General features: G+C 41.4%; 2 protein-coding genes and 1 long non-coding RNA gene across 4 annotated transcripts; 2 read left to right on the top strand and 1 right to left on the bottom strand.

Annotated features, from left to right (window-relative positions):
- The first annotated feature begins 4,515 nt into the window (after positions 1–4,515).
- Positions 4,516–39,662, top strand: LOC137162720 (uncharacterized). The gene is made up of 2 exons (XR_010922474.1): positions 4,516–4,602; positions 39,466–39,662. It is a non-coding gene; the product is annotated as an uncharacterized lncRNA (long non-coding RNA).
- PPP1R3G (protein phosphatase 1 regulatory subunit 3G) lies at positions 7,728–9,953 on the bottom strand. Its single transcript, XM_067562625.1, has one exon. It carries the CDS (start codon positions 9,153–9,155, stop codon positions 8,154–8,156), a length of 1,002 nt encoding a protein of 333 aa, XP_067418726.1. The 5' UTR covers positions 9,156–9,953; the 3' UTR covers positions 7,728–8,153.
- Positions 39,663–40,099: 437 nt separating the features above from the next.
- RPP40 (ribonuclease P/MRP subunit p40) lies at positions 40,100–57,053 on the top strand. 2 transcript variants are annotated; one of them, XM_067562623.1, is made up of 8 exons: positions 40,111–40,330; positions 48,166–48,310; positions 50,241–50,309; positions 51,801–51,896; positions 53,094–53,219; positions 54,889–55,087; positions 55,361–55,495; positions 56,664–57,053. In XM_067562623.1, the coding sequence occupies exons 1-8, from the start codon at positions 40,205–40,207 to the stop codon at positions 56,860–56,862; spliced, it is 1,095 nt and encodes a 364-aa protein (XP_067418724.1). In that variant the 5' UTR covers positions 40,111–40,204; the 3' UTR covers positions 56,863–57,053. The 2 variants fall into 2 exon arrangements, with proteins under 2 accessions (XP_067418725.1, XP_067418724.1); XM_067562624.1 differs by lacking the exon at positions 55,361–55,495 and having other exon boundaries at positions 40,100–40,330.
- Positions 57,054–57,346: the final 293 nt, after the last annotated feature.

Below are 57,346 nucleotides of genomic sequence, written 5' to 3'. Positions count from 1 at the left end.
CAAGCTAATTAGAACACTAGAGTTGATGGTAAAAGGACAAGGAGGAAAAGATTTAAGTATCACTAAAGCTTTTTAATGTCATTAAGATATTCATTTTATGTTTTCTTCAAATAAATTTTACAGAAGAAAATCATGGCAGGCCTAGCAGTTTGCATTGCTAATAAATTATACAAGTGTCTGCTACTAGACACTGTACAGATACATGTATAATGTTTATACAGCCCTTCTAACAGTATGTCTGCTCTGCAATTAAAACCCACAAATAGCCAGTGCCACTGACTTGGGCTGGCGGGGCTCATGCAAGGGGCTGTTTAATTGCACTGTAGATGTTCTGGCTCACACTGGAGCCCAGGCTCTTGGACCCTGCAAGATGGGAGGGTTCCAGAGCTCGGGCTGCAGCCCGAACTTCTAGACTACAATTAAACAGCCCTTTACCCCAAGCCCCGTGAGCCCAAGTCGGCTGGCATGAGCTAGTCACAAGTGTCTAATTGCAGTGTAGACATAGCCTCTCAGTTACTAGTCAAATTTTCCTTAGCCTGCAAAGGGGCACTTGTAGTCTTAAGGATGCATGGTGTACATAGGATAAGTCAACTGAAAAAAACATTAACAGAGCAGAGGCCCATGTGCGTAGAAATGTGTAATACAAACGAAGTTGAGAAGGTTCATTTTATTTTCTCATTTGAGGAATCAGTTAGGTATGGTTTCAAGAAGTTATCCATGGGCTTCTTATACAGCGTAGATACATTGCTTAGTTTCTAACCTTACCTAAGGAGACTGTTTAGTCCTTAAGCTCAAACCAACCTCAATTATATAAAAGATATACAATTATTTTATTTAATGGGTGCAAAGTTAGAAAATGAAATAATCTAGTACAATGATTACTTGTAAATTGCAACACAATTAGTGCATTTAAGGATGCTCCTTCTAGAAGCTTGGAGCTAGTGTATACAACAAGAATGTCTGTTTCCTCCACTGATGCACTGTGTGTGCATCTTCATTAATGTTAATAGATAGTAGCATGTGTAAATCTATTATACATAACTGGAAGAAAAGACCCATCAGGAGTATTTTCTCTGTTAACGCATAATGATAATTCATATTACATTTGTTGAGAACATATCCCCTGTGTATAAAAACTATTGTCAAATACTGTATGAAAGTAATCCTATCAACAATTGAATGAAAATGTACTACTGTACTTCATTTAGCTCCTCAGAATGATTAAGTATGGAAGGAAAACTGCTCATTTAAAAATACTTTTTGGTACTCTATTGTCACTAGTTATCCATGAAATTGTATACTGGATTTTTGTCTGAGCAATGTAAACAATATAAATGTGAACATTGTCAGTAAAAGGACTCCCAGTGATTTAATTTAATGTCTCCTATTCTAAAAGGGATATTTGTTTCTGATTTACAACAGAGGAGAAAGTTAAAAACTCTTACTAATTCTGTATTAAGTCTTAAAATTAGTAAAATACTGATTTTTGTAGTATTACACTGAAAGATCATCTGATTCACATGTGTACCTTCAGCTGTCCCTGATCTGAGTGACCTCTGACTTTATTGATTTGGAAATGATGTGGCTCAGTTATCATGCTCCAAAATTTGAGTGTTTACATACATCAAAGGTCAAATGAGAACTTTAAATAGAAAAATGCAAACAGTATTCTAAAAGAGAGCAGAAGACACTTAACCTCTTAACTGCCCTGATATGAATAACTGTCCAAAGGACAGACACTTCCACAACCCTGTTGGCATCTGATTAGACAATCCTACTACTTTTGAGGATCAATTTTAAATATCAGAGGTATGGCCTTGGTGAGGTGAAGCAGACCAGAAGTTACATACAAACATTTTTTGCCTACTGATCACATATCCTGTTCTTGTTTAAACATGCCATCAACATAGAGATGTTAATCTGACTCTGCTCACACTTTTAGCAAAACTATCTACTATTTCTAGCCTAATGAGTGTCAATAATAGCATTACTTGTGCCTCCTAATCTGTAAAACACAAAGGAGAGCATGTTTTTTGTGGAAGGCTAGAAGCACCAGCTCCACAGCACGCTTCCTGCCACACATCCTTAACACTTTTCAGAAGCATCTCCACTAAACCTCCATCAAGGGCCATTCCTCCACAGTTATTTAGGACAGAACTGAGAAGGGGTGGCCAAGTAGCACTAATTTCAGAAAGTTTCCCTGCTCACTCTTTAGATACCTAAGGTGAAATCCTGGCCTCGTTTAAATCAGTGGCAAAACCCCCATTGACTTCAGTAGTGCAGAATTTCACTGTTGAGGGGAGTGTTAATGCTACTGGAAGCAGCACTAGCACTTGTGAGCTCCACCTGGAATGCTTCAGGAGGAAGGAACCATACTGCCTGAAGCAGATGGCCAGCAGGGCAGTTGCATCTCCACAGTTCTTGGGAGAGCCATTAATTTAGGGCAGCAAACCCACTGGCCATTCCACTGGAAGACAAGAATTCTTTCGCCAATTAAAACTTGTTGCTTTCTTCTACTTCACAGAAAAAAAAAGTAGGGAAAAATATGGGCCACAGTTGCTCAATCTGAAGGCAAAAGGGGAAATAAATCCACTTCCCCCCCTTAAACTGAACATATTCCACTATTCTAAAGAAAAGGTATGGAACTCCCCAAAATTGTACAGTGCTTAGATACCACAGTGCTTTAGAAATACCTAGTAGAGTCCATAGGTGATGAAATATTAGTATTTTAGAGGAAATGCATCCTCCTACTCTACTTATCTATACTATTTTAAACCCACTACGGACTAGTTTTATGAGGGAGAAAATGAGGGTTAAATTATGCATTCAAATTACTACTGTTCTGTGTCCAGAATAAGAAAATTATGAAGACCGGTGAGGAATTTGCAAGATTTCTTTTGGAAAAAGTGCATAAAATATTTATACCAGCCTTTAGAAATTCTGCTCACCAAGAACAAGCAATTTTTTTTGACAGAGAAGTATTAAAGGTCTTTCATCATCACGCTGAAAGGCACACAAATACATTTTGTTCTAGGACAGGTGAATTTTCATGACTATTCTGCATTACCACAGGCCTGTATTGGGTAGCAATTTTCAAATAGATCAAACAAATAATCAAATTTTAAGTAAGAATTATGGCCCAGATCATTTCCACTACCTTCATTCAGTATACTGCTCCAGCTCCAGCTCCCACTAAAGTAAACAGGAGCAGAAGCCAGCCCTTAGAGTTCAGAATGAAAGCCTCAGGCCTTTTTAAATTGATGCTTAAAGGTAGCAGGTGTCATTGGTATGCAACTTTGTAGACCTTGACAGCATCAAACTATGTTTAACTTCACAATATCTTTCTGAAATTCCTGCCCTTCTATCAAACCATACCATCTTGATCATTTATAACTATTAGAGAGAAGTTTCCTATTATGTGTATTTAAATATACAAAGAAAGAACAATAAATGCTGCAAAATATATGTTGCAATAATCAAATTGCTTAAACAAAATTTAACACACATTAGTTTGATTTCCTTCACACCCAGGCAATTTAATCTAACCTTTTGCTAAAATACACTATTTGTTATTTTACAAATGTCTGTAAAAGCCTTTGGTTATATTTCTTCCGATAATCCTAGAAAACCTTGTTTTTAATCTACAGGGACAATAGAAATCTGCACGTATTAAAGATCCACAGAACTGGAGTTTTTCCAAACATTTTTACAACCTCTAAGGTTTCATGTTTTTAAAAAGTTTTTTTTTAAAAATCTTCACATATTGCAACAGATATCTTAAATTGATACAAGACATCAATATTGACGTTTAAGCAGTTAAACAGGAAAACTTTCCCAGTTCCCATTTTGCTTAGCCTCACCATCAGAGTTTATGGTGTTAGAAATACTTGATTTTGAATAAACTTGTCTCTCTCAAGTCTGAACCTACTACTTATATCAGCAACACTAGGGTCTAGTGAATTATACATGACTTGTAGCGCTTAGACAGAGACTTCTTGGGCAATCTTTGGCAAGTCACTCCCTCTCTTTAGGCTTCAGTTACCTCATCTGTGAGAATGCAGAGGATCAAGCTGACACAATCTTTGAAAAGTGCTTTGAAATCTACAGCTGAAAGAAACATACGGTCTTGCTGAAAATTGAACATGTGTTACTCAGTACAGAGAGTCCCCATCCTACTTTTACTTTCATAAAAAGCACATTATCATTTAATATTGAAAAAAGTGTCTTGTCAAAGTAGAAGGATATTTTTAAGTCATACCATCAGCAAGATTGTAGGTAGGTGCAGTTATGGTAGCTGTAATTAAAAAGTACTTTAAAATATTTAGCATTTTAGCAATGCAGAATACTGCTTCTCACATCTTGAACTTTCAAACTGCTTGGCTGGGGGGAAAAGATTACTCTAAAGGTGACCAGCAAAGGTAAAAGAGCTTTCTTGACTTAATCCTTTATGATGTTTAGAGGAAGACAGAAAAGTTATTGGCTTTTTTTTTTTAAACAGTTACACTATCTACTCTGTTTTTCCTGAAAGGCTATATGGATGACTGGACAACTGGTGAGCTCATAACAGCATATATACCATGGATGTGAAGCATCATTAATTCAGTGAGTGATTTTTATTCATACTTTTTAAATGCTTGTTAATCTCCAAAACTCATTCAGGACCCTAATTGCTTTACTTGGGAGTTGAGACAATTCCCAATCTGTAAACAGATAAAATATACCTATCTTTTCCTATTTGAATAAGTATAAGGTATGGGATGTTACGTTAATATTCTGGAAAGTTCTGCCATTTTGAAGACTAACTCTGCAAAACTTTGCCAGAGTGTGTTGCATATCAGAGAACGTCCTGAGCTGCTATGAACAGTTTTGCCCTGACAGCAGGATTCTTGAACATACCAGCTACTATCTCTGATTGCTTTCCCTGTCCGTATCAGCAGGGGCTAGATTTGACCTTTAATCGTCAGTTTAAAGAAAGATATTTTAAATTATTTTTTGTTGTAATTCAGTGAAGAATTAAGATCAATGCTTTTAGCATCACACCTCAGCTGTAACAGCATAAATTTCAAGTAGTAACAATCTAATGTTTTATGTCTTTGTCATTTTAAGAAACTAAATCAGCTCAGATGGTATTCTGTTTATCTAACATTTTCTTTTTTTGGAAGTTAATGTACTGGGGACAGTAGACGACTTCAGTATTTTCTTTTTAAAAATTTATGGGCCCAGTGCATGTTTGGGGAGAGGTTATATTTAACTTGTAAAATTATTGCTGGGATTTCTCTTTGTTTATATTTGTACAACTTACTGTGTGCAACCTGAGAGTTGCTTATCTAAGCAAAGGATATGTGTAACTTTAATCACAGAATGTATTTGTATGGAGTCCTTCTTAAACTGTTTCAACTCTAGATTATACTTTGAACAATTAGTATATTTTAGAATTGGAAGCCTTAGAAAACTCACAATAAGATCTCTATTGCATAATATTTAAAAGGAAAATAATCCTCCATTTTGAAGTAATTTGCAAAAAGTAGGAAACTCACATGACAATGTCCTTTCTGTACTATGACAGCATGCATTTAGTTTTTGCTACACTTTATTCAAAGGGAAAACTACCCCACATTTTGAAGTATTGTATTACAATAATATAGGTAAAGTTGAGTAATGAAATGTTCTCAAGTAATAATTCAATTGAAAATTGGTGGTCTCATTATGCTAAAAAGACCTCATACACACTGAACATCTAATGTCGTGGTAGGTGCTTGCAATATGATAGTGCCCTACCATGGGTAAAACATGATTTAGTCTTGTGGCTCAGACAAGATTAAACCATGTTTTAGCCATCGCCCTGAATGCTGCTTATACACTTGCAAAGTCCAAGGTTATAGTGTGATTCACTAACAGATTCTGACTCTGTCTGCACTGCAAAATCAAATTGTTTTTTAACCTTTACGGGGCACTACCATGTTGTAATTGGATAGTCCATTAAGTTAGCTTTCTATAATGTAGACAAGCCTTGAAGCATCCGGTTCTCTAATTTACAGTTCCATGCATATAAATGCATCTTTTTAAGCAACACATATCAGTCATCTCAATGTAAAAAGATACTTTTTCATGCTACTTATCTTGTTACATCATTAACTTAGATGTTAGAGAATGAGGTCTCTTACAAACGTGTACTGTAAAAGATGAAGCTTAGAACAGATGCTTTCACTCTAAACTGAATAAGGTACTATAAATACATGCAGAAATGTGGTTATGAATATAGCCTGAAGACGATTGAACAAAACCATTTATTTTCACTCAGTGAGGACCATAGAAAACTAAGACCTGACTCTACTTCATAAAATCATTCCTCAGGTAATCATCCAGAACAATAATATTTATCAATGCCAAATTGTACAAAGATATGTAACAGGTGGGCATCATACTGTGTGATGTAGTTAGGTCAACATAACCCAGCAGAATTGTTCTGTCAACCTATCTAATGCCTCTTGAAGGGATGGATTTACTACAGCAACAGAAAAACTTGTCACTGTAGTGTCTACACTGTAGTCCTACAGAGGCATAAGTGTAGCACTGCACCTGTGCCGCTGTAGTACCTAAGCATAGACATACCCTTAGAAAGACCATCACTATTTTTGTGTGTGCGTGTCTGTGTGTGTGTGTTAGAGCTAGCCATTGAACAATATTAAGGTGCACTAAATTATAAGGAAAGAAGGATGTTTTCTGTCATTCAGGGCCTTCAAATCTTCAACGATAGGACACTGAATTAAACCAGAAAGTACTCACACTACTGTAATGAAAATTTTATTATGGACTCCATTTAAATTAAAAATAGAGTGGAAGACTGCTGTCATTATGATTTTTAGAAGGGGGTGAAAGGATTGGCCCCCTCATTTGAATGTGTGAAGAGTACTGACAAAACTTAAGCCTTTAACTATTAAGTCCCTCCATGGTCTGGCAAAAACATATGTGCTTGACTAGCCTCATTGACCACTCACATGAGTAAAGTTAAGCATAACAGCCATACTGGGTCAGACCAATCATCCATCTAGCCCAGTATCCTGTCTTCTGATAGTGGCCAATGCCAGGTTCTTCACAAAGAATGAACAGCACAGGCAATTATTGAGTTATCCATCCCCCATCATCCACTCCGAGCTTCTGGCAATCAGAGGCTAAGGCCATCCAGTGCATGGGGTAGCATCCCAGATCTTGACTAATAGCCACTGATGGACCTATTCTCCATGAACTTACATAAGGTGGGGACTGACCCTCACCCAGTTCTCCCCCTCAAAAGAGTTGGATTTCTGCAAGCCCTAACGATAACTCAGTTTTTGCCCACATCAGCCCATTTCTAGGAAATGCCTACATACCCATAAAAGGGAAAGTGCGTGCATTATGTCAGTCCAAAAAAAAAAAAAAAAAAACCTAATGCATAAGCATAACAGTCACAACACTGGAATTAAAGTTATCTCCTTAAATTCAGTGTATGAAATAGGAAACTTCATATAAGGCACCATCTTCAAGTTAGAGAAAAATATTTTTTTTAAAAATAAATCTTATTTTCAGGTCTCTTTAACTGACGTTAAAGAGAAAAAAGTCTGTGGGAGGAAACTGTTGATTTCTTGCAGCTCTGAAAGAGTTCATTTCCTTTACAGAAACCGTGAGCTAACAATACTGGACCCAACAGGTCAGATCTAGCTTTTTCTGCTACTTTAAGGTTGATGGTAAGAGGCCCCCTGGCTCGCTCAACTCTAATTAAACAAACAAAAAAAAGGGGCAATCCAGTGGAAGGCTCAGAAACCAGGGACTATGCGGCAAGGTCTCCCCCGGAAAGTAAGTGGTGCAGACAGAGTTGTTCTAGCCCAGGGCGTCAGTCCAAGGGATTGGACACTGCGTGAGTGCTATCAGACAGCTAGGCTTGGCGGGGGTGCAGGACGTTTGCTTTCTGGGTTCAAGGGCTGGCTGCTTGTTACCACACCCCATCCGCAAGCTCGGCACAATAGGGGGGCTGGCCCCAGGCAGGCTCCCTGCAGGGCGCTGCTGTTGCCCCAGGCTGGCCAATGCTGGTTTGCTCCCGGGCTAAGCCAGCTGAAGGCAGGGGCTGCCCCAGGGCGGGCTGTGCTGGTTCACGGCTGGCTGCCCCCGGGCGGCGCTCAGTACAGGGGGCCCGGGGGCTCGCCCCGGCTGGTGTCAGGGCGGGGGGCTCCGGCGGCAGGGCGGCGGCAGCGCAGGGTGTAGTTGCTGCCTCCATTGTTATCCCAGAACTCGCCCTGCTGGCTGCGGTAGCAGACAGCGAAGTGCACGGCGGCGCCCTCCTGCAGGCTGGGCGGGGTGCATAGGCTGAAGTGGAAGCGCTCGGCTGGGGGGTCGCTCCCCTCCGGGCCGGCCCAGGGCAGGGGCACGGCGGCGGTGTCCAGGAAGGAGAGCCACTCGTTGAAGGTGTAGCGCACCGTCACCTCCTTGGGGCCGGGGCAGCTCAGCACCCGCACGGTGCCCCGCACGTCCAGGGCCGCCGCGGGGCTGCCGAGCCGCTCCAGGCACACCCGCTCCCGCCGCAGCCGCTCGGCCGCCAGCTCCCCGGCAGGCTGAAAGTCGGGCACCAGCTGCAGGGGCGGACGGGCCCCGCCGCAGCCCAGGCCCAGCGCGGCGCTGACCTCCTCCAGGTGCCGCGGGGCCAGGGGCAGGCGCTGCAGGCGGGAGAGCACGGCGGGCGGCACCTGCGGCTCCTCGGCCGCGCTGAAGTGCTTCACGCTGGCCAGGCGCAGCCCCAGCGAGTCCGCGAACTGCACCCGCTTCTTGCACTTGGTGCAGCAGTCCCCGTCCGGCCGGGGGGCCGGGAAGAGGCGGGCGGCCGCCAGGCTGGGGCTAGCGGGCAGCGACAGCGAGCGCCCGCCGCGGCGGCGCAGCTCCAGCAGCAGCTCCCCATCGTCCGGGTCGCTCTCCGGCGGGGGAGAGGCTCCGGCCCGCTCCGCTGGCGCCTGCAGCCAAGGCTCCTGCAGAGGCAGCGCAGCCACCGCCCTCTCTTGCTCTTGCTCCGCGGAGCTGCCTCGCCAGGGGTCCCGCCGGAGAAGCCGAGCGGTCCCCTCTTGCTGATGGTCCCTGAAAGGCGCTAGCATTTGCTCCAAGCCCAGCACCCCGGAGTCCCGGCCCTCCATGGCATGTCGCCCCCCTCCACCTCCCCCGGAGGCACCGCGGCTGCTGGCGCAGGAGGGCGCCCGACCCCCCCTCTCCAGTCCCGGGGCTTGCTCTGGCTAAGGCGGCGGGCTCGCTTTATCCCTTTTGCTTTGCAGCGGAGTCATGGTGGGGGGCGCGCCGCAGTCCCCCGGGCGCTCCCGGCGACACGGGCAAAGGGCGGGCCCTCGGGAGAAATCAAGCCGCGGGCTGCCAGCCACGTCCCCAGCCCTGCCAGGACGAGCGGAGCGGAGCGAGCGCGGGGGACAAAGTTTCCATGCGTTGTCGAGTGTTTGGCTGTCACGCCCACCCCTGCGGGAGGCTCCGCCGCTGCCCGCCCAGCCATGGCTTCCTACTCGCCCTTCCCCGAGCCAGGGGAGGGGCCTCCCAGTGTCGTCTCCACGGCAGCAATACAGGAGGAGTCCGAGCGCCCACCACTCCCAGCGAAGGGCGGCTCCTTGCTTGCTCCCGAGTTTTCCCTGCAGGGCCCTGCGATGCCTTGTGATTTGCTTACAGCTCCCAAACAGCTAGAGCTGCCAGAGTCAACTAGAAATGCCCAGCGCCCCATACAACCACATGCTGTGCCCCTTATTATTATTGCATTGCCCTAAGCCACTGCTCGTATAAAACCAAGGCCCAATGGTCCGAGCTATCCCTTGGTTAGTCTCGCATTCCAGCTACCAGAATTGATACTGCTTCAGGGAATCTGGGACGCTACTGTAAGGGGAGGCAAAAGTAATTTAACCCCTGATCCTGCGCAGGTGATTGAGGTCAATACAGTAAATGCAGCAGCTGCCTAGTTTGCAAGGACATTAAAGGTGTCCTGGCAAAAGAGATGTAAAGATGTCCCATTTTTCCCCCTGCTTCTGTGATACACTAAGACCTGGGGGACGGGTTTTGCTCTTTTTGCTTTTTAAAGTTTTACTTCTGACTTTTTTTTTAAGGTAGAAATATTAGGACTGATACAATTCATCTTCCTGATTTTGCCACAGAACTCCACTAGGGATGTTAATTTGAATCTTTCTGCTGGCCTTATTTGAAGAGAGTGTTGAATCTTTAACAAAAATGTTTTTGTCATCTGGCCATTTGAATAAATTAGATATAAAATTCAAAACATTTTAAACAGATTTCCCACCTCAGTTAAACAGGCTTCACTTCTGTGGAACACAGTCAGAATCCTGCCAGTTCTCCACTAATGCTTGAGCCAAGATTTTTCAAAAGTGTCCTTTGATTTTGGGTGCCCTGCTGGAGATCTGTTGACTCTGATTTTCAAAAGTACCACACCCCTGCAAGTCCAGTTGAAGTCAGTATAAGTATCAGGTGCTTGCAGTGCTGCTCTTACCATTTTATCAGAAATCTCATGATACATGGTGTTTTTCTTTTACAGTCATGTGATTATATGAGAACCTCTGCTTTAATTTTTTAAGAAAGATCCGACGTCCTCATAATCACAGAGAAAAACTTGAAAACAGAGGAACCCTAATGTCTCAAAAACCCAAAAAATCAAAATAAAAAGGACCCCAAATTTATTATTCTTTTAAAGTGAAATTATTTGAAGCCACTTGCTACTTTTTTTTTTGCCAGACTTTAAACAGACTTTTTCTAAACGCTTAGGCCCAGATCCTTAAATTATTTAGGCTCCTAATTTCCATTTAAATCAATAGATTATTAGGTGCCTTTGAGGAACTCGGCCTTAGTGTTGGCAATACAATGTTCCTGTGAAAACTATGCCCAGAGAGTCTCAAAATAAACATGCCCCTTTTGAATAATCTACTCATAGTGTCTTCTAAGTTTATAATGTAAATACTCATGCAGAAAAAGTTTGATTTCAGCAAAAACAGTACATTTGTTCCCTTATAGGTCATTTTTAGCTAAATGGTATATGTCAAATGACAACACCATAATAAGGACTTGTTTTTGAAGCCAATGCCCTTGCATATCTGAGAAGTTTTCCAAAATTAAACAGGTACTTAGTACATGTTACAACTGTCATCTTTAAGATGGTTCTGTTGGTGAAAGTACAGTCCCTCTCCACCACCCCATCTTTTTCAGGACAGAGAAACTAGAAATCCATATGCAAGTAACATCACTTTTTTGAGATTTAGGTTTTCATGGATTTCTGTTATCAAGATAATTTTCTGAAGAAATTAACATTTTTAATTTAATTTCAGTTGCAAAAATAGCCTTCCTAAGGTGAAGTGATGAGATGCTATTCTACTGAATGGGCAGCCTGTTTCTTAAAGGGGCAAACTAGTCACATTCAATTAATTTCATCTGGTGTTAAACAGAAATGGAGGCCATTGAAATATTAACTGTCCTAGCAGCAGTCATCTAGCATGGCTGGATAGTTCATTCATTTGAAAGGGTATTTTCACAAGAATAAGGGTGCAAACTTGTGCTACTGAAGATTAGAACCACTAATGTTAAGATAACAGCTATTTAACATTTCCCAATAATCTGATTCCTTCTGTAATTTCTGTCATTGTAATAATCTTTTACCTGTAGCTAGTTCTGGAATATACAAGAAAGGAACTAATTCTCAGCCTAGTCTTGGGTGATACACAGGAATTGGTTCATAGAATAACTAGGAAAACATCGTCACTGTGGATACAATTGTTTGGCTCTGGATTAGAATGGGAGTCAGCAATGGACAGAACCGTAATGCATAAGAGTGGAGTTTTTTCTTCTAAAACACTGATAAACTGTTAAAAATAGGCTGCAGGGCAAACTAAAATACTTACTGGAAATTACCAGGTTAAGTCATATTGGTGCAAACCCCAGTCTGCACCAATGCAATTAGTTACCTTAAGAATTTATGTATGATTACTGTAGTAGTCACCACTGAAAATGTATCTTATTAAGACACACCCTGATCCTGAAAACACTTTCAGACATGCTCAACGTTACACACATAAGAAGTCCCTCTGAAGTCAATGGAATAACTCTTGTGCATAAAGTTAAGCACATATGTAAATACTTGCTGGATTGGGGCCATAATCTAGAGACTCTATCTGAAGGCTATTCAAAGACACTATATTAGAAGCAGAGATAGTGAGTGTCCTGAAGAGCAAAACCAAAGTAAAAACAAGTGGATAAAATGTGACTAAACAATGAGGTAAGGATTATTATAACACTTGAATGCTATAAATATATTCAATAAGGTCAGATCAAAATAGCTTCTAGAAGGCTAAATTTGTGCTGATTTATTATGTTAGAATTCTCTGAAAAAGAAGCATAAATAAAATACTGGCTCAGTGTATTTGCATTTTCAAACAGCTTTTGACAAGGTCTCCCAAGAGAGGGAGACTTTCTGGGGAAAATCAGAAGATAAAGGAAAAAATCCTAAACAGTATTGCCAACTCACAATATTTGATATTTTTTCTTAAAAGCCCAACTTCTGGAGTCGTGATTATGTAAGACTCTCAGTTTTCATTTTTAAACAAAAGTAAGTTTCTAGATATCATCGTTATGGAGAAAGTTCTAAACCATTATCTTTAAAGGTTCAAATAATGAAAGGCAAATAAAAAGATTCCCAAATTATTATATATTTTTAAATTTCATGATTTAAGACAATTTCTTGATTTTTGAGGTCCTGACTCATGATTTTTGAACACCTGGGGTTGGCAATATTGTATTGCGGAGTAAAACTACATCCGAGTAAAGGGACATTAATAGTAGCTGGAAGTTAATGGTGGACCCAAAGAACAATTTTATAATAATATTAATACTGCTTAACATTTATAATAGTGCTTTATAAATTAAAAATTATGTACAGAGTACCTAACCCTCAGAATACCACTATAAATCAAAGAAGTATTATCTCCATTTTAGAGACAGTGAGATCCACAAAGATATTTAGGCAACCAGACTTAGGTGCCAAAATCTCCAGTGTTTTAGGCTCCATTGCAATCCAGAAAACTGCCAAACCCAGTAGATAAGTTTTCAGAGTAAAAGTTCCGCCAGTGCCTATGTTTCTGCCTGCGAGCATGTGCACTGCCTCCTCACTGTAGTTGTCCAGACACCTATTTCCCCACAAGCCCCAGAGCGATTCATGAACCAGGGGAAGACAGACACTCTTCTGACTAAGTCACATGCATGGCCAGATCCGGTTGGTGTGTTCAGAGGCCACCTACAGGATTGGGTTCCATTCAAAATCTGGCCATCAGAGGAGGTGGTGGTCATGGTGTCGGTACCAGTGCTACCCATCTTATAACTTTTAGCCCAGTGGCTAAAACACTTGCCTGGGATGTTAAAGGTCTAGGTTCAATTCTCTGCCCCCCATACCAGAGGGGGAGAAAGACTGGGCATCTCCTACCTCTCAGGAGATTGTTCCAACCACTGAAATACGGACTAGACTGATGTGAGACCCCCTCAATATCTCCTGTTGAAACTATTCCACTGTGGATAAATAATGAAAGAACAATTTGAGGAGGGGGACTGGACCCTGTCTCCCACCTTCCAAGTGGGTTCCTTAACCACTGGACTACACAGTCTATCTCTTTCTGTGACCCAATGACTGTTCCACTGTGGGTAAATACTTAAATAGTCATTTATGGATTTGTTTCTGGACCTAAAAACATTCTGCCTCCACTGTGCTACATGTTATTTAATATGTTGGTTAATGATTTGGTAGACGAAGGAGCAGTGAAATTTGCTGATAACACAAAACTATTTAGGTTAGTAAAAAAAATAGAGAGGATTGTAGGAAAAAACTCCAGAAAAATCTAACCAAACACAGGATAGCACAACAGCAGCTGAATTTTAATTTTCATAAATGCGGGGTAATGCATATTGAAATGAATAATCTATATTTTTTCTAATAATATACCCATGACTGAACTAAATTGGTCTGCGAAATGGATTACCATTCATAAAAATTCTGTGTAAGCAGTAAGGCAGTAGGAATTAATATTGGATCAAAATCTATTTAAGCATTAAATCAGGTAGTTATGGAGACCCTGGGAATTTAAAAATTCTCAGAGCCGAATAAGTTGTTTTTTAGTATTCCCAAAGCAGGTGGAGTTTGAACTCCTAAGTCTAAATATCTATGAGGGATACTGGAGCTATGAGGATCTGTCCCCAGGTTTTTAATATGTTCTCAATTCAAAACATTTCCAAATGAACTCTTAAATAAAAGCTTTAAAAGTGATAGTTCACAAGAATCGATCATTCAAGAGCATAAACAGATCTGATAAATGATTTTGTAAGCCCACTTATTCATCCCAATTATTTTTGTAAAACTTAGGTTCAACTGGAGAATTTTTATCATTGAAGGGTGATTTATTTTTGTCCATTATATGAATAATGTCATGGAGCTGCAATAGCAGTGAGGGTTGCATTATGAAGTTTGAGAGGAAGAACAGTCTTGTGATTAATGAATTGGACTGAGTCCCAAGTGATCTTGCTTCCGTTCCTGCCTCTGCCATAGACTTTGGGCAAGTCACTTATCAGACAGTGCCTCAGTTCCCCATCTGTAACATGGCAAAAGCATGACTTCCTTTGTCTTATCTCTTTAGACCCTGATCCTGCAAATGCTTAGTTACATACTTAACTTTAAGCATTTGAGTCAAATTAAAGATACGGTTAGTGTTTATCAGATTGATGCCTTAGACTGCATGCTTGTCAGGACAGGAACTCATTCTTACTATGTGTTTGTACAGTGCCCAGCACAATGGGACCCCAATCTTGTTTGGGGGTGCCAGGCACTACTGAAATACAAATAAAGAATTATAATAAAGCTGATTCGGAACACAGTTTTCCTTCCCCTCCCTCTTTGTAAGTGAAATATAAAAAACCCTCATGCTTTTGGATTTTTAAAGTTGTCTCATTGGCAACTATTATCTATTCTTGGAAAAATCTTGTCAGCAACAAAGTTAGTACTTTATGTTCCTAATTCAGCAAAGGATTTAAGCAACTGCTTAACTTTAATCCACTGAACTCAGTGGGAAAATTCATGTGCTTAAGTGCTGTGCTGAATCATGGCCTTTGAGATTAAAAACTTGAAATTGGCTTATCTGGAAAATATTTGCAAACTAAACTCCCAGTCCTGCGAACACCTAGGCACGTGCTTAACTTTACTACCACGAAGCAGGCATGCTTAACTTTACTATCACTGAAGTTAGGGATCAGGGCTTAACGTTTTTATGTCACCCTCTGTCAGTCCAACCAAATCACTTACCCTTACAAAAGTTGACGCAGTAGCAGTCGATTGTGACATTGTCTCCTGAATGTGCCAGTTTTCATGTTCAGGGATAGTAAAAATATATCCAGTTCTCTAACAGTGAATCCAATGGAGGAAAGAAAATCTTCTGAAAGTATTAAAGTGGGATAGGGGATTCCAGTGGGACCTAGCTTACTTAGTGGCTTTGTTGCCAGCCTACTCAGTGGAAACATTATATAATAGTATCTTGCAACATTTACTATTTCACTAGGGACCGGAGAGGAACTCTATAAACCTTGGGGCAGGAGGGGAGTCTGGTAAACTTGCTTTAAAAAGCCATTTTACAATTGGAGGGATGGACTCAAAATATCATTTTCACTTCATCTTTCATTTATCTTATTGCCTGAATGCCTGTGTGTCTCTTTTCCAAGACCAAACTTATTTTGGGTTAGGACAAACAATGGAAAATAGAAACAAACTATTGTCTGTGTGTTAATTGTCTGGGGCTGCTTTCATACTAGAGCCATCTCAGGGCTACCAAGTACCATGCATTTTTTCCAGACAACAAAATGAACGTAATTTATGTACTCATGATAGGTAATTTATGTACTCATATGAACAGTCCTTTCCTTTCAGAACTGTCACTAGGGATTCTATTTTCTCTAACCCAAGATGTTTGATTTCTGAATCAGTTACATTATTCCACGAAAGGAAAACTGTTGCAGATGCCCTGTCCGGAGGCCCAGTCCTTTGGGAGGCGTTACTGCTTTTGGAAGTATGGTTTAACAAACAGATAAATCTGTTTGGATCAGTAAACACCACTTGGACAAAAAAGGAAGACAAAACTGTTTGTCTTCAGTCATCCAGCTTCCAATCTCTGAAGGAGGGATGAGCTATATCTAGACTGGAAAATTAAATGTAGTTACTCAGTTTCCACTGATTCAGATAACCATTCAATTTAATCAGGGAGTCAATTCAAGCAGCCTGTTAATTATTCCTCTATAACCATTTTAATCATGGCTTCAAGCTCCAAATCCCAAATTGATAGATTTCCCAGCAGTCCCAAGAAAGGTATTCTACTAATAAACATACAGGTTATAAAGACTCAAATATCTTCAGTCACCTCACCAATTGCCCTCTGGCGTCTTGTCTAAGCAATTCCTAATGACCGAGGCTTATCAGAAAACACTTAGTTATAACTATTGTGTAATATTAAGATGTATTATTTAACATATAAGATAAGTCCTTGGGAAGTCCTTATATATATATATATTCATTCATTCTGGGCACAACTGCTGGTCCCTACATATATATATATATGTAGGGACCAGCAGTTTGTGCCCAGAATGAATATTCAAATCTGACTTCAAATTCTTCCCAAATCTCACTTCAGAGTCTACCAGCATTAGTTCTGAACTAAGTCATCAGACTTCATCTTTGAAAATGTGTGCTTTTGCATTAAGCTGGTTTTCCAGAGATAAAATTGTGTCCTGAATAATCTTGGTTTTCAGGGCAGCTAATTTTAACAAACCTGTCATTCCTAGGTAGATGGCATGTTGGGATATTAATATCCTCTTGAATTATTTAAAAACCATTAATGCTTCATGGCCTATGGGAATGTTATCTGCAAAGCTAGCATCTTTGCTAAGATTCTAGGATTTCAGTTGTATCAGTTTGTGAGGATTTCCAAATATTGGATGCTAAGATTCTATCAGGCTATGAGTTTCTGCTAGATTCCAGTGTAAAACCTGTATCACAGATATTTCCAGATTATACTGTTTGATTACAGATTATTCAAATATCTGTGTATTCCTTCCTGTTTTGAAGCTTATATAGAAAGTTTATTAGAATATGTTCTAATTTTTAAACCAATTTTCTTCTCTACTAAGCAAAATTGAATAGCTGCAATCCATAAAGGCACTGACACAGTCTTTAATAAGTGGGTATTGGAGTTTTAAAATGTTCAATACGGTTTAAGAGGAATAGTGGTAATTGTTACACTTTCCAAAGGGATTGAGAGGGATTTAATCTGAATTTCTGACAGATGCTCAGGAGACAAAACCTCTCATCAATTTTACTGGAGCTCTTCAGACAATGGCAGAAATCTCTCATCCTTTAGGGCTGCCAGGTAAAATGAAGTGTTCAGTCCCATCTTTAAACAGTGACTCATATTAGCATTGATGTATAAGAAATGGAGATTACTTTGAATTTATGAAAATCCTATTTCTCTGAATCATGACAATGACTGTGTTTCCCATAATGATGTGGTGATTCTAACCCTTCTGTTATTTGTGCCATGTATCTGGCAATAGGGCAAGGAATCTCTTCATTTTGGGTGAAATCCTGACTCTATTGAAGTCAATAGGAGTTTTGCCATTGACTTCAATGAGACCAGGATTTCTCCTTGTATGTGTTGCACAGAACTGAGCACACTGTTTGTGCTTAACAAATACATAATAAAAAAGGGAATTATCACATTGTCCTTTGTTTCCCAGCAACAGTGGGCAAAAGATCCCAAGTTCTTTGGAGAAAATTAAACTGTGAGAACAGAGTTTGACTGAAATTTAACAAGAATAGCTTTTGCACAAGTCTTCATTTCACTACTATTTTATGCATGTTTGGATTATTTTAGAGGTGTTAAGTTGCAGTTTTATGCATCTGTCTTTGGGAGATATTTATTTAAACTTTTCCCATGTATGTAGCATATTAAAAACCTTATTTAGTTAAGTCATGTTTATCAGACTTTTCAATCAGCTAATATGATTATGGTCAGAGATAGATCTATGTAAAAATGGCTGTCCTTCTGGGAGAGATTTGCAGCTGTGTTCATGAAGTTCTGTGCAAGTAGCAGAAGCCTTTGGAAAGAACACAGATCTATGACAAGGTCTGTCACCATCATTGGTGAGAAAAAAATATACTCAGCTACTGAAAAAATGTTTTCATCATAGGAGGGTTTGGTTTTTTTTAAATGCTGTTTCCTGACAGGCTGTCAAAGAGCCACATCCATTTTAAAGACTCCCACTATTTACACAGAACAGCAGCTATGGCAGTGAAACACTGAAACAGAAACTACCTGCAGAGTCAGACAGATCAGGGCAGAGCCTTAAAAAGGGATGAGTTTGGACTCCAAGCATCTTGAGAAGTCAACAAATTAATTTTAAAGAAATTATCTTCACCACCACTCCCAGCCCTCAATGAAGTTAGAGGTAAAATTTTGGATAGATTAATGAGTTTATGTAGCCCACATCCTGGTGAGCATATCAGGATAAATACAGGAGAAGATCTAGTGTCAGTAGCTCATACATTTCTAATGTGTAAATTTATTTTAGAAAGTAATTATGATCAAGCTAAGACAGCGTAGAATCACAGCTCCCGGCATCCATGCTCTCCTTCAGTGCAGGGCCATGTCACTCCAGTCCCCATGTCCACACTAGCTTGTGCAGATAGAGAGTTCAAAGGGAAGATGAGCTGTTTGAGGGGTCATAATCAGGATTTAGATTGTCTGAGGATGAGCAGTAATGGCCAGTTAAAGAAGCTGGACAAATAGGGGCATAAAGATTCCCTTATCCTCTCTTGTACAAGGCACTGTGAGGGAGCAAGAATCAGTTTGGAACAGAGATCCCCACACATTTTGTGGAGTCATTTCCAAGATTGGGCTCCTTCCCTAGTGACTGTCTCTGGCAGGCAGAAGTACTCAACATGCCCAGTAATAATTGTGGTGTTAGCAATGAGAGCTACTATCATGGTCCCTTCTTTGATCATAAATATTTTTTAATGTAAGGAAAATCTCTCCCCAGGTAGTGTCCAAACCTAAGATGGGAAAAGCATAAAAGAAAGGCATTATGTGGAAAATGTTTTGAGTAGCAGAAATGTCTCGTTGAAATGGAAGTGTAGTTGTAATAAACGCTTGAAGACTCTTAATGGTGGCCTGGAACCCTCTTCAGTGAGATCACAGCTTTAAATGAAGCTATTTTATAAGGGATAACTAATTTAAATACTGAAGATAAATCTTAAATAGAAAGTGATGATCTACCCAGTGGTGAGATATGTCTTCTATTGGGATACATATCTGCCCTTGCAGGAGATGGACTCATTATTGTCTGTTACATTTTAACTGCTCCAAACTTTCATAGCATTGGTAAACATCTATTCATCATAATACAACAAATATATTACAGTTGCATCTGTTTTGTAAATTTTCTTCGACAATAATAAAGAAGAAAATATTGGGCCAAATTCTGCCGTCACTTATGCCAGTGCAATCCTAATGGTTTCAGTGGGGAGGCATATAGGTGTGAGTGATGGCAGAAGTTGACCTATTCTGGCAATAGAATATCAGTATGGTTGTCTTCAGCAATAGATTGATTCTAAGCAGGTCCCAATCCCAGAATCTTAGAGGTCTCCATAAACTCAGCAGTCACAGTACCCAATCCTGATCCAATACTATCCACAAATCTCACTCTTTTCCTTGCTGCCTATCTCTAATTGGGTTCTCATCCCAGTCCCTTTCTCCTCACCTACCCAGTCCCACTCGCCATTCCCCAGTCTCCTTGCCCAGCAAGTCCAAGCCTAACCCCTCGAGATTTCCAGTTTCCATCTCCCAGTCCTGATCTCCTTGCCCACCCACTCCCAATTCCCACCCTCACTGCTCCTCATCTAATTTCTCTCTTTCCCTCCTGGTCTCCAGACAATCCTCCTGCTTGCCTTCCCTATCCCCACAAGCTCCCATTCCTCACTGACTGAACCATTTTAACTGAAATTTTCCAAACAAAATCAGCATGAGGCAGACACCCACTATGGAAAATTTTGTCCCAAAAGGTTAAAGTTTGGTGAAGTTATAAGCAACTCAAAACAGGGTCTAGAATGGGAAACACTGGGCAATCTTAATAATAGGTAGAGCTATGAGTCCCATGTATAATAACTTATTTCTATCATGATACCGCCTAAAGTCCCCAATCAGAGATAAGGCCCTATTGTACTAGGCACAATATAAACAAACAACATTAAGACAGCCCCTCCCTCAAAGAGGGGACAATAAAGAACTAAATCCCTTCATCCGAAAAATAACATACCGAGTGGAAGTATATTAAATTAGGTGGCCCTTCACTCTTGTCCTGCCTAGGTGCAAGGAAATTGGCTCAATGAGCTGAAGTTGTTCTTTTACACTAGCAGAGTTTAGGTAGTTTAATTTAGGAGACTTGGGTATAAGGGCATGAAGCTGGTAGGATGGGTCATGAATTAAGAAAAGCAGCCCAAAAAAGCATTTAAAACCACCTAAACTAGTGTAGAAAATTACACCGCTAACTTAGGCAAAAATGCCCTTGCACTCTTACTTACTTACCCACATTGGGTGGAAAGGACCATACAATTGTCAGGCAGATGCTTACTATATAGAAGAAAATGATGGTAAAGAAATATTTTTAACATATTAAATATCATAAACATGTCACTTTGGGAGAATAATAAAAATAGGCAGGAGATAGATAGATAGATAGATGATAGATGATAAAAAGTTTACCATATGAATTATGTTCATAGCCATCTGTTTTGTAAAATTTATTATGCAGTACATATGTGTAGGAACCTGGTTTATTCAGTATCCAGTTTATTTATTTTTTAATTTCTTTATTTGGTTAAATGGTTCAGTGGGAAGAGCACAGAACTAGGAATCAGAAGGCCTGTGTTTTATCCTCTGATCTGCCAGTAACCTGCTGTTTAACTCTAAGCAAGTCACTTCACCTTTATATACCTTAGTTTTCCCATTTGTAAATTGAGATAACGTGACCCACCTTTACAAAATGCTTTGAGATCTATAAGGGGAAAACTCTACAGAACTGCTAAGTATTATACATATACTCAGGGCGGATTTAGCAGCAGGCAACCCAGGCAACTGCCTGGGGTGCCGGGCTTGGGGAGCATTGGGCTCATGCTGTTTTTGATGTTAGCGACAAAAGGGAAAATGGATGTTTGAAGTACAATGTTTCAGGTATTGTGTGTCTGGATTAATTTTTCATGCTAGTATATTTCAGTTATTCTTAAAAATCAGAAGTTTCTATAAGCTTAGAAGAAACTAATTTTTTTATTTACTTATATATGGCATGAATAAATGCAGATTTACAGATCCTAGTGTGCAAATTTATCATCTTTTATGACAGGGATAAATCATGAATGCAAATCATGCATCAAAGTCTTGAAATGGTTACAAATGCAATAAAAAAAAGGTATTAAAAAATGTAACAAATGGAGGGGGAAAGCCAAAGATGCTCCTTGTCTGGAGCGCCATTTGGTCTTGGACTGGCCCTGCATACACTAAGCCTTTATTAGGCATATAGAAATAAGATATATTTTACATCAGATTTATATATGTACAATAAGAATTTCATAATACATTTTACAAAATATATTCCCCTTGTTGGCCTGGGCTAATATTAGTCCTCATTGATTCCACTTTTCTGCTTGTACATGAAAGTTAAAATGCACTTCCAAAATCTGGCACCAATATTTCTTCATATTTCCTTTTAGTTTAACTGATGAGACTAACAGGTGCAGCTGGTGCTACAGTCATTCAGTAGATTCTTTCTAATCTATGTATCATATATTAACATGACAGATTCAGAAATCCCCCCTTGTAACTGCAGCATACTCATGCGACAACTGGGCTGTTTGCCTTTTACCTGCTTTAAACTGAAAGTCATGAATCTATTGTAATATAGGAGTGTTTCAAGAAGAGGCTATATTGCATGGTGTCCAGAAATAACTTAGTTGAAAGAAGCCATTTTTTCAAAGCAAAGTAGCACAACAAGAAAAGTTACCTCTCTCTCTCTCTCTCTCTCTCTCTCTCACTCACACACACACACACACACACACACACACACTTTAGATGCATACGGAAACAGTTACAGTGAACAACTGGTTTTGTTTGGTTTTGTTTTACAGTGACATATTTGCAATATGAGAGGGTCATAGTTTGCTCTCAGTCACACTGGTTTATAGCCTGATTAACTCTCCTAACATTAACTAAGCTACTCCAGATTTACACAGGTGTAAATGAAAGCAGAATATGGCTTAGAGTCCTTTAATTAAAATAATAAACTGCAGAGTCCTTTGGCAACTAAATTGGCAGCTTTAACACTGACAATGTGAGTATTATTTTAAGCAAGCCTGAAGCCAGCAATTTGATAATACATTATTGATCACAAGTGTGTCTCTCTCTCTTTTCTTCACACTTTTATTTTTGTACTTAATCTAAAACTAATAAAATAAAAGGCAGAGTCACCATTTAAATTCTTCAGCAAATTATTGTCTATCATGAAACTACTGTTATTGATTTAAGTGTATAAGCCTGCCTGACCAAAGTATTTCCAATTTACCTAACAAAGTTCCAGTGTAGCCTGGATCACTGTCTATATCTAAAATAAAAGGGCTTGATTCTGCCATCCTTCATGACAATAAAGAGTTACTACTTAAATAGTCCCTTTAAAATCAGTAGGGCTACTTGTGGAGCATAGGACAATTCAACATGAGTAAGGGTGGTAAGAGTAGGGTTCCAGGGCCAGATTGTGGAGCCCTTACTGATGTTGGTGAGCACTTATTTGTAGGTGTAAGCCCTTTAAATGACAGGGAGCAGCAGTTTAACAATACGAGAGGTAGCATCATGGTCTAATTTACTGACTAAAGAACTGAGAGCAATGGCCTAATCCCAGCTCTGACACTGACTTGTTTTGTGGATTTGCTCAAGTTAAGTAGCCAACATTTTTAGATGTGGGTGCCTAAAGCTAAGTAATGAAATGTAGAGCTGGGGTAGAGAGGTATGTATGTAGAGAGGTAACGGAATGTAGAGTAATGGAATGCCTAGCTTTATACACCCATGTTAGAAAATAATCACCTTAACCTCTCTGAGCCTCAGGTGGATTGTGACAATAAAATGATGAACATTTGTGAAGTTCTATATATGTCCTAACCCCACCAGAATGCACACAAACCCCTTCAGTTTGTGTAGGCTCAGTGACTCACAAAACTCCATTTAATTTGAGACTGCAGCAGATTTGCCCATGCAGTTGTGCTGCAGTGCACATTCTTCCTTGAGTGCTTCTGTCATGTCCATTCCATTCTAAATGTGTGCGCGCCCATTTGCATGGTCACCAGAATTTTTTCCCTACCAGTATCCGTAGGGCCGGTTCTGGTGCTCTCTGGAGTATATGAGGCATCGCTGGCCCTGCACCCCCTCAGTTCCTTCTTTTGTTCCCGGATGGTTGCTGGAACCCTTGCTCTTGCTTGCTACTGCAAGTGTTCAGCATTTCCTTAGTAGTTTAGTGTAATTACCTTTTTTGTTTTCTGTTAAGTTAGTCTGTATATAGTTAATAGTTGAGTGTTAGTCCCACTAGGGACCTCCCCTGGTCCCTGGCTTCAAACCTTGTTCTACCTGCAATTAACCCTTCCCGCTTAGCGACCCCCACGACAGTTGCCTAAAGTGCCTGAGGGAATCACATAGGAAGGACAAGTGCAGGATTTGTAAGGGTTTCAGGCTGATGATTAAAAAAGATAGAGAAATCCGCCTAAAAGCCATGCTAATGGAGGCAACACTGAGACTGGTCTCAGAAGCGCCTCGTTCCATCTCGGTGCCAAGCACTTCTGCTTCGGTGCGAAGCGCACCGCCAGCACTGGTGCCTTCTCGATGCCACACCCCTTCTCCATCACTGAAGCAGCAGCAGAAGAAACAGGCTGCAGCGCTCCGACAGAGTCGTTGCCCCGCACGGAAAAAGAGCAGGGAAGCAGGGTCGAGCGTATGTCCTGCGTCAGACCAGCCATCTGTGTCAGGACAGATAGAGCTGGGTTCTCCACCCAGGGCACCGAGCCTCCTGAGGGAGCCACCCCTGACTCTGGGGAGCAGAAAGGGGCCCCTCCAACTTATGGTACCATCAGCACTGAAGGCATTTCAAGCGGCAAGATGGCCCTCTTCCTGCCTCCTACATCTTAACTCTCCTTGGTGCTGGGAAAGGGGAAGGCACCAATATCAAAAGGGAAGCCCTTTATAGTGGCTACATCGCTTCCCTGAGCCACGACGCTGCTCCGTATCACCGCAGCCCCGGTCACCAGTGTGGAGGAGATCCCCACCTTCACAGCACTGGTCCCCAAGACTGTACTCCTGGTCCCTGGCATCGATCCATTCACCTACAGCTGAGCGGCATCGATCCCGATCCCCGGCACCGGCATTCACCTGCACTAAGGCATTCACCTGCAGCTGAGCGGCACCGATCCTGATTCCCTACACTGAGACACTCATTCACAGCTTGGCGGCACCAATCCCGGTCCTCCTCCTGGCACCAGTCCCCAGCACATGGCACCGGTGTTGGGAGTCCCACCTCTGATCTCCAACACCTCACTCTCCGGCATCGCATTACTCATATCGGTGCTCAATGGAATATCATGGGACCTGGGGTTCCAGGCACCAGCCCCCGTCTCCGTTGCACTGTTCCTCAGTACTGCAGGATAGCCGGAGGGAGGCGACATTAGCTCCTCTGTGGTCTCCGGGACAGGAATCCTACTTTTCGAGTGGTGACAAGCCCATCACCCGAACCAGCCAGCATCAACCATCAAAGGCGAAGGAGTCGGGTTCGGGCCCTTCAACATCGGGTTGGCTCCAGGGTCAGTGGCCAGTTCAATGGCCGTATTGGACCCCGTGATGGATTCCCCATGGCATCAGGGCCTTACTCTTACTGGTTGTCAGGAAAATGCTCGACATCGCCAGTGGGCCTGGAGGAGGCTCAGGACTCAGCATCGGAGGCGGGCACTGAGCCTCAGGAGAGAGCATCTACATCAGTCCCCTTGCAGGAGAAGGAGATACCATCACCTCCCTTACCACTACCGTCATCTTCTTCATCCCTGGATGAGGCAATCACCACAGGACCCTCAATCCCATTAGATGATTTTCAAGCCCACTAAGAGCTCCTCAAAAGGGTGGCCTTCAATCTGGGCTTAGAGGCAGAGGAGCTCAAGGAAAACACCAACAACCTCTTTGATGTGCTGGCAGCTGTGGCGCCAGCCTGGATAGCCCTGCTAGTACACAAAGGGATGCTCAAAGTGGTCAAGTCCCTGTGGCGAACCCCGTCTTCTCTGCCACCAACATCCAAAAGGACCAAAATGAAATACTACATCCCAGCCAAGGGATGTAGTTCACGCACCCTCCCCCGGGATCTCTAGTGGTGGCAACTTCTAATGAGCGGGATACGCTGGGTCAGACAAGCTCGACCCCAAAAATAAAGACTCCAGAAAGTTGGATTTGTTTGGGAGGAAGATTTATTCGACAGCCAGCCTCCAATTTAGAATTGCCAATCAGCAGGCATTGCTGGGGAGGTACAATTATAATATGTGGGTCTCCCTTAAAAGGTTTGGAAATGTGCTGCTGCAAGAGCAGGCACAGGATTTTGCCACCATTTTGGAGGAGGGCAAGGCAGTGGCCACCCTGCAGGCAGCATTGGACATGGCAGACTCAGTGACAAGATCTCTGGTCTCTGCCGTTTCCATGCACCAGTGCTCAAGGCTGAAATCATCAAGTCTATCCCAGGAAGTGCAACAATCCATCCAAGACCTTCCGTTTGGCAGCAGTGCACTCTTTTCAGATCAGACCGATGCTAATGCGCTAAAAGACTCCCTGGGCTAAAAGAGTCAAGAGCCACCCTGTGATCATTAGGCCTATACACACCACAGACCTCGAGATGACCGTTTCGCCCCCTCAGCAGCAGCCTGGGTTTCAGGCTCCATGTTTCGGCTCCTACAGGAGGAAAGATAAGGACAAGGGCTTCAGAAGACATCGATCTGCCCTGACTTTCTTGTCTACTTCCCATCTGGGGCACTCGCGCTGCTCAAGCGGCCAATGCCAGTCATTTTGAGGGTGTGCCTGAGGATGGCGTTCCATTATGTGTCCAGGATCCTTCTTCCCAGTTATTCCTGAATTGCCTCGCTAGAGCCCTGCAAATCCGAGGATATCCACAGACCATTTCTTGCAGATCGTGGACCGGATGGTCATGGAGGTCAGGACCTCTCTGACTTCTGGAGAAGGGCTAGAGCAGCTGCCAGCCAGGGGAGAAGCGAACAGCTGATCAGCTGTTAGGTGGGAAGTGGAGCTGACCAGCTGTTAGGCCAGTGTGCACTCCTAATTAGCTGTTAGGCAGGCGGGGCTCATCAGCTGTTTGGTATCACAGTGGCTCAACAGCTGATGGTGGGCTGCTGGCTCCAAAACAGCTGATGTGCGGGTGCGGATGTGGTTAAATCTAAAAGAGGGAGGAAGGATTGTGGATCGGGCAAAAGTTTTTTCCAGCGGATGTGGATCGGATGCAGATCCACATATTTGTATCCAGGGCTCTACCCCTCACCCCCTTCCTCCCGGCATGGGCCCAAATTACGTCAGATCCTCAACATCATTTCAGCAGCCTATACCCTGCAATTCTCTTCCCACCCTTCCCCACCACACCTCCCCGTCCCTGTTCAGAGACCCCTCTCATGAGCAGCTTCTCATGCAGGAGGTGGAGAACTTTCTCAAGGTAGGGGCTATAGAGGATGTTCCTCTGAACAGGAGAGGGAAAGTGTTTTACTCCCAGTATTTCCTCATCCCCAAGGCAAAAGGAAGCCTCAGACCTATCCGAGACCTGCGACGTCTCAACGAGTATCTCAAGAGACTGAAGTTCCACGTGGTCTCCGTAGCCTCCATCATCCCCTCACTGGATCCAGGAGATTGGTATGCTGCCCTCGACCTAAGGGATGCTTATTTCCACATCGTGATATTTCCTGGCCACAGGCATTTCCTCCAATGCATGGTGGGTTATTTCCACTATCAATTTACAGCTCTGCCATTTGGCCTGTCTTCCGCCCCACAGGTAGTCACAAAATGCCTGGCAGTGGTGGCCGCTCACCTATGGCACCAAGGAGTGCACATTTACCCTTATCTGGACAACTGGCTAATCAAAGGCAAATCCCAGTCTCAGGTCTGCGACAGTCTCAACCTAGTACATACTGCCAGGGCCTAATGATACATGTGCAAAAATCAATGTTATCATTGGTCCAGCGAATACAGTTAATTGGAACAGTCCTCGACTCCACACAAGCCAAGGTCTTCCTACCAGAGCCCCCATTCAAAGCCATGTCAGACCTCATCATGCATATCCATGCTTTTCCCCTCATAACGACCCAGACTTGCCTCCAGCTGCTAGGCCATATGGCGGGTTGCTCATATGTGGTGCACCACACACGTCTAAGGCTCAGGCCACTACAGTCATGCTTGGCCTTGGCATATACCCTGAGCAGGCACAGCCTGGACTGTGTGGTTACAGTACCCCCAGATGTCTTGTCCTCCCTGAGTTGGTGATTGAATCCCCATTCAGTAATGCAGGGCATGCCCTTCGAAGGGTTAGTTCTCTTGGTCACCCTGGTTTCCGATGCCTCGGACTTGGGATGGGGGGGCTTATATCAGTTCCAATCACAGTACCCAAAGGACTAGGTCACAGGAAGATTGCTACCCGCACATAAATGTCAGGAGCTCAGGGCAATACGTTTGGTGTGCCAAGTGTTCCTTCCCTTCATGACGGGCAAGATAGTCCAGGTTCTGACAGACAACATTGCCACAACGTACTACATCAACAGGCAAGGCGGGGCCCAGTTGGTGGCCCTGTGCCAAGAGGGCACACGCCTGTGGGACTTTGCCATTCAATACAATATTCACGTCATGGCTTTCCATCTCCCGGGTGTCAAGAACGCCACAACGGACCTCCTTAGCAGGTCCTTCTTACCCCCAACACAAATGGTCACTCCACCCAGAGGTGGCCAGCATGATCATCCAGAGGTGGGGTTCTCCCCAAGTGAACCTCTTTGATTCCAATCTGAACAAGAAATGCCGTCAGTTCTGCTTGATGCGCAGACTCGACAAGGGGTCGCTGTCTGATGCCTTCCTTCTCTCGTGGACAGGAGCTCTCATGTACACCTTCCCGCCTATACCATTGATACACAAAGTCCTGTTGAAAATAAAGAAAGACAAGGTGGATATCATCCTGATAGCACCCGTGTGGCCGCATCAGCATTGGTTCAGCACACTACTGGAACTGACAGGTGCCACCCCGGCGAGTTGCCATTTCTTCATTAAAGGTCGATCTGGCAGCCATCTCAGCATTCTGCCCTCTGATACAAGGGAAATCAGTTTTTTCCCACTGCATGATGGTTAGATTCCTGAAAGGCCTAGAAAAGCTTTACCCTCAAGTTCAGGACCCATTGCCTCCCGGGACCTGAACCAAGTTCTGTCAAAGCTCACGCTGCCTCCCCCTTGAGCCCTACCTGCTTTTTGTTGTTATTCTCCTGGAAGGTGTTCTTCCCGGTAGCAATCACCTCAGCACAAAGGGTGTCTGAGATTAGAGCACTTACCTCAGGGCCACCGTACACAGTATTCTATAAGGACAAGGTCCAGCTGCGACCTCACTCGGCCTTCTTACCCAAGGTAGTGTCTCAGTTTCGTAACAACCAAGACATATTTCTACCAGTGTTAATTCCAAAACCACATGGCTCGGATGAGGAACATAATGGCACGCAATTGATGTCAGGAGTGCCTTAGCCTTCTACATTGAGAGGACAAAACCCTTCCGTAAGACTACGCAACTCTTTGTTGCAGTGGCAGAAAGGATGAAAGGCTTACCGGTTTCCTCCCAGAGGATCTCCTCATGGATAACTTCCTGCATCAAATTCTGTTACAAGCAGGCAAATGTTCCTCTGCTGGGAATCATCACAGTCCATTCCACCAGAGCATAAGCCTCTTAGGTGGCTTTTCTGGAGCAGGTACTGATACAATACATCTGTAAGGCCTCTAGCTTGTTGTCGGTCCATACCTTCATATCCCATTACGCTATCATCCAGCAGGCGAGGAATGACACCAACTTCGGCAGAGCACTGCTGCAAACGGCACACCTGTGAACTCCAAGCCCACCTCTAGGGGATATTGCTTGTGAATCACCTAGAATGGAATAGATGTGAGCAAGCACTTGAAGGAGAAAAGACAGTTACTTACTTGTAACTTGTTCTTCGAGATGTATTGCTCATGTCCATTCCATGACCCGTCCTTGCCGTCGGATTTGACGGCAAGAAGAAACTGAGGGGGCGCAGGGCCGGCAGCGCCTCATATACCGCAGCATGAGTGCGGGGTTCCAGAGGGCGCCAGAGCCGGTCCTACGGATACTGCTAAGAGGAAAAAATTCCGGTGACCGTGCATATGGGCGCGCACACACCTAGAATGGAATGGACATGAGCAACACATCTCAAAGAATAACAATTACAAAGGTAAGTAACTGTCTTTTTTCTTCACTGTGCTACTACTGTAGCTTTTATAGATACTGCAGAAAATCTTTTAAAATAAAGTTTACTTTGACATTTTATTTCCTCCATATGCCTATATGAGTCAAGCACCATCATCTCTTTTCATCCCCATTTTGCTCTTTGCGCCCACTGTCCTCAAGATCTCATGTCACGACCTCCTTTTCACATAGGAAGAGTAAATGGACTTGCTTAATCTTAAATGCTACTTCTTAATTAGATGTAGAAGACACTGTTCAACGACACACAATAGTCCTTCCTCGCAGAGGATGAACATGATTACCAGATCAAGCTTCCTTATTCCCAATTTAAGAGCAAAGATTATCCTGGTCTAATGTGGAGCATTTCCACCTAGCTATGAGACCTGCCTTCCTTTCAAATTCAAAGATACTTAATGCCTTCAAAATCAGATCACTCTATCCATGTTGTCTGCCACAGTTTCAGTGTGGTCTCTGATTATTCTGTTTCATCAGCTGATGTCTGCCATTTCCCTATTTAATACTCCTGTTTAATTTTAAACAATAGACAAAGACATAAACTATTGGCACTGAATTGCAATGAGCTGTCAAACTTTACAATGTACCTGTACAATAGGTAAATACAATAATTTGGTGAACTTTCAACATTCCACTCAGATGGTTCTGAATCTTCCCATTAAAGTCCAAAAAGCTTATCTGAACTTCTGGATCTCCCTGGTGATACTGCTTTGCTGCTCGCTTGCTTGAATAATGGTTGGTGCAGTTCATTTCTTGTCTAGCTTATCCAAAAAAAAAAAAACCAACAAAAAAAAACCCTCCAAGCACATACAAAGAATTGCCTGTTCCCCAAAATGCTTGGCCTGAAATAACAAGATTGGCAAGAGGCTCATCTGTACACAGACTGCTAGCAGGCAAAATGTGAGGACTCAGACTGTAAAGACAAATACTAAATTTGCACCAAGTGCCAATTGGCATTAACTGATTTTCCAGAAGAAGATTATGTTTCAGGGTCAGCTGACATGGGAGCTGTGAGAGCCTCAGGTAAGGAGATGATTTGTACTGTCACAGCTTCTATGCTGTTGTTCTCAGATTTTACACTTTTGCCATGGAAAAATCCCAGAGGAAATTTTGTGAATGACTCAGCTGTTTGGACTAATTTCAATTAGAGGAAACATGTTTGTTCTAAGTACCCAAATTTACAAGTTGCTTGTTCTCAGGTTGAAGCGGTGATTTTTAGTAGTTTTATCATGAAACTGATATAAACGGTGTAAAGTGCTAAGAAACACAAGCACCATACATTCAACGTATGAACAAATAGAAGCAAAATAAGGATTAAATAAAACTCCAGATATGCACATCCACTGGATTTCTCTGCTGAGCGGCCCAAAGAGGTAGGAAAACTCCATAATAGTCCCCTCACATTGTTTTTGCTAACTGTCCCCTAACAGAAAGGAATTTGGGAGGCTTGCCTGTCTGATGGATCTTGGGGATCAGAGAGGAAGGGCAACCCAGCCCTGCAGATATAAGATTCTACCATCTGCGGGACTTCTGCCTCTGCACTGCCCATGGCTCCCTCCCATGGCAGCATAAGCCTGCAGAAGCTTTGCTTCCACTAACTGGATCCCTTGTGGCTGCTCAGTGGCCTCTGCAGGGGGACCAGGGGAAATGAATACAATTCCCAGCTATATTAGTTCCCTGCCACATTTCCACATGGAAATTCAGTGGATCTACATGGGACAATGTCACTGAATGTAGCCAGTCCCCTGTTCTTTCTCTCTCTCCCCCAAACCCCCATGGAACCCCTTCCTCACACAGGAGGCAGCATGCCTCTCACTTATAAGCTGACAGCGAGAGATCTGTGCACAGAGGGTTCCTTTCAAGAACGTGTGTCCACGAGATGCTGTGAACCTCAAACATTAGTGGTTTTGTATACAGTGCATGATCAACATTTTCAAAAATAGGAGCCTATGATTAGGCTCCAAAGCCCATTTTTAAGCACCTAAGGATGGGATTTTAAAAAGTGCCTAAGTGACTTAGAAACCCAAGTCCTAACTTCAGTGGGGCTTGTGTTGAGTTACCTAGGGGTTTTTGAAAAATCCCACCCTTCGGTGTCTAAATACATTAGTGAAGCTAACAATGGGGCTGAGGGGGCCCATCTGCCTCCAGTGGACTTCGGGTGTATGCATGGTGCCTTTTCACACAGGGCTAGAGACAAGCCTTTCCCGCAGTCCGCCAGCAGCAGTGCCTCCTGTCCCATAGGGCTGGGCCCAGATCCCCACTTTGAGTGTTGTGACCTGGCTCCCGGGGTCACAGAGCCATTCAGGTTTCGCCCTAAGTCTCACTGAAGTAAGTGAGTGCCCATGTCCCTTTCAAAAAAGGGACTTAGGATCCTAAGTCCATTAGGTGCTTTTGAAAATTTTACCCTAGAACCTAAAATAGGCCAGTAAGATGTTGCTTTGCTCATCTTAGACAAGGACCTGTTCCCCTAAATTATTAGAAGTTCTTGATTGCTTCATAGTTACCCCCTAGGTTTTAAGGTTAACATGAAGAAAGATGACTGGAATTCAGGCCTTAAGAAACTCTCCAGCTATTGCTTTTTTAATACCTGGGCACCACATAGCCACTGACAACAGGCTAGATAGCTCAGGAAAGCAGTGCATACCAACACTGAAGCAACGAAGAAGCCCAAAAAACAAGTGGAAAAGTTTCTTATTGGCTAAGAAGCCACTCTCCTCTGTCTCTATGGCTTTCTTATTCTGCTGGCAGCATTTTCAGTATTTCTCTGACTGAGATAGGCTGCAACATGATCTTGGCATTGGGTTGAAAAGGAATATTTTAATAACCCTGCTAAAATCTTTAGGCCAAATCATGCAGTCCGTACTCATTCCAAACACCTCTCTCACACCGATGGGAGCTTTGCATGAGAAAGAACTGCAGTACTGGGCCTTTTATGAACAGCTGAATGTTTTTGGAATGTAATATGAGAGTTTATTAAAGGAAAATGCCAGTGTTTTTCTATCAAAATATTTGTTTAAAAAAATAGACCTAAAAATAACAAGCATTATTAAAGCAATACCTGCAGGAATTGCAACATTTTAATGGGATCCGATGAGTTACTTATCTTCCCTCTGCAGATTAACAGTGTGATTAACTGAGATGGAAAAGAATGCTTTCCCACTGATTTCAGCAGGAAAAGAATTCAGTTTTGATGCTGTTTACATTTGAACATGGATTTTAAAAATGTATGCAAAGGAGGAAATGTAACATTGTTTTATTTTTTGTTTGCTTTCGTCTCTGTAGTGCCATTTAAGGACTGCTGTGTATTAATGAAACCATATTGCCCTGGTGGAACTCTACAGAATATCTTCCAGGGCCCCCTGGTGTACAAGGGAAGCACAGCTGCTATCACACCCCATTGTTGGATGCAGTACACTATCCCTGTGTCTTGGTCCCACTCCCCAAGCCAATGTGGAGGGAAGAGAGCCATGATCCTACCTCCTCCCTGCCTGCTTTGGGACAATTTGAATCCAGGAGCACATTGAAGGCATGAGCTTGCCTTGTGCTACCCTGAGTAAAGGGACTGCATGCAACTGTGCTGTGCTAGGAAAGTGACTTGCAACTCTTTATCACCACCATGCACTTCAATAAAGGCCAACCACAAACTCAACCTTTAAAGACAGATGGAGGCTGAGATCATGAGCACTCCCACTCTCCTTTGAATGCCTTTTGTCTGATGTTTCCCCTTACTTTTCTGCTCTCTTATTCTGTCTAGGGTCACAAGGTCAGAGTGAGAGGTTTCCTAGCCACCCAGGTCCTTTCTTTTTATTTTAGCTCCAAAGTCACAGTGAAATTAACAAAGATAACGCTGTGGTTTGCTAGTGTTCAGTACTCTTCCTGGTTTGATAAAATGTTTTTGTTGGCTACAGTATGAGTTCAAAAAATTATGGTTATTTACTAGTAACACACCTCTTGGGTTCCTTGAGTAGATTAACTGTACAGAACCCTACCCTTGGGAGATTAATGTCTCGTTAGCATCGAGTTGGAACTTGCCAGAAAATGGTGAACAGTGAGGCCATTTTCAAAATCCCTCACTGAACTGAACATTTAAGCCTGTGAGTATTAAAAGAAACGATGGCTTAACCATCCTTCAATTCCTCCCTCTTCCTCGAGAATTCCTAGAAAAGCTTCTGCAGAAGTGAGGAAAGAATCTGAAGAAAATGGACCCTGATCAAGTGAAATGCCATTTTTCAGTTTCAAAATCTCAAAAGGAAAGGACAAAGATGGATTTTGCACATTTCATTCATTTTAGCTAAAATCCTAGGCAGCCTGATGTATCTGTCTGTAACTGTTTTATGAAATCTAGCAGAGCTTATACAGTAATGCAAAACAAAATGTTTTCTTTTGAATCACCACTAATGATGGCCAAGGTCAGCAGATTCAAGGCAACTTCCTTCCTTTTCTTTTTCAGTCAACAATATTTAAGGGACAGAAAAACATTGACTGGACGCAAGAATGTTTTGATGGCAGCTTAGAAACACAGACCAAATTCAAAGTAAACATGGCAAATAAATTTTAAGATTTAGTTGTATTTAATTATATATATTTCAATACCATCTGATGCAGAGAAATTTAAAAGTGCATGTCACCTTTTAAACCCGTTTTCTGCTTTATATTGCAGCCTCACACATTCACAGTTCTCCAGCTTTGAAAAACCAGGTAGAGATCTGTTTTCAAAGATGAAAAAATATGTGGAAGAGGCAGTTGGCTTCTGCAACAAGAAATGTTTCCATATAATGTGAAGATCAGGCTTTTCTTTCCAAATCCAGTCATCTTTACAGAAAACAGAATCACTTTTCACCAGTGCCAGGCAACATTTCACAAATCCCACCTTACTCTGAGCTATTACCATGGATGTTGCCTCAAGGCATTTCCTCTCGACTACATCCTATAATTTTCTTCAAACACAACAAATTGAATTGCTGTATAACTACATTACCCAGACTGTGGATTGAGACCCCCTAGGGAGACTTTGGTGGATTTCTGGGCATGGAGAGACTTAAATTATTTAACTTTTAAGATAAGAAAATGTCCATTTTTACAATACACAGAAACCTTACACCTAATTAAAGACAGAAATACAGTAATAGCCATTAAAAAGTCAACATTTATAATCAATTATCATGCACCAATATAGCCTGTTTTAAGCACAGGGAAATACTATGGCATCTCATAGACCACTGTGTGATAACTGTTGCAAATACTGACTTTTTAATGAAATCCATTTTGTCTGGTGAGTTCTTTGCAGGCGCTATAGTCGCATAGTCAGTGTATGAGAGTGTGAAGGGTAACACTGATTGCCTGATAGTTGAAACAAAGGTGATGTGAACCCTTCGAGTCCTCTACTGAGCTGGAGGGATCTGCAGTCTTATTGTCATCCCTAAAATAAGGACAGGTTTCTGCTAGAGGTACTAGATGTATACCCATAGATGTCACCTTTCCAGTCCCCAGGCCCTTCTCCAACACATTTATTTTCCATTGTATTTATTCTGGCAGCAGCAGAAAGCACCAATTACATCATTGTTAGAGAAACTCATAAAAATTATACATTATTCAGAGCTGGGTGGGGGAGGGAAGGAGAGAAAAACCCACAGGACTCTGAGTTGTGCTGCAGACGGATAAATTTCTCCACTGGTGAGATGAGCTTATTTGACAAGGCATGGATTTTCACCTTTTCAACAGAGCCCACATCTGTTGATCTTCATGGGATAATGTAAAGACACTCTGTTAACACAGGCTTTTGCCTGTGGGGTTGATAATGGGCTATCTCTATGCATAAAGTTGGATTTTGCAGCTGAGTATCTCTATATAGCCAACATTAATCAACTATATTTTGTATTTTTAAAAGAATTTGTGAATTAGCCAGGGACAAATGTAATTTCTACAGTTTTTAAATTAGAAAACTTGATTACACATGCAAGTGTCTAGTTATATGAAGCTAAATAGCCACTTTTGTGTATAATTACAAAATTTGCACAAGCAGCTGCAGTAATTACACAGTCAATGTGGGTGCAAATCTCAGGATTCCTTTAAAAATGTTGCTGAGCCACTGACCTCAAAGGCCTGTACCTTAACAAAAGCCAAACAAGCTAGACCATCTGAGCCAGTGAGCTCACAGCAGCCTCTGCCTTGTCATCAGACTAGCAAACTAACAAAAATTAGTGCCATGGAATTAACCTAGAAGGCCAGTGGTGCTGAGCTAGTGACTTCACAGTGGCCGCTCCCATGCCATCAGACCAGTAATCTAGGGTTTCTGTATCACAGACCTCACAGAGACATGCTTTTTTACATCACCCAGCAAGCTATATGTGTTAAGCCAGCAATATCACAGAGACCTAGACCTTAACAACCACAGAAAACTCTAACTTGTCCCAGTAATGGAGCACAGTCACTAATGTCACAGAGGGCTAAGTCTTTATATAAATTCAGCAAACTAAGAAAGCTGACCTACAAACCTTAAGGAGGCGAGAGCTTTGGCATCAGTCTGATGAGCTGTCGCTGATGATTTAGTGATTTCAAAGGGACCTGAGCCTGCTTATCAGTCATTCAATGACTATAGATCCTGAGCTAGTTATCTCAAAGAAGTTTGTGCCTTGATATTAGTCTTGCAAGCTAATGGTGCTGAGCCAGGGATGTCACACAAGCCTAGTTTTGACATGAGACCAATAAGCTAGAGATGCTGAGCCAGTGATCCTATCAGTGATATCAGCCCACCACTGTAGAGCTGCACAGCCAGTCAGCTCCCAGAGACCCATGGTTTGTCATCAATCCCTGACAAACATGGTTTGTTATCAGTCAGCTAGAGATGCTGAGCTGGTGAACTTTAAGGAGCCTAAATATTTACATTAGTCCAACAAGCTATAACTGATGAGCTATGACCTTAGCGGCCTGAGCTATGACGTCAGTCCAGCAAGCTATAGCTGGTCAGCTAGTGAAATCACAGAAACTTGGCCCTTCACATCTATCCAGCACACTACAGCTGCTAAGCAAATGACCTAACTGTGGTCTGTGTCTTAAAATCAGTCCAGCAAGCTGAAGGAACTTTTCCCTTTCCCCTAGCCCAGCTAGAGGCGATGAGGAACCAATCTCATATAGTCCTGGGCCATGACATTAGCCAAAAAAGCCAGAAATGCTGAGCCCTGACCTACACAGAGTACTGTGCATTATACCAGCTCAGCATGCTAGTGCTGCTAAACCAGTCATCTCACATAAGCTCTTGGTTAGTTCAGGAGCTATAGCTGTTGGACTGATATAAAGGTTCAGGCTTCTTTCAGACTCATCTTTTGCAGCTTACTGGACTTATGTCAAGACACAGGCCTCGTCTCCTCTTTCTGTTATTTATGTATTGGAAATCTCTGTGAGTCACTTTAAGTAAACAGTGCTATATAAATTTGATAGCCTTGTATATGCATAGAAAGAATTAAACTAACAGCAGCAAGGTTGACTTGGTACTTATGGATATGGTCACATTTGCTACTTTCTACTGTTCTAAATTGAATGAGGGGACAAACCAGGTGACAAGAGAGATACAGTGAACAAGGGTAGCCAGGGAGCAGATAGTAAAGGCAAGTTTTTTACATGTTCTTCATCTTTAAAGGAAAAGCCAAAACCGATGGCCTAATGCTGCAAACACTTACCATCAAACATAGTGCTTACCATCTAGAGTAATCCTACTGAGGGTGTCAGACCAGGAAAATGGAAATGCATTGTTATTCTAAAAAAACAGCGAGAGTCCTGTAGCACTTTAAAGATTAACACATTTAATTTCTACAGGACTCTCATTGTTTTCACTGTATACAGACTAACACAGCTACCCCTCTGGAACTTTTCATTGTTATTCTAAAATCCTGCAAAAACTGGATGCACATAGTACTCACAAAGTACTGACAAGTCTCCACAGGATTCTGACACATACTGGCCTGTCTCATGCAGTTCCAACACACCCCACAGCATCCCGGGATCCAGATACTTCCTATGTGGGGTTGTGAGGTGTCTGCCAAAGTGATAAGGTGTTTGACACATATCATGGCATGCCCAGCACACCCAGTAGGACCCTGAAACATCCCTGTTTGCTTGACATATCCCTCATGGTGTCCATATGCCCCAAAACATCCCCTATGGTGCCAACACAGGCCATGGGTGCCAGATATGCCTACTCTTTGCTCAGCACGTCAGTAGGATCCTGTCACACATCCCTCACGATTTTAATTCTTCCCTGCAGAGCGCCTGACAAGTGTCACATAGAATAAAAATACTTTCTAAATTGTCCAGCCATTTTTACAGGCACGTGGTAGGAATCCTGGGGGGAAGGGCAAAGCAGACAGAAGGCAACTGCCCAGAGTAAGATTTCTACAGCCAACTGCCACTCCCCATTTGCTCTTTAGAACACACTGCTACTGAGGGAATTGTGCTGTGGGCTGCATCACTATCAGTGTGTGTTTGGAGCAGTACTGCTATGGGACAGTAGTGGGACCACTGAGCTTACTGGAGGGAAGTCTTTAAATCACGATTTGAGGACTTCAGTAACTCAGCCAGAGGTTAAGGGTCTATTACAGGAGTGGGTGGGTGAGGTTGTGTGTCCTGCAGTGTGCAGGAGGTCAGACTAGATGATCATGATGGTCCCTTCTGGCTTTAAAATCTATGAGTCTATGAGCATGAGGGGGTGAGGGGGACAGACCGCCACTAATAATGTAGAGAGACACGTTTATACGTTCCTGTATTGGTTTGGGGGCTGGAGAATCCTATGGGGTATATTTAGTATCAGTGTGGTTTCCTGTGGATTGTACCATTATCAGTGTGTCTGGGAGTTTCCTAAATGCTATCATTGTGTGTGCAGGGAGGGTTCCGATGGATCGTACCATTATCAGTGCATGTGTCTGTAAGGGGGCAATTTCCTATGCAATGTACAAGTGTCAACAAAGGGGACTTATATGTGTGTGAAGGGGGGTATACTAAATGTACCACTTCTAATAATGTGTACCGGGTAGGGTTCCACAATGATGCTCCTCATTTATTTCCCAAATATCCAATCTGTCATCAAGTGTCTGATCCATATTCCTGATGCTCTCTCTTCCCCTTTACACTTACCACCCCTTTGTCCGCAGGTTGGACATCTCTCACAACAGCGGTATTATGCTCCCTTGTTTCTCCCCTCTTTCTGCTCGACTCTACCCAAATGCCACTGTTAATATGTTATTTCTCACTCTGTGTATCATTTCAGAGCTGTAACCACAGAATGTTATGTCTGTGTGGCACAAAATAGGTGCCCTAAACATTAGCCGTTTGCTACGCATTTTGGAGGCTTCAACTATCTATCTGATGTTTAGGAGGATGTCACTTGGAGGTGGTACTGACATGGCCTAAGTTGTCAATGTAACAGTCACACTCACAGAAGACCTGATTTTTTTCTTTGCCCCATACCATACATAGTGAACACAAAATTTATTATGTGATAGCATAATACACCCACCTGAATTCAAGTTGCATTGATGTGACTATACACACTGCAATGGAGAATCAGACCTAAAAAATACAAATGACATATTGATTGTGTATGGATTATGATGCATTTTGCTAGTAGCTCCCCCCACCTTTCACTTCTCTGTTTAGCATTTGGTGAGACAATTAGCTTTTTTCCCCTTTAAAACTGATGACACAAACATTGGATGAAAACATCAACTGTTGCCTGCGAGTGCTTGCAATTTTTTATCACAATCTTTGCAATATTTGGTATTTTTCTTCTTAAATCTCCAGGTCCTGTAATCAAGTCATTCTATGAAAATCTAAACTTTCATCTTGAAAAAAGGGTTTCCAAGGCTGATGGTTGCAAAGAAAGTCTTGAAAATATGACCCCAGTCCAACTGAGAAGCTCACAAACCAGAAGACAAAAAAAGGACACCAAAGATTTGTTTTTAAAATAATAATTTGTTATTTTAAAGCAAATATCATGATTCTTTTGAGCCTGTTGTGATTCTTTAAGGTTAGTTAAATACTGGCAATGCTGCAAGCACTGAAACCAGATTAAAATGTTTAACTCTTGGGGGTTGGAGGGCAGATAGGCCAGGCCCTGGACCTACTCTTCAGCAAGCAGCTTCTAACAGAGATGATCTAGGTGTGAGGGTACAATATTGCTTAAATGCCCCAGCCGGGGGTGGGTGACTGCAGGCAGACACAGCATCCAGGCAACCCCAGCTCTGCCCCCGTTTTGACCCCTCAATCCCATTACACGTGCGGGGAGGTCAGGGCAGCACAATAGTCCCCGGCCGTTACTGCGCATGCTCACGACACGCGGCTGACACTCAGTACAAGCTAAGGCTACACCGGAAACAGCTGCTCTGCGTCCGGGAGGGAGGCCGCCGGAAGTAGCCGCACTGCGCCCTCTTCCTCCTTCCCCTCCCGCCGCGTGACGTTAGGCGGGGCGGGGCGAGCTGGCCCCTGCAGGCTTCGCTTATTGGCGGCTGCTGCGGGCGGCGCGCGGGAATCCTGGTCCGGGATGTCGGCTCCGCTGCGGCGGCTCTGCGAGACCCCGCGGCACCTGCTGGTGTGCGAGAAGAGCCACGTGCGGCACGAGCGCTCGCGGCACGCGGCGCACGTGCGGAGCCACGCCTACAACTGCCAGGTAAGTGCGCGCGCGCGCGCGCGCGGTGGCGGTAGTTGGTGGGGGGGGCGGGTCGGCGGTTGAGGGGTCAGCGTTGCTCTCCCAGTGGTCCCCCGTCGAGAGGGCGGGGCGGGCTGAGTCGGGCCCGCCCGGGGGTGGTGGCTGCGGCTGAGGGGCCGCCGCGGTCGCGCTCAGTGTCTTCCTCCCAGCCCCGCTCCAGTGGTGCCTCTCGGGGGCCGGCTGCTTCCTAGCTGGCTCGGGCTGCCTGGGGCCTTGGCCTCAGCCTCGCCCCGGTTATAGGGAGCAGACTTAGAAACACCTCCGCTGGGAGGGGGCAAACCCCTGGTGTAGACGCGGATCCGCCGCCCCATCGGGACTACAGGGAGGATGGCTCTGGCGACATGAATTATAAGTCGAGGCCAAATGTAGGGTCCTGCCCCCAGTGTAACCTGGTCCGTATTGGAGGCTGCTCAGCAGGTCTGGGGCGCTGTTCGCTGGCCTCGGCCCGGCTCGCACTTAAAACTTGGGACGGGACAGCTGCGGTGCTCAGGGGTGTGAAAAATCCACGTCCCCTCTGTTGACCCCACCCTAGCGTAGACACTGCTAGGAAGAGCCCCAGCACCCGACCTCCTACCAGTGTGGTGTGGGGCATTCCTGCACCCATGGGAAAAACCCTCTCAGCAGGGAGAGGCTGCGGCTACGCTGCGTGTTACGCCAGCCGAGTTACAGTGACGTAGCTGGGCTGCTATGGTCTCAGTTCCTCTGCATCTGACGAAGTGAGCTGAGTCTCACGAAAGCTTATGCCTACAAAAATTAAATTTGTTAGTCTTTAGCGTGCCACAGAACTCTGGTTGCATAGTCTGAATGTAGACCTGGCCTTGGCTTAGCGTGAAATGCCAACCACCCAAAATCTACCAAATGGGACACAGTCATCTCTTTTTACTTTCCCCTTCAAAACAAACAAACAAACCAACCAACCAACCACAAATCTAAAATTAAAATAGTTCCTTTTCCTATAAATGTTGATATTGCCAACTGTTCCAGGCACATCAACTCCATTGATTATTTCAGCTCAACTCCTGGGACAGTGCTTCGCAGATTGTGAATAAAGCAGTTTGTGACTTTTTCTCTCCCTCCTGCCTTTTTCCTAACTTTTCTTTACAGAGAGCTGGATTTTTATAACAAAGGGGAAACCTTCTAAAACAGAGCGAAACACTTTTTCTCCCCCATCCAGTTGTAACATTTCAGTGGGATTGTAGTTTATATTTTTAATTTAACCATGTGCTTTTAAAGCATCACTTGAATGAAATGATATATCAAGTTGATAAAAACAAAATAATGTTAACACTTCTCTGCTGGTGCCTAAGACTTTGAATTTGGTTGTCTAACAAGATAATGTTGGAAGGGGAGGGAAAAGAGATCAATGTTTACCAAGTGCCGATTTTTGGTTGTTGGTATTTTAGTCTAAGGCCATGTGTAAACTTGGAAATTTGTCTCTCATACCAACACAAGTTGGTCCAATAAAAGATACTACCTCACCCACCTTGTCTCTATAATTCTATGTATGCATTTCTGAGACGCTTCTTTAAAGAACATGGAGTTGCTTCTGAAGTGTCTCTTATGCTGGAACTGTTAGTTTTAACCAAACTTGATCTGTTATTTTTCAGCAAGTTGCAGTGTTTCAAAAACTCCACAACTTTAAGAGGATTTGGTTGGTGTTATTCTGTGTGACTTAGCCAGCCAAAAAAAATCCTCAGGACTGTGCCAGCTCCAACTCTGCCTTGTGGGTTAACCCTTGGTGCACTACAGTTCTCAAACTCTCCAGAAGCATCTCTCTGCAGCATCCAGGCCATCCACTGGATGCTCACAGAACTACCAACTCCAGCCTGCTGGCTTGGCTGAGGATGCACATCTCACTTTAATATAACAGCACTGAGATAAATGTATAATAAAGCAAAAGTAAATTTAATAAAGAACAGAGATTTAAGTGAAATTAAGCACAGATAATAGAGACAGGAAATGGTTACAAATAGAAGCATGTTATACTTTTTTAAAGAGACTATATGTAACCTTAGCAGGCTTCAAGCTTTATCTAAAGCAGTTTTCTCACCTACAGCTACTTCTCAGCATCACCAGTGCACCTAGTTGGAGACAGGGTGGATAAAAGTCAATGATTTTTTTTTTTTTTTTTAAATAAAAAAAAATAGGATTTTTTTATTTAAATTGGATTTTTTGGATTTTTTTAAATATCAATAAAATACTAAATTTCTTGTTTAAAAAATAACAGTTCCGATTAAACCTCATCCACAGACATGCTAAACCTACACTTAGTCTCATAAAAATGAATTAACGGCTCTTGTCTGTCCAGCCTAACTACCAGTTCTTGCTTCTTGAAAGTTCTGGGCTTTCAGTTTCTCTTTCAGTTTCTGTTTATCAGCAGACTAAAGTCACATGTGCAAAGAAAGACACAGACTGGATAGGATTGTTGTTGTTCTATGCTTATGTGATGGTGGAGCTGGGCCAAGGAAGGGAGAGGAGTTAGTTAAGACTGTCTTAAAGGCACAGAGAGAATATTTTCATCGTTTGGTATTATTCACTCAATGCTGCAAATGTGGCAAAGGTAAGAAGATACTTAGAAGAAACGGAAGGATGCTCCTTAATAGCATATGGCTGCAGTGCCCATTTAATGCATCTTTTAGTCCAAGACTTAAGTACGTCTTCTCCAGGAATAAAAGAAAATGTTGTTGAAGTTGCAAAATACTTCCGTAACAACCATTTTGCTTCAGCTTCACTGAAGAGAGCAAGAGGATCCAAACTAATTCTCCCTCAAGATGTTCGATGGAATTCTGTGGTTGATTGTTTTGAACAATTTATTAAGAACTGGCCTATTCTCATAAAACTGTGTGTGAAGAAAACCGTGATAAAATGGAAGTATCTCATCCAAAGTATCTAACATTGGATTAAAGAGGAATGTAGAGGATATGCTCAGTATACTAAAGCCTAGATCCATAGTCTTAAACAAACTTCAGAGAAATTATTGCTGATGCTGTCGAAATTTGGAAGGCACTTCAAGAGACATTAAACAAAGAAATACCTCATCAGAAAGTTAAACTGCAGGCAATAAAGAAGCGAATGGATCAAGCAGTAACTCCACCTCATTTTCTTGCAAACATTCTCGACCCTAGATATAAAGGTAGATGCCTAACTTCTGAAGAAGACGATGCTGCCATGGCACAAGCATCTCAAAATCACTCCTCAGTTATGCCAGTCATAATACATTTCAGGGATGGAGCGGAACCATTTAAACAGTACATGTTTACTGATGATGTTTGGAACAAAGTCACTCCCCTGAACTGGTGGAAATCATTAGCCAGGCATCTTGAAATAGAATTCCTTCAGTTGCTAAGCCAACTTTTCACAGCTGTAGCTTCTTCTGCAGGCACAGAGAGAATATTTTCATATTTGGTATTATTCACTCAAAGCTAACTGACTGGGAGTTGAAAAAGCAGGAAAAGTCGTATTTCTGTTTGTCTATGAATAAAAATGATAGTGGGAGTGGGGAAGATGAGAGCTAGTTGTAGAAATTTTAAGGACAGCATACGTTTAGTGTTGTGATGACTTGTCAGTTAGTTAATAAAATTTGAAAATTAAAAAAAAAGTTTAAGGACAGCCGTCAGACAGCAACTCAGGAGACTGTTGCAATTGCAAATGTGAAACATTTATGTAACATTTAAGATGTAGTTTACTAAAATGTAAGTGCTATTGTGTTTGTGTGTGTGTGTGATTTAGTTCTTACCATTCCTAATGTACTGCTGCCGCATCTGCAACTTGACACAGGTAACGAGTATTATGTACGATTTCCTAAATTAATTAAAATTATCTAAAAATTACACCAAGTATACCCTCCTAGATGTTGTAAAATTCTGTATTGAATTCTAAGTTAACATGTTTTAGTGATCAGATTTGCACCATTATTTAAGAAATATGTGAAGAAGTATCAGTGGGAAACTTGATTTAAATCAATGATTTTCTTTTGGTGATTTAAATCAGTCCATCCTGGTTGGGGACCAACTTCTTATTGGCAGAGAGCATTGATTTTGTTGTTCCTTCAGTGATGGATAACAAGATGCTCTTTTGCTTCTTATATTCCCCAAAGTTCACAGTCTTTGTCCCAAGGGTCAGGATGACCGCGTGGGATTCAGCCTATGAGGTGTCCTCCAGCGTGTTGATGCCATGCTGTTGCCTCATCCTCTTGATAACTGGTGTTTACCTCAGATGCAAATGAACTGTCCATTGTTTCTGGCATCCCTGTAACTACTTACATTATAAATATAGTCAAATCAACATTCCCTTTATCTAGGACAAACTTGATAAGGTCAGCCCCAGAACTTACTTTAGGAACATTTCCTGCCCATATGCATAACTCTTTACACACCAGTCATCAATCATGCAATGATATTAATGACTGGTATATCACCAACTTTCACTTGATACTTCACACAATACTTGTTACAGCAACGTGTTATGACAGCAATGTGTTAGATGTAATGAGTGTGTCACTCCTGATAGGAGTTAAGAATAGTGGGTCCTCTGCCATTGGCATTGAGGGCCTCTTTGAATCACAGTATAGTTCTTATACCCTCGTTTAAATTAGTGTAAATTATTTGTAAATTAATCTTCCTGGCCCCAGCAGCAGCAGGAGTACCTAAAGCCCTGATCCTGCAAACTGCTGCATGCAACCAGAACCCCACTGAAATCAGTAGAGCTCCAGGTGGAGGTGAGGGTCCACCATATAGAGCAGTGTGCAGGACTGGGTCTCAAGATTAAAGGTATCAATCTTCAAGTGACTCCTTGTAGGTGGATCCCATTGCTCACACAGAGCATTATCTGGAATGGGGCTTAAGATTGCATGCAAACATCTGTAACAGAAAAATGGAAGGAGATGGCTTCTCTCTTATAATCAAATTGAGTTGCATTTTGCAGCAGCAAATAATCAAGTTGTAGTTGAGTTTACTAAGACTCCTCTGGCTTGACTGTGAAATTAAATTATTTCTGGCAATGGTAAGTTAACTGCAGTTAGAATATTGCTGAAAAACCCAAATCCACTCTGTCCCCTCCCTAGTCAACACAGACCCCTGTGTGACCTGCAGGCCCATCAGTGCCAATTGGCAGAGAGCATAACATACCATAACTTACATCAGGCTTGACACTGCCATTGCCCAAACATACTGTGGTCAGAATCTTTATCTAAACGGTATATAAAATATCATATCAAACTGTTAACATGCTGGTCCTGAAAAGCATTGTGTGATATATGTATGGGATGTGTACAAAGAGTTATAAATGTGTGCTGGAAATATGTTCTTAAAAATGTGTTTGGCAGGCAGTGCATAAAGCCCAGCCTGCCCTAGATAATGGAATGTGTTTTTACTTGTCTGGCCAGCTTGATCATAGAGGACAATACAAAGTACATTTACATATAAGATAAACAAAGCCATAAAGCTAGCAGGTGGGGAGATGATTGCTTAATGATCATGATGGAGGATGGAGTCTGTATCCCCAGGAAGCCTTCCTGGCTCTTGAAACAGAGACAATTGACTTTGGGGTAATATAAGGGGGACAAAGAGATATTTGAGTCATCTGTCACTGATGGGACTTAGGGCTCAGCGCCCTCTGAGCCTGTGAAAGCTCTCTTGGCCTAGAAGGCAAGAATAGCTGGAAACTAACTGTAGGTGGGAAACCTGCTTAGACAAACTTGCTGAAAGTAAGTTTGTCACAAGAAAGTGTGTTTTGCTTTGTTTTACTTGTAACCATACCTGTTTCTTTTATTCTTATTTATTATCACTTAAATTTCTGTTCTTTGTTAATAAACTTATTCTTTTATTACAAAACCATGTCAGTGCTATGTATTAAACTGGAGAGTGAAACCTAACCTAACAGGCTGATGTGCACATGATCTTTTTTGGAGGCAGCAAACTTAATAACTTCTGTGAGTGTCCAGTGAGAGGGACTGGATACTGCAAAGAGATGTCACCATGGAACCTGGGAATTGGGGTTCACTGATTGTTACATGCAAGGCAAGTTTTGGATTGGAAGCAGAGTCCTGTAGAGTTTGTTGGTGAAGCAGAAAAGCTGGTGTGTCAGGTCTCTGACACATAATTTAGCAGCAGCAAAGCGCTCGCTGTGGCTGAGAAGAGTAACTGGCTTATAGTTCTGGGAAGTTCAAGAGAAGCATCACATCCTGATTAGAAAATTAATGGATAAAACATTTTAACTGAGGCTAAGCTTGAGGCATTCTCAGCAATCCCCTTCTCCCAAGTCTCACTTCCCCCTTTCCAAAGCTTTACTTTTGTGTTGTCATCAACAAGGCCTATCTCACTTCCTTCTGAAGAGCATCCCAGTGCTGCCATGTTAAACTCAGCCTACTCCTAGCTCCTCTGTTTCCTATTCTATATAGATTCTTATACTATCCTCATCATGTTAATATCTGAGGACTGAATGCACAAGGTTCTTAGACACCTAGACACCAGACTTTGGTGCCTAAGTCCCAATTTTAGGCTGTACGGCAATTCACAAAATTCCTGCCAAATCCCATAGGCGTCTAAACTCACTCAGTGCCTAAATTTCAGGGTAAAAATTCCATAAGCACTTACGTTTCTGCCTCTGGGACTGCGCACTGCTGCCTTGCTCTAGCTGTCTGGAATCCCATCTCCTACCTAAGCTCCAGAGCAATTTATGAGATGTTGAATATAAGTGTTCACCTGCCTAACTTGCATGTGGAACTTGATCCAGTAGGTTTGCTGAGAGGCTGCTTACTGAATTGGATCCCGTTCAGCATCTAGTGTGTGGTTATAAATTTTAGCCCACTGGTTAGAGCACTCACCTGGAAGGTGGAAGACCAAGACTAATGAGTCTTTAATTATTTAGCTGCAGTGGAACAGCTTCACGTTGAGAGATTGAGGGAGCCCCACAGCACAATATCCCATAGCTCAGTGATCAGAGCACTCTCTTGAGATGTGAGAGACCCCTGTTCAAAACCTTTCTCCCCCTCTGGCAAAGGAGGTAATTTTGAACCTGGGTCCCCTCATCCCGAGTGCTCTTAACCACTGGTTGTAAGGTGGGCAGCAGCACCATCTCCTCCTTTGGCTATCTAGTGTACCTGCCTAGCTCATTCTCACAAGAAACACATTAGGCCCTAATATACTTGAATTCAAGAGAGTGGCCATACTGGATTGAATGTACCTGATCTCATCTGTTTTTATAGATCAAGTAGGCTTCTTTATTTTGAGTGGGGGAGGGGAAAGTTAAATATGCCTTGAACATTGGAATGTATTTCTTTTAAAAATGGACCAAATCCTACCCTGATGTCCACTCGTGCATGGGCATAACTAAAGACAGCCTTAATCCATTATGTGGTAAATGCCACAAATAGCAAAGAGAAAAAGCATTCCAAACAGATTTTAAACTAACCTTTATTTTGTCTTGAAACAATACCCTTTGCAAAACCATGCTGTGTAATAATATCCCTTTCTGTGGTGCTTTAAATGGCACTGTACTGTGTGTGAACTATGCAAAACAGAAAATAGAGTCCTACACAATAATGTTTGGTAATTGTGAAACTCTGGGGTTCCTGGGGTGGGGCAGTGGCTAGCTTAATATTAGTTTTGTGCTGAATTTGTCTTTCTATTTGGGGCACTCACTCATCTACAAATATCTTTAACTCTTTTACTTTAATACATGCTGATCTCTTTGAGGAGCTGGATTTTTGTTTGCTCATTTCTTCAGCCCTGTTTTGTAATTTTGATTATCTGTTTGTGTGTAAGCTCTAATTTGCATTCCAAATATGGTCTGAATAGGTGTCATTTTTGATCCCCGAATGTGGAATACTTCCAGAAGCACTGAAAAGTATTATCACAGACATTGGAGAGTATTACCTGGTGAAGAATTTATCCCTTCATGAATTGGTTACACATGAATTTATCAATGCATTTGTAAAGAAAGGTAAGGCGGAGCTGAAAATACATACAATGAATAGAAATGAAACCAAAGGTCTTGCCAGTGCTTTCTGGTATAGTAAAAAGTATTTGTGATAACATCAGGTTTTTTTTTCCTTGAGTTTTTGGGCTGTTATATTTTTGGCATTTGGAAGAGAAGAAAGAGTAGTATTTAAAGAGAATTTCTGCATCACTCTCTGCTCTCTGGCAAATAGGCAATTATACCTGTTATAGTGCAGAGGAGAAAGGTTGGTGGTAGAAGAAACTCTGAAGAGGATGGACAGAAAATGAAAAGCACAAGGGGAGAAAGAGCAGGTCAATGTGGATTTTTTTAAAGTGAATTGCCTTAATATTTTTAGTGTGGGAGAACTAAACAAAGAGAATCCTGTAATACTTAGATCAGTTTATTCTTTTCCTCTTTAGAATTCTTGGGCAAGTGCCTGAAAACATACACTGCTCCTGACAGCATTTATGTATTCTGTCCCACAACAGCTTTCCCCACACAATTCTAACAGGAATTATCTCACAAACCACTAGCTAGAAAATAAAGCTTTAAACATTTGAAAGCTAGAATTCCAAGATTTCAGATCATATTCGTTGGATTCTAGCTCTAGTGGACTTTGAGGTAACAGTCATTTAGGGTGTGTCTATAGTGCAAAAAAAAAATGTGTTCGTAACTTCAATTAGGTAACCTGCACTAGCTAATGAGTTAAAATAGCAGTGAAGACATGGCAACTTGGCTTTTTCAGATTAGCAGCTCAAGTTAAAACCTACAGGAAGAGGAGCCTAGGGCTGAACTCAAATGGCTAACCCATGTTAAAAGCCCTTCACTGCTATGTTAACAAAAGTTAGCTACTGCAGGAAACACATGGGTAAAACGGGGAAGCAAGACATTAAAATCAAAAGTCTTATTAAGGTTTGAGATCTCCTGACCTATCAGGAATAGCAATAGGTGAACCTGTGTAAGGCCTGTGGCAATCTTTATAGGAATGGAATGAAGGAAGAAGGTTAGCCCTGATGCTGTAGTTCAGTTCCATGTGGGTAATTACAGCCTTACACTTTCAGTTGGGTATGATTTATGGTTTGCTTTATGTCCTGAACTCTTGTGATGTGTTGCTGTGATAGCTGTCATTAAACAATCTTCCAGCCTAGAGATGACTTTATTTCAGATATTGGTGAAGTGATTCTTCTCCATATAGTTTGTAATCATCTTGTGAAGTTCTGGGTCTTTCGTTAAATGTCATCATTAGAGATATTAATTATAAATAAAATCTGCAAGTTCCAAAGGGCATATATGCTTCTCCCTCTGATCCTTCTTCCATCTTGTTCCATCTTTGATGTTCAATGTGTCTCCGGTCTTTGATATTTAATGTTCTGAAGAAAGGTACATTGATGGCAAATGAGCCACTCTCCATGGACATCCACCACTTTGTTGATGTCAAAAAGTTCCCTTATCCTTTTGAATGGTACTTGTGCCAGCAGTTCTTACTGAAGCAATGGGACCACTCATACACCACAATTACAGGACAGGGCTCTTGATTTTAGAAGATGAAGGTGGTTGTGATACATGATTGCAAAAAATGTCTAACAGTAACAATATCGTCCTCTTTATTTTTCTATGTGACTCTATAGCTGAGAAATGGTTGGACCAAAGTTTTTTCTAATTTGGTGAAAAGAATCACTTCCAGGTTGAAATTAAGTGTTTCAGGTTTGGGCCTGGAATGAATTTATAAACCTCTGAAAATGTCACTGTAATGTGTGTAGAGGAAACAACAAAGTACCATAGTGGGAGTAGGCAAGTTACTTTCAATGTAGAAATCAAGCAGGATCTAAACAGCTACTGACTGGCTTATTTATCCTGAGATGTGTCTAACTTAAATATTGCCATTATATCTTTTGAGAACTGTATAACCTTATATCTTACTGTTTCGTTCAAGGTTCATGCTATGCACTTACATACAACACAAAAATTGATCAAGATAATACTGCTGCCCTACTACCAACTGGTATGAATTCATACTGTTCATTATACATAGACACTGACTAATGCCTTTGATTGTTTTGTTTTACTTGGGTTTTTGAAAGGGATACTGTCAGTGGAAACAGTAGTTATTAAAATGAAATATTTTAAAAAATTACTTGTTGCTGTTCATGCCCTTGATTTATTTCATTTCTTATATCACTTTTACTTATTTCAAATGGTCAGATAGCAAACCTTGGGTTGCAAATGCTATAGAGGAATGTGTGAAAACCATTTTCATTGGAATTAAAAAACAAGCATTTTTGTTGGTCTGAAACGTTATTAAAAGCTGCTTTTTACTAACTCTAAAATCTAAACCCTTTTAAGTTGAAGCTGCCTCCTTTAAAATATTGGTAAGGTGGTTTTGATATATTACTCAAAATACTTTGAGGAAATATTTAGTACTTAAAAGTACTGAGTAATACTTCTCAAAGAATAATTAAGCATTCTTTCTCAGACACATTTTACATGTGAGAGTAATGGGGAGCTTTGTTTTGTTTCACTGTTTTCCAAATACCTTGAGATTGCAACATATTATACAATACATATTAAGTCAATTACTGTAAAAAAGTAAATCTTTTCATATTTTTATTTTTGGTCTCATTTACTAACTGGAACCCAGTTGCAAATAAATAAATAAATAAACACAAGTATCTGGCAGAGCACAAGTACACTGAAATTTTTCATGGAGGTTCTTTGTGGCCGGGATGTCATCTTTTGTATCTATACAGCCACTAACACAATGGAAATCTGATCCTGACTGTGGTTTCTGGGTGATACCAAGGTGTAAATATTACAAAATAATATTCACAGCTATTCTGGAGTTAGGCACTAGCTGATACCACATTTCAGTGATTTTGACACTCAATATTATTATTTTGTGGTAGTATCCAAAGACCCCAGTTAGGATCAAGGGCTCCATTGTGCTAAATGCTGTACAAAGGCAAATGAAGATGCCGTCAATAAGTATTTTCAATCTAAGCCGCAAACCTTCAGACACTTAAGTATGTGCTTAACTTTACTTACACGAGTAGTCCCATTAAAGTCACTGGAACAACTACTGTGCTTTAAACTTAGGCATATTCATATGCGAGTGTTTGCAGAATCAGGGCCTAACAACACCAGATTCAACGAATGTAACAAATACTAGGGGATAATTGTGAAGAGGGAACATAAAGGTAACAGAAGTAATATGGCAAAATTACATAGGGTAATTGAACAACTCAGGAATTATATTATTTAGGGTTCACTCATTCTACTTCATAAGACATATTTTGACAACCAACAATAATCTACTGTTAAGATTTTCAAGGATTACTCTTTGTGATCCATTTAACTGGAACTGAAGGAGCATGGGTTATATTACTAAAACCTAGTGATCGAGGTTTAACTTTATAACTTTATCAGACTCTCAAAAACTTAAAAGGGAGCTGTGGAAGAGATAACTATTATTAACAAAAATCCTTGTTATTCATAGGAAAACTAATCATATCAGTGGACAAGGACACTTATGAGGAGCTTGGACTACAAGGTCGTCCATCTCAGTATTCTGGTAAAAAAGTCATGAGATATAGTAAGTATCGTTTACACTAACAGCACCCATTCCAGTACTAATATCCATTTGTAAAGTGTCTTAATAGGACACAAACCTGTCCAAGCTTAAGCTTTGATTCCTCTAAATTTGGTTAATCTATGGGATCTGTATTACAATAATTTAGGACTTGATCATTTTTGCATTTTATATACTGTATGCAATCTCTGTATCTTTACAGCAGAAAAACAAAGAACCTTTTTTTTTAAATAAAAGCTTACACCTTGCAGAATGCTGCAAAAACTGCAAAGAAAAAACCTAAACCCGAGAGATCCCTTTTGTTAGAGAGAGAGAGAGGATTTTGTTGTGTGTGTTTGTGACACACTTAAAATCTTTCTCAGGCAAACTGTCCTTTCAGTAGCGCCCATGCCTTGCACACTGTAAAGAAAATTTGTAGTTCTTAGCAGATGTCCAGTGGACATGGTAAGTGATTTGTAAAAAATCAATCATAACTCTTTTAGTTCCTATCCTTCACCACAAATCTAGAAGGGCCCTACTTATTGAGAGCTAATTACAGACAAAGCTTAACTTTCAGAGTGCTATTGGCTTTGACTTATCTGCATGAAAACAAGTGGTAGCAAAATTGGAAATAGTTTTATAATTCTAATTCACAGAACTTAAAAATGGCTCAATAAAATTTCCTCTTTTTTTTAAATTCACCTTTGGACTGAGACCAGTGTGTGTGGGGGAAAAAAAGGCTCATAATGGAAACAGTGTTGAAACCATAAGTATGGCTTTTGCTGGTACTGTGAGCTACAGCTTCTTTCTTAAATGCCAAGAGTCTGTTGCCAGAATTTTTTTTAAAGCCACTTTTTTGGCACGACAGACCCCCTCTTTTAATCCTCTCACAAAAGTTGCTGGTTTTAGAAAGCGGTTAACTTAAAAAACCCAACTCACCAAACAAAAAAAAAACACCACAACTTTCACTTGATTTCTGCACAGTGAAGCTGAGACACAAGCAGAGAAGTTAACAAAAAGTTTGCAAAATTGAGAACAGCAGCTATATGATTTAAGGATTTTGAGAGAATGCTACAAACAGTGGAAGGTTAACTTAAAAAGAAAAACCACTATCCAGAAAAAGTAGTTGACAACATCTTTTAGTACTCTTGTAATTCTTATAGAATCTGATTATTAAAGATGAGCTCTGTTAAGTTAAACGTGTCCTTTTCTATTTTACAGTTGTTACTATTGATTTGACCGACTCAGCTTTTGATCCTGATAGCAAGAAACATAAAAGAGTGCTTTGGGCCTTGAAAGAAAATAAACCTTTAGAATTTGATTTCCTGCTGTCCTGGCATAACACAGGTAATAAGAACAAACTGTAAAATTAGAAGGTAACTATGGATGACATAAAATTAGATAGATGAGGTAATATCTTTTATGGCCAACGTCTGTTGGTAAGAGAGACAAGCTTTCGAGCTTACACAGAGCTGCTCTTCAGGTCTGGGCTGTGTGAAGAGCTCTGTGTAAACTCGAATCACAAACAGAAGTTGGTCCAATAAAAGATATTACCTGACCCACCACGTCTCTTTAATACCCTGGGACCAAACACAGCTACAACAACACTGCATTCCTATAATTAGATAATCATTCTCAGTTGAGTTGTAAACTTGTAAGAGAGTGGCATTTTGTTACTTAACCAACCAACTCTTGTTGATGGTGCCTCAGAGGTGCAGTAATGTGAAGTAAAATTAATCAGGAAGAAAACTGCAAATGCTGTTTGATTTTGAAATTAACCTACAACCACTATGTCCTCCTACTGGGCTTTTGTAAGGCTGGTCAAAAATTTTCCATTGAAACTTTTTAGACAGTTTTGATTTTTTCATCAAAAAACATTTTGATTTGGAACTGCTGCTTTGGTGCCTCATGAGGGTTGTAATTTGTTTGCCTCATGTCCCCGTTTTCCTCTATTAGCCGAGCTCCTTGGCCTGTCTACATCTGCAACAATGCACTGCTTCCCCTCTCCAAGAGGGCAGACTGGTGCATTACAGGAGTTATCTAAGATCAACTAAGATTCCTGGTCTATGGAGGAGAATGGAAGCACAGGGCACTCCAGCAGCATTTCCAAGTCAAAATATTTTGATTTTCTGCAGACATTTTTTATGTTTGAATTTCTGCTGAAAAATTGAGATTTTCTATGGGGAAAAGTTACCATTTTTTAAGCAGCTCTAGGCTGTTCCTCTGGCATGTAGAGTACGAGCCCTCTTGTTGGTGGTCTATATGGAATATCTCTTCAGGAACAGCCTACCACACTATCTTTTTCAGAAGGGGATTTAATAGCATTTTCTCCTTTCATCCAAGGATCAAAAATTATAGGCAGGGACACTATAAAAATTGCTTTTTATCTATTGCATATCTTGCTCTTGAGCCTATTAATATATCTTGAAGAGATGGTGCAGGAGAAAAGAGGCAGAGTCAAAACATAATATTAGTGATAAACTATATTCAGGTGGTGATGTTCCATTTTAATAAACTGTTACCTAAGCCACCAAATCTGGTTAATGTATCAGTGGGATGATCAGATTCTCCATTTGCATTCTCACAGAGAAAGAACAAGTGGAAAAGCATAAATAAATTTTCCTTTCATATGGCTGGCTATTTCTTTGGAAACATTAAACACGTCTTGAAAATGGTCTTTAATACATGAGTTTAATTTTTATTTTGTCCAGTCAAAACTGCCTCAACTATTTCTAATGATAAATCTAATTATTATACAAATATGGCTCAATAAGGTTGCTATGTAGAGTTTGCTTGATCTGAAACTGTATTTCATTTCCAAGAAAGGAGGAGAAGATGAAAATTCTAGAGCTCTGGCACAAGGTAGATAAACAGCATGTAAGCAGTTTTAATTTCAGTACAGAGTTGTACAACATCTTTCTTTTACAAATGCATGTAAAGGTTTCATTTTAGTTTGAAACTCAGTTTTCCTTGTGTTGCAGTTTTATAATAATATTTTTGTGGTGTGTGTTGTTAGGTGCAGAAGGATCAACACTGATGTCGTACTTTTCCAAAAACCAAATACAACCCCATCAGCCAAAAATAACATTCAGCACATTAAGAAATTTACAGTGTCCAGTGCTACATAGTAATGAACTGCAAGGAAAGCTAGAAGAGTCATGCAGTGCACAGGAACTGTTTGAGTGGCTAGGTGCCGTTTGCAATAACGTTGGTTTGTAAGTATCTGAACTTGCCTTGATCTTAAATATTTTTTTTTAAATGTCATTTCTACCTTTGATGCTTTACTGTAGGCACTTCAGTCTTTGTTTAGGCACCTTAAATAAGTGTCTTGTTTTTTCACAGGTGCTCAGCACTTCTGAAAAGTAGACCATTTATTTAGAGGCCTAAATATGTATTAGGTGCTTCATGGTTGACACACAACTCTGAAAATGATGGTATTGGTGTAGAAAACTTGCACTATACATCATCCAGATACTTTCTGTTTTCAGAGACAACAAGTCATTTAGTTTCTTATCAACCTATTGCTGTCCTCAGCCCAGCACAGTAGTGGAGCAAGCCTATTTGTGCACAATTACCGGATTTATACTTCCAGAGAAGATAATTCAGTTATTGGAACAGCTATGGTAAGGGCCATCAGAAGTACATTATTATAATATATTTACAATTTTAATGCTTTTCCTCTTCAAAGTGTTTTACAAAGACTAATCTTCAGCATCCCAGACAGGTAAGTAAAGGATATCCCGAATTAACACATAGGGAAACTGAAGCAAAAAGGTTAAGGCCAAAATTATCAAAAAATGACAATTGATTTTGAAAATCTCAGCTTTGGGGGACCCAACTTTGAGATATTCTAGTCCTGATTTTTTTTTTTTTTTTTTTTTTTTTTTTAGTGTTAAACAGCCACAACTGTAGTTGAAGTTAATGGAAGCTTAGCATCTATGAAAATCAGGCTCACTATATGTTATATTGGACAAGTCACAGCCAAATTTTCAACTCCCACAGCATGTCACACTGAGCTTTGCTTAAAACGCAGATGTTCTATCTCCCAGTCTTAAAAGCACTGAACAATGCCCGGCCTTTATTATCAGTTTGATTTGTAGTCTGTTTCCCTTCCGGTGGCTAACATACTAATCCATAAAAAGAGTCTGTTCACTGGATTTTCTTTCCATATGTCTTCCACTCTGACATTCAATTGCTATATTATCCCAGTTACAAATAATGCCAATTCCCTGCAAGATGGTGGCTGCCAGAGGAGGTTCAGAAAAACTGGTTTATATTGGGGGTGGAGGGGGAGTATTTCTAATTAAAGTACAACTCACAGTTACATGTGTCAAAGTACATAATACAATATAAGTCTTCAGGAATGAAGTTCATTTTCAAATGCCATTTGGACCCATTTCTTATGTTTTCTGTTCAACTTTACATAAAGCAGTAAACATTAAATATTTAAACTGAGCAGTCTCAAATATTTTAATCTAAGCCAATATTAAGGGTATAAAGGAATGCTAGAGCCTTAGTGCCTCAGCAGGAAAACTACAACCCTTTGTGCTTTCTGTATGTACCTTTTAAAATGCTGTGACAGCAGTTGGAATTTCTCATATAAAACACATTTTGTTTTCCAATAAGATGCTCATAGTAAGGGGTATCCCCCATATCAGTAAACCCAAGAGTGATTTCAATGCCTTTAGTTATAAATTTCCATTCAGCAGTTAGGTCTCTAATTCCATTCTGGTGTACTTCAATATAACTTCTTATTCCATTCTAATTAGCAATTTATTTGCTCTCTTCCAGTTGCTATTTTGATGAACCAAAACTGGCTCAGTGGGTGACCTTAACCGTGCATGGCTTTGCAGACAGTCCTGTTTGCTGGAGAGAAAGTGAACATGGTTTCCAAAAGGGAGGAGAGAACTTGTACAATTTTGTTGTTTTTAGGAACCTGGACTATTGGCTTCAAATGGCTGTTGGAGCACATGATGATTGCCCACCTTAAAAGTTCTGCCCCTGGGAAAGTTTCTTAAAAAGAATATCTGTGATATGCTTATAAAAATCAGACAATTAATTAGCCGTTGAAAGGCTGTATTTATACCAGAAGTTTTTCATGTTAGCATCTTATTGCTTCCAAATGTCATCTGAAATGTGTATTTTTGTCAAATATCTATTTTTAATAAAAAGTGAAACAGCTGTTCCTTAGAAATCTTTTTTGTTACATATTCCACAAATGTATAATCTTGACAAAATGATAAATGGTTCTCTAAATCATTGCCTTCTGTGTTTTTAAAAGAAAAAAACCAAAACAACAACAAACAGCAAACCCATTTCCAATATTCAGATACCAGGAACAGAAATTCCACCTTCCAACACAGAAAGAAATTAAAGCAGAAATAAAGGGATCTGCTCACTTGAATATGGCTGGCTCACTTGACAGACGCTTTATTGGATGTTTTATTTTGTTACGCATCTTTGCAAATTGCTCC

Source organism: Emydura macquarii, unplaced genomic scaffold (assembly GCF_026122565.2).
Source record: "Emydura macquarii macquarii isolate MOO-44397 ecotype Brisbane River unplaced genomic scaffold, CSIRO-AGI_Emac_v2 contig_2452, whole genome shotgun sequence".
NCBI classification, from domain to species: domain Eukaryota; kingdom Metazoa; phylum Chordata; order Testudines; family Chelidae; genus Emydura; species Emydura macquarii.
Note: the sequence above shows the minus strand (reverse complement) of the source record. Positions and strands in the feature narration are given on the sequence as shown.

Bases quoted from the DNA above. Each gene is read 5' to 3' on its own strand.
- PPP1R3G (XM_067562625.1), bottom strand. From the start codon at position 9,155: ATGGAGGGCCGGGACTCCGGGGTGCTGGGCTTGGAGCAAATGCTAGCG.
- RPP40 (XM_067562623.1), top strand. From the start codon at position 40,205: ATGTCGGCTCCGCTGCGGCGGCTCTGCGAGACCCCGCGGCACCTGCTG. The intron at 40,331-48,165 runs GTAAGTGCGCGC...TGGTCTGAATAG, and splicing joins GCCACGCCTACAACTGCCAG to GTGTCATTTTTGATCCCCGA. The intron at 50,310-51,800 runs GTATGAATTCAT...TGTTATTCATAG, and splicing joins TGCTGCCCTACTACCAACTG to GAAAACTAATCATATCAGTG.